Raw genomic sequence first — 58,047 nt, 5'->3', positions numbered from 1 at the left:
AAGCAGTGGTATCAACGCAGAGTACTTCTTTATTGTATTCTTTCATCCCCATTATTATATTCTTTTATTTCTTCGACTTTTATTCTTTCTATATTCTCGTCTTCCTACATAATAATACATTAATTTATTCGTCTTTATTTTATACAACATAAATGAGATATTGTGTATGTCATAAATAGAAAAAGTATTTAATTATGTGTATTTTTGTATGTACGTGTGTTATATTTAACTATAGTTAAATAGAAAAAGAAAATAACTTGTGTATCTCATTTATGATGTATCAAATAAACATAAATAAATAAATTTATTTATTTTCATGTAGGGAGACGAGAATAGAAAGAATAAAAATTGAGCAAATAAAAGAATATAATAAAGGGAATAAAAGAATACAATATACAATAATGAACGAGCAGAAAGAAAGAGGGAGAGAGAGAAAGAGAGAGAGAGAGAGAGAGAGAGAGAGAGAGAGAGAGAGAGAGAGAGAGAGAGAGAGAGAGAAGCGCGAGTGAACGCGTAAATGAATATGCGAGGAGCATGAAGCTAAGCGATACGTAGTACATAGCGAGCGAGCGATTAGAAAGAGACAGAGCGTATGATCGAGAGAAAAAAGATACTGCCCCAGTCAGCCAGGTCTGTTCTAATAGATATTGCCAAGTGCTTGCTACAAATTATTGTCAGCAAAAAGGCTACAAATTTGGTACAAGAATTGTTACTACCGATTAAGCTGGCAGATTGCCGGCAAAAATCAAGCAAAGCTTGCTAACATAACTACACAGCAAATTGGCAGCAGAAACCGAGCAAAGCTTGCTGACATGACTGACATCAGATTGTCGGCAAAAACTGAGCAGGATCTAGAGTGTGCAATTTGATGGCAAATTGGCAGCAAAAACCGAACAAAATATGCAGCTTATTACAAAGTATTATAAAATAGTTCAATCGCTTATCGCTATGCGGCGCGTTATTCATTATCTATACCCGTATTCAAATTCTTGTCATGAGTGTATATAAAGCCTACAAAATGCTAATAATATTATAATATATATATTTCTATCAGTTCAATTTTTGACATAATTCTTATACAGGAAATTCAGATATTGAATTGATTTTTGCAAATCGGACAGATAATTGTTCGATTTTCACTTATTCAAAACAATTTCTGTCCAAAAAGATCTTTAATTTTATAAATTAAGTTATTTGAATTTACTTATATGTTTTAACATATTAATATATGATTTTATATAATGTCTAATTATCTAATGGTCATTTTATGACCAAAACTTATCATCATTTTGTTACTTAGGGTTAAGGCTTTAAATCTATTTAAATATATACTTTTATATGAATGGCCAAAAGCTGCAGAATTTGTTCGGTTTTTGCTGACAATCTGCTATCAGATTGTCTTGCGCAGATCTTGGTCGATTTTTGCCATCAATTTGGCGTCAAATCATGTCAAGCTTTGCTCGGTTTTTGCCGTCAATTTGCTGTCAAGTTATGTCAACAAGCTTTGTCACCAAAACACAAGCTTAATGCGGACACAGATGGCACTGGATTTGTTACCAAGTTTTGAGCGAATTTGATGCCAATTTGGCGACAATTTGTTAACAAATTGCTATCTGGGGCAATAATGTTAGTGCGTACATGTATATTACTCATACGCAAGAGACAAAGGTAGTACGATTATGTCTGTCTTTGTCATGTAAGATTGCAGCTCCGTCTATCGCGACATTACGCAACTAATCTACTGCTCTGTTTTATTCTTGAGCCTCCATCTCGTACACACACATATGCACGAAAATTTTATTTTGCAAAATCTTTTTTATAAAGCTTCTAAATTCACTTCTCTAAGTTCACTTATACTCTTTGATGAAATGCCGAGTGCGGAGTTTACTGATTAGGCACGTGTAGATTACAAATTTGTTATATTAAGTAAATGTTGACGCAGAAGCCGATAACAAAACTGTAATTTTCATTTTAACTGTCATTTTTTTTAACTTTTCATATGAAATGTTAAACTCCGTACTCCGTTATTATGTGTACCTTAATTGTGGAAAAGGATTTGTTGATATCTATAATCAACAAAAAGATTTTGCAAAATAAAGAATATTCGCGTTCTGTCGGTAATCCGGCATTCTCTTAACAGATAATGAATTAAAATACGATACTTACGAAAAAGAAGCACTGGCTATTGTATATTGCGTTAAACATTTTCCACTATATTTATACGGAAGAAAATTCACTTTAGTTATCGATCATAAACCTTTGATGTGGTTTGAAAACGCACAAGACGCAAATATGCGAATACTCCGTTGAAGATTAAAATTAGCAGAATACGATTATGAGGTTGTATACAAAGCAGGAAAAACAAACGTAAACGCAGATGCATTATCTAGAAATCCTGTAAACTTCAAAGAAATAGATTGTAAAATTATAAAAAACAAGAAACTTTTAAACCCAGACAATCCTAAAGATGCACAATTAATTGCCGAACTATTAGAAAAATCCGATAGCGAAGAAGAAGAAGAAGACTACGATTTCCATTTATATCTTTCCGATATCGAAGATATTAAATAACAATAATGATACTCTTCCATTTACACTAACAGAATTAAATGAACCAGATCTTTTATCAATTACCAAAAAAGCTTTAATACATGATCCTCCTAAACAAAATAAAATTCAAACAAGAAGTTAAACTGCAAAACAAAATATTGAACAAAATAAAATAACCGACGAATTGCATAGCGACGAAGAAGAGATCGAAGAGACTGAAAAAAGAAACGACCCGCCAGATAAAGATTCTAACAGTGAAAAAGAATATGAAGAAAAAAAAATGAGGAAGATATTATCAACCAAAATTTAAAGTCGAGAAAAAGAAAACCCGCATTTATTAAAAATAGAATAATTCATGATAACGTTATAGACTCTCGAGAATTATTATTTTTACGAAAAGATAACATGGTATACTTTGTCGACACTCAGGGAACACCTTTAGATTCAGGCTCACAAAAACTTTTCAAACGAAAAGAGCTTCCGAACCTAGGATTTCTTGTCTTAGGAAAAGCTAAGGCCATAAAACATAAAAATCATTATCATCTGGCTTTACCCATCAGCGAGGGACAGCGAGAAGGCCCTACGACTACCCTTAACCAAATTATTAAAATCTTAACAGACTTACGAAATATAACCGAAGATTTAAAGTTAGAAACATTTAGTATCGCACAAACCGAGTTTATTAATAATGTCCCATGGAATGACGTTAAATCATATATACAATCAATATTCACCGACGCTCCTACTAAAGTTATTATTTGCCACGGACTAATTAAATATCCACCGAAAGACTTACGTTTCGTTATAATCAGTGAAATGCATTGCTTACCAACGGGAGGACACCGGGGAGTCACAAAAACTTATAACCGAATAAAACATATTACTGGAAAACTTAAAAGCAGATGTTCAACGGTATATACAACAATGTTTATAATGTCAATTGAAAAAACTTGTCCGAGTAAAAACAAAACGACCTATGATAATTATAGATACACCAGGATCTTCCTTTGATAAAGTAGCTATGGATATCGTAGGCCCTTTACCTAAAACCGAAAGAGGAAACGAATATATTCTAATATTACAAGATCAATTAACTAAATTTTGCATGAGAATATCATTACCGAATCAAACTTCTGAAACCATCGCAGAAGCTTTCGTAGACCGATTTATTTGCTTACTTGAAGCACCAAAAGCAATATTAACGGATCAAGGTAAAAGTTTCCTTAGCGACCTAATAAAGAAAGTTGCAAAATTATTTAAAATTCATAAATTTTGCACAACAGCTTTCCATCCTCAATCGAACGGATCATTAGAAAGATCACATCACGCATTAGGCGAATATTTAAAACAATATGCAAATGAACAAAAAAAATGGGATAGATGGATTAGCCTTGCTATGTTTAATTATAATACGAGCGTACATGAAGCAACAAAGCACACTCCATATGAGCTGGTTTTTAGAAAGATAGCACGTATTCCATCGAACAAACTTCTACCTTCTGGGGATAAATTCGCAAATTACGACGAATATTTAATAAATCTTGTCACTCAACTTCATGCAATTCAAGGAAACGCACGCGATAATGTAATTCAAGCCAAAGTTAGATCAAAAAATTATTACGATAGAAAAATCAACCCGCAAACTTTTAAACCGGGAGATCAAGTATTTTTATTAAAGGGTCCAAAACCAGGTAAATTCGGAGACCAATATACTGGGCCTTACGAAGTTCTAGAAATCCTGAATAAAAATAACGTAAAAATTACAATAGAATAAAAAAGAATAGTCGAATTGTACATCCCAATCGCTTACGAATTTCATATATCAAAACTAATAAATAATTACGAGAATTTTCAGATGGACCTCAGAATTGGAAGACGAATCACGATAATAATTTTAACAAAAAAAAAAATAATAATTGAAATTTTATCAAACAGAGTAATAGGAACAAATTCAACTTATCAGTTACAGTAAATATATTTCCCATCGTGTAAAATAAGAGAAAACATAAGCGAATGCGCCATACTGTATTATTTAATTGTTAGATTAATCAATATATTAAAAACATATATATATATATATATATATATATATATATATATATATATATATTGTATATATATTATACATATATATACACATACATGTATTTTTAGTATTAGACATATATAAATATTATAAATGTTATTGCGTTTAACATTAATTTACAAATTAGCATAATATTTAGATCAATCATTATATAATAGGCATATATAACAAAGGCCCCGGCCTCCGGGTCCGGCAGCGGTCGGCACCGGAGGGTGCGGGGCTGTCCGTGGACGCGGCGATGGTCAGGGCCCGGGAGCGTATAGACCTCCTGGGTCTGGGCATCGCCGACTCGTGTGTTCGGGGGGCCATAAACGGGGGGATCCTGATTGAGATCCCTAGGCCATTCAGGACCCGCGAGGAGGACCCGGAGCCTCCCACATCCGCCGAACTGGCGGACAGGCTAGCGGAAAGCCTTAAGGGGGTCCTTGAGGGGACTGGGGTCCGGGTTGCCCGGCCCACTAAGTTCGCGGAGATGCGACTTAGAGGGCTGGATAGCTCGATGACCCTCGGGGAGGCGCGAGAGGCCCTCATGGCCCTCGGGGGGTTGAGGGGGCGGGGATCTCCGAGTCGGGGAGATTCGGAGGTCCTCGTTCGGCCCGGGGACCATGTGGGTGCGGGCTCCCGCGGTCTTCGTCAGGAGGATGGCGGTGGCCGGGAGGGTGCGCGTGGGATGGACGTGGGCACAGGTGGAGGTGCTCCGCGCCCGCCACCTGCAGTGCTTCCGCTGCCTGGCGATCGGCCACGTCAGGCAGCGGTGCACGGGAGGGAAGGATCGGTCCGGGCTATGCTACCGGTGTGGCAAGCCCGGCCACCTCGCAGCTCGGTGCGAGGGGATCCCGAGTTGCCCGATCTGTTCGGGACTCGGGCTCCCCGCCGAGTATCGCTTGGGGGGTAGGGAGTGTAACCCCTCCCTTCGGGCGGGAAAGGGAAAGGGGGGGAGGCCACCCGAGGTACCTCGGGAAGCCTTGGGCCGGGCGCAGGAGCCCGATCCCTTCGGGGCGTGTTCCGTCCCGGAGCCTTCGACTGCCCAAGGGGCAGGTGGGAAAGGGAGTGATCAGAGGATGGAGGTGGAATAGCCCCTACACCCTCTGATCACCCGTTGGAGGAAAGCGCCAGAGGGCGCGCCTTGAGGTAGGGTTACGGAGGAGGGGCGCTGGGAAGCGCATGTGTGGCCCGGCGGTGGTTATAGAGCGTAAGCACATCCCGCCGTCGGGCTGGGAAGCGCCAGGTAGGAGCCTGGCGCCACGGGGGGGGGGGGTTAGTGGGTATTCCCCGGGCCGTTTGTTTAGGCCCGGGGGGAGTCCCACATACCCCTGCCCACTGAAATGTGGGCAGGAAATGCGTAAAGGCATTTCCCCTCCCTGCTAAGGCTAAAAAAAAAGACATATATAACAAAACATAACTATCTTTTCTGGAACAAAAAAATAGATATATATAGAAATATTATCTGATCATCTGTGAAAAAAGGGGGGGGACAATGAGCTAGAACAATTATATCATCGACTCCAGCAACCAATAAGCATTCACTATGCTACATTTAATGATAAACTATTTAGCTTCGAGCAAATGAAGCTTATTATTCTGCAGACAAACACGGTATTTCAACCAACAGCTAATAAAAAAAAAAGGAAAACAATCCCAGCATTTGTCAATTGACAAGTCATCTTGGCGCTCTACATCCATCAGCAAATCCAGCTCTAACTATTCAGCATCCGGGCAAATAAAGCCTGGACATTTTATTATGGGATTCAACATGATATCCCAATCAATGGCTAATTACTCACAGTAAATGAGATTTCAAGCTAAGCATCGAGAGCCTTCCTGACAAGCTGCACCTGCGTTGTCCGGAGGACACTAATAACCAGGAAAAATGGGACGAAGAAAGAAAAATATCCTATCTCTCTCAGAGCAATAAAATCTCCAACTGAAGATTTGAGACTACTTATGTTGGTCAGGTAAACATTATGACATATACAGTTTTTTTTCTTTTACGCCATAAATGGGCACATATAAGAAAAGATAGTTTTGTATTAAGATTCTTTAATCAACAATAAATGATTTATAACAAAAAAAATTTTGTTAATACAAGAAGAATTATTGTTATTATGAGGAAAGTTCTTGTTATTACGAGAAAATTTAAAAGAATAAGCAAGAAAAATTTTATAAGTACATATTTTGTAAAAGGAGGACGAGAGAAAAAGAAGGCTTTTCTTTCCTCTTTCTTAAACAAATCAGCATGCACGAAACCACATGCAATTCACGATACTTTAATTAACCGCGAAAGGAAAGAATTCATTTCCCTTTTTCTGCAAAATGTTGGGTTTTTTTCCCAACATTTGTCTAAGGCCGGGGGTGTTACGTCCTGGCGACTCCACGATTCCTTCCTTCCGCAACGATAATCGATCGGTGATAAAACTGAGTCTTTCGGTAAATAGAGCATCTTGCGCCACGCATTTCTTTAAACATTTAGTCACTTGTCAATATCTATATCTATGAGCAACCGTGAGAAAGACGCGAGAGACCGGTGACGAAACCGCGCCGGTCACCTAAAAGTAAATAAAAAATCAGTAGATATCCTCGAAATAGAATTTTCCAGCAAAAGAATAAATTGATATCGAAAAGATAATAAAATTTCTTCTAAGAAAATATCTGACAAACATAACTAAATCAATAATGACGAAACTTCTGTGACGAAATATTCAGTAAACACAGCTGCGTTAATATTGATAAAAATAATCATAAGGAAATAAGACTTTTTCTAATCAGATCACGTGCGCAAGGGAAATCTAATGCTCAAGAGACTTGAACTGATATCGAGATCACCAATCGATGATCACCACGGGTATAAATTCGAAAAGTAGGAGAAACACCCCGCCTAATAGGGACACTAGCACAATTTTTAATTCGTTAAGACGAAGAATCCCCACTTCTACGCAATTCCAGTTCGTTGAAGTCTTGGAAGATTGAGAATTATAAAAAGGGGATTCGAAGAGACATTGACACACACTATTTCTCCGGTCTTCAACTTCACACAGTCTTACTTTGTGCTTTTGTGCTTTTTCATAATTCGCGAGTTAGGCACTTGTGCCACTAGTGTCCTCACTTGGCAGCATCTCCAGATCAACCACGAATCGAACATCGGGCTGTCGACATGAAACGCAAAGCGAAACACCGTACAAACTTGCCATCCTTCCACCTCTGAATTACTATTTAAAAAACTAAGTTTAATTGAATAATATTTCTTTTCCTCCTTTTTGTCTTGTTTCTTAAATCAAAACTTTCCGAAGAATGTCTTATTCTTTTAAATCATCAATCCGTTCCGGCGATAAATCTTAGAAAATTTTAACTCCTGATCTTAATCTAACACGTATGCTAGCGACCAATTTTATACTTCCGACCGTTATTAAAATATACATTTATTTACTTATACATATTGATTTTGATCTTATTTTTTTTACGCTTAAATCAAATATATTTTTATATTGTATTAACCAGTCAGAACCTAAATGTTAACGATAGAATCTTTTCCTCGTCATTCTGACTGATGCCCTCCGTATTAATGTAACACCCGCGAATTAAACACACATACACATGTACACACTCACATACTAAGAACACAACCAGTATTATATTTTTATTTTTTTTATTATAATCATGTACACCTATCATTAATTTTAAAATGAATAAATTTAAACTTTGTTAATTAAAATCAAAGTAACCCTTTATTAATTCCCCACTCGTTCCTACATAAAGATCGCACTTGGTCCCATCCCGCGTAAAAGAGATTAAATTCTCTTACCAAAAAAGGACCGCCGAGCGAACTTCCGAAAACAGTGTAATAGCGACTCAGTCGTTTATCTGCTTTGCGGACCTGTCAGTTCGTTCAACCCAATTCCAAACGCTACGAGACGTTTAAACTTCGGGATAATAAAAGATAGTTGTTACGCCCTTCCGTCGACTCATCCTTCGCCGAGTCTGGATGTAACATTTTTATAAATATTATATTTTAAGGATAGATATTAAACTTTTTTGCATACAAGTTGGGATTTTTTTATATACTTGGCGTATTTTTTCTTACCTTTGTAAAGTTTTTTTAAATAATCTCATTGCTATTTGTAAATTAACATATACCAAAAAAATTTGTTTTTTTATAAAATAATATCATATAGTTATACGTATGCAAAGAAAATCAAAGTATATATATTATGTATGTATACTAACAAAGCGAATAACATTTTGTTGCAGTAAGATCCATTATAAGAATAATAAGTAAATACTATGTATGAATACTTTGGTTTTCTATAATATTAGTTATACATATGCAACGAAAACAAAAGTATTCATACATAGTATTTACTTATTAATTAATTTACTGTTGTGTTTAACTTACTGTCTGTTACTACCAAATCTCTATAACCCAATATGTTACGCTGTTTAGCAAAGTTCTTCAGCTGAGATTGCATGCGGCCTTTACCTTTATGCAATCCCAGTTGAAGAAATCCCAACTAAAAGTATATCGGTTTTCTTGAAAGGATTGATTGATTTCGTTTTATCCTGCAAATAAATGCTATAATTTAGATATTTAGACAATATTCAGATATAATCAAAAAATAATATACTTATAAAACAATAAATAAACGTGTATAAGCAGATATACAGGGTGTCCTAGACCACACGTACACCCCTTTCTTTCAAAAACTAAGCATTTTAGAGAAAAACGTTTTGAACAAAAATTGTATGGTTTTGAAGGGAACATAAAATGGTGTCATCGGTTTGACTTTGGATGGCTTCGTTAAGGTCAAGTCAAGGACACCTCTAATTTCTTAAATAGAACCCTCTATTTTTTATTAATTCTTATAGCTTATGTCGAGAGCTTTCCAAAACACTATAATAAAGTATTTTTTCAAGTACTTTTCGAGTTATAAGGCATGAAAGTTACAGTATTGTGACATAATATTTTGTCAAGTATTTATTTTTCAAATTCCTTACTTTTTATTTTTGCAAACAATACGAATCAATTAATGTAAACAAAACACATAATTTTCTTAAAGAAACACTTGTTGTGTTACTGTTTATTGCATATTCATTATTTGCTTAGCTTCTCACGATTCGGGGTGCTTGATTAACGTGAGTTCCCTTGCCTCTCACGATTCGGAGAGAAATGGATCATCAAAAATTGTACTCAATTTGAACACATCGCTTGAGCAAACACAAACACATAACATGTACATACTGCATTCATCCCCGAATCGTGAGAGGCAAGGGGACTCACGTTAGTCGTACAAAGCGATTTTGTCCCTCAAGGCACGTTTGCAGCGCTCATGTACGATTATTCGCTTGAATGTGCAAATACGCCTTGAGAGACAATGTGTATGTGCGTGCATACGTATATGATACGTATCACGTATCACGTATCAAGCGACGCGGTAGTCACGGTACACAGTAGCATCGCGAAAGATATAATAGGGTTGAGGTTATAAGGTTATATTCGAATCTGTTGCAATATATTTGATCCTATCGAGTAAGTAGATTGAAAATTTCGTATATATATCTGCTTATATATGTTTATTTATTGTTTTATAAGTATATATTATTTCTTGATTATAACTGAATATTGTCTAAATTATAGCACTTATTTACAAGATCAATTTTTTCGAGAAGACTGGTATATTTTTAGCTGGGATTTCTTCGTATAAAACCGTATGCAATCCCAGCTGAAGAACTTTGCTAAACAGTGTAACATATTGGGTTATATAGATTTGGCAGTAACAGACAGTAAGTACAATTAAGTAGCATATATAAATCATAGAGTAGCACATATAAAACCAGATATGTAAACTAAATTAAATATTACAATTCTGTTCTTTTCTTCGCACACAGATAGAGGGAAGAAAAATAACATTAATGCATAGAAGATCATCACTTTCAACCTAAAAACTTCTGGAACGGTTGCTGGTGTTCGATATGGACCGTAAATTTTACTCCAAACTCAAGAAACGCTGAATTGAGAGGTAGCCTCAAAGTATAAATACATTACTATGAAGATGGAAATGTACAATTGGTCAGCGAGAAGCAAACAGCGAAAGATTTGATACATACTGATTGTAAAATATAGGATATAAGTCTACATCTAATATAATCATGTAAGTCTATCTACATCTAGTATGTATACCTATATAACAATGTAAGTCTACGTCTAGTATGTATAACAATTTAAGTCTATCTACATCTAGTATGTATACCAATATAACAATATAAGTCTATCTATGTCTAGTATGTATATCTATATATATGTGTCTATCTACGTTTAAATCTTTAGTTTTTTTAAAATAAAATAATTTTGAAAAGAATATCAGTAAAATGACTTATTTATATATGAAGCAGAAAATTTACAAACAGTAAAATTAAATATCATTATTAATATTAGGTGATTATATCATTATGTCATTATGTTATTATATCATTATGATATATTATAATATTAGATTATTATTAATATTAACGTAAAATAACACAACATTATTATTATTAACATTAATATTATTATTAATTCTATGCAGTATTTGGTTAGGTTTTTTATGTTCAATATTATATATATGCTTTATGTTTATTGTTAATATTAGATTCCCAGATAGCCAAGTCTGTTGGAACAGATTTTGCCAAACGTCTGCTACAAATTTTTGTCAGCAGAAAGATTCCAGATTGTATACAAAGTCTGTTATATCAGATAATGATAGCAGAATGTCAGCAGAAATGTTACAAAACCTGCTGACATAATTTGACAGCAGATCAGTAGCAGAAACCGAGCAGGATTTGCATAGAATTATTATAGCAGATAGCCAGCAGAAACTGAGCAGAATCTACGCGCGCGCAATCTGACGGCAGATTGGTAGCAGAAATCCAGCAGGATCTGCTAACATAACTTGACATCAGGTTGTCGGCAGAAATCGAGCAAGATTTGCGCGCGCGCAATCTGATGGCAAATCGGCAGTAGAAATCAAATAGAATCTGCAGATTTTAGCATTCATATAATTTATTGAAATAGTATAGTTTATTCGCTTACAGCTATGCGGCGCACTATTCATTTTCTATATCCGTATTCAAGTTCTTGTTACGAGCGTATATATAATGCCTGCAAAATGCGGCTAATAACATCGTAATTATTTCTATCAATTTAATTTCTGGTACGACTCCCGTACCGGGAATTCAGATATTGAACTGATTTTTAGAAAATCAGACAGATAAATATCCGATTTTCACTTATTTGGAAAGAAATTATCCAAATAAGTGAAAATCGTTCGTTATTATATCTATTTAAGATATAAAATAGAAATTAACTTCCATATAAATAAAATATTTTAATTTTGATTTAATTTCATAAATTAATTATTCAAATTTTCATATATGTATTACATTAATACATATTATTAATATTATAAATTTATGTTATTAAGACAAACGTCAGAAAATGACATCCCGTGAATGTGACATATCAACTATTGACGTCATTTTTGAATCTTATGAGACCTAACTTTAGGATTAACTCTAATTGGTTATTTTGTGACCAAAATTTACTGTCATTTTGCTACTTGGACTCGAGACCCTTTAAATGTTTCAATCCATTTAAATGTACCATTTTATATAAATGTCTAGAAATTGCTCGATTTCTGCTGTCAATCTGCCGTCAGATTGCGCGCAGGCTCTGCGTGGTTTCTGCTGCCAATCTGCTCACATTGCCTGTCAGCAGGCTCTGCCGACAAAACCTGAGCTTAATGTGATCACAGATGGCTATGGTTGTGGCATGGAATTCTGATTAAATTTGCTGCCAATCTGCGCGCATGCTGCTAGCATTTTGCTAAAAAACCTAACCAAATACTGCATAGAATTTTACTTAAATACAAAATTAAAAACAATATTTAACATATTAACGTATTCAGATTTCTCTCTCTTGTATCCTATCTCTTATGGAGAAATAATTAATAGCAATAAGGGGTTGTGCACAATAAGAGAAATAAGGAACAGGAAATAGAGAACAAAGAGCAACCGTAGTGGAGCACTCTGCACATTGCATGTACACACGTTCTCTGTTCTCTACTCCCTGTTCCTTATTCCTTTTATTGTGTGTAGCCTCTAAAGCTAGCGTCAGACTATGCGCATATTCGCGATTCGTTTATAATTCGTGAATAGTGTGGATGGAAGATTCGTCAAATTCAACCAATCAGATTTCTTTATACCGTTCACGAATCGCAAATTACGAATCACGAATTGCAAATACGCGCATAATCTGGCGCTAGCTGAGATTTTTTTAGTGCCATCCTCTTCCTCTTTCTCTTCCTCGTCCTCTTCTCCTGCCCCAATGATATTTATGTGACGCAGAACATAACTTTATTAAGAAATGCATGAAGCCTTCTTCCTGCTATCGAGCCCCTGCAGCTCTGCCTCTTGCTCTTCGAACTGTAAAATACAAATAAAATTTATTAAAAACAAATTATATAATTATATATTATTTTATAAAGTAGTACAAAGAAAAATATACGCTACGTAAGTAGCAAAGTATCAAGCAATATGGTATAATTAAAATTCTGTAATTAAAATATTACCTTGTCCAATATCGCTCATGAGATCGGCCGCAACAGGGCCAGCGATAGGACCGGTGGCGATACGGCTGACGACGGGGCCAGTGGCGATACGGCCTGCGACGGGGTCGGTGGTTATGTGACTACGACGGGGCCGATGGTTGTGACCGGCGGCGGAAATGTCGGCGACGATGGTAACGACGGGAGCGGCGGCAACGCTATCGGTGATGATGGGACTAGCGACGGGAGCGGCGGCGGCGACGGGATCATCGAAAGAAAATCATAAAATCATCGTTTCATAAAATCGGCATCATCATCTATCAACATCTACAAAATTTTTTAATTTAAATATATATCAAAAAATGGATATATCAAAGATAGTATTTATTTCTTCCTCTCATTTTCGATCTGTCTATTTTTTTTAATTGGGAGAAACGGCAGATGGACGCTGATCTTGTTGCTATTTACAACAAATATTTTTGCCTTTTTTTATGGTTCTGCTACAATTATCGATTAAATAATTATCGTTTCTCATTGGCTGTATTATTTTAAAGATGGCGGATTTTGCTATAATTATCGATTGAATCATTTTAAAGATGGCGTCCCATTAATTTTTCGTTATTTTTCATTATGTTGCGTTACTATAGCAAAATTTATTCTTTGATTACGATTACGTGCTTTACGTAGGTAAGACAACTTGCAATCGTAACCTGTTACATGCATCACGATTACTAATCGAAGACAATTCTAAGCAATAGGTAAAAAATAGTATTTATCATACGTCGCAATATTATTTCATTATAGCCACTATTGTTGCAGTTGCCATATAAAAGGACAGACTGCCATTGGCTTTGGACAGTGGCAGATATTCAAATAATTTCAATTACATAAGAAGATATTATTTAAAATATATTTACATGTGATATTATCATGGACTGCAATTGTTAATAATAAATAAAAATTTTTATTTACAAGTTAAACGTGATTAACAATTTTGTCAATTGTTGTATCGGCTGCTCTCTGGCGCTGGGTTTTGGTTGCCATAAGCGCTGTATTAAAAAATCGGCTGCCATAAGCGCTGTACTAAAAAAATCAACTGCCATAAACGGAGTATTAAAAAATCGGCTGCTATAAGCGATGTATTAAAAAATCGGCTGCTATAAGCGCTGTATTAAAAAATCAGTTGCTATAGCACTGCTATAAGCACTGAATAAAAAAATTAGCTGCATTAAGGCTAAATCTTGCCTTGTCTTAGCAGCTTAATATTATTGAAAATATTTGTTTATATAATTAAGAATTATTTGTTGTAAGAGCGTTAAATTTGGATGCTCAATTGTTTTAAATTATTAAATATTTATATATGTAAAAGTGTTAAATAATAATAAATTTTAAATAAATAATATTTTAATTTTTATTGTGTTCAATTTGTTATATCTGCTAATAAAATAATGGATAATACTCAATCGCCAAATACCTAATGCGATCCAAATAATATTTGAAGATAAATAGTTAGAAGACATTCATATTGATCACTTTGGATTATTATTAAAATCTTGTTCGGAATATCAACCACGTGAAACATGGAGAATACAATATCCCGATACAATCGAATCTGTTTGTAAGAAACAGAAATATATTCAAATATTACATAGTTGTTACGATATGTGTGCGCGATTGAATCCGGGAGCGCGAGGATCGCGTGAAGTGGACACGATAGTGTTTTGTAAAAAAGGCAGCCAATTTATTAAGCACAATAAATAATTAACAAGTTCTTTGTCGATTAGATTTATGCCAAATTTAACCGAAAGATTACTCCTGCGAGCAACCGGGAGCGTTACGATAGGCTCCGCGAGCGACGGATATATCGCGAATACCGCAAGCGGCGGTATTAACGGCACGTTTCCGCGAGCGACGGAATAAACGGCGCGGTTTTGACAAAGAGAGATTAATCGCGAGCGACGAGAAATCTCTTTGATGATGATCGTGAACTTCGCGTTTCGTAATCGAGCGTACGAATTAGAAAAGCGAGCGACTTTTCTATTACGAGCGTTTAAACGATATTATCACACACTGTCACGGATGAATCTCGATCGAGTGCGCCCGGCGGTTCCCCGAGAGAGCTTTTATACAAACGTTCCTTTTAGTGTTCTCGAAGTTTCTACGTATTTGTCTAATAGGATCGCGCCGGTTGTTGTTTTCGATGATTAGTAAAAATTTGAACGTTGTTATTACAATTTGTTTGTAGTTTAGGCTCTCCCGGGTGACCGCTGCGTGGCCCGCATTGATAGGCACGAGCGATGCCGCGGGCCTGGCGCGATTCGCGTAGCGCCGCTTTTGGAGCGCGCTCCTATTTGTCGCTCACCGTGCGACGCGCGAGATGGCAGCTTGGCGCCAGATTTCGAGCGCGATCAATTCGCTATTTATTGTAGCGATCGTTACCGTTCCTAATTGCTATTAGGCAATTCGTATTAGTTCGGTTTCGAACAATATGATTACTAATAAAAATGGGTATTGCGTTTGTAGATATTATGATACAAAAGCTATTTATATTTACGATTCATTGAATTTAAAACGCTTGCATGCTCATCATAAGATATATCTTGACAAGTTATATCCATTTTATCCTTTGGATAAAAAACCGGTACGATTTCTATTAGTTCAGAATCAATCTAATTCTTTTGATTGCGGTGTTTTTGCAATTGCATTTGCAGTATCACTTTTATTTGGCCTTCGACCAGATACAGGTACGTATGACCATACTTTAATGCGTCAACATTTGGCACACATGTTTCAATTAGAAAAAATAGAACATTTTCCTCGAATTATAAGACTTAATGATCCAAAAAAATTATTTAGTTTAGATGAAATACAAAAAAGGGAAGCCTTAGTTAAAAAAAAACGAGAATGTCGACAAAAGAAAACTGAACAAGAAAAGTCTGCAGATTTAATAAAATTTAAAAATAATATAACTAAAATGACAATGGAGCAAATAGTAAAAAAATATGATAAAGATCCGTTTGATCGTTATAATATAATAAATAAAAATAATAATATTGTAAATGAATGTAATGATGTTAAATGTAATGATGAGCATTCTACTCATGACACTTCTAAGAATTCTTTTTCATCGTTGGATATTTTTGCAGACAAAACGCAAAATAGTAAAAAAAATTATACATATATTCAGGAAAATACGTTGTTAACAGATGTCAGTTCTTGCATAACAAAAATAAACGCACACAAATGTATAAATCTTGTTGCAAATATTTTACCTCTAAATATGCAGAATATACAGATTATTCTTAGAGGTGAATGGTTAGATGATATTTATATTGAGTATTTCGGTTTATTATTGAAAAGTTGCTCAAAATATCAACCACGTGAATCATGGAAAATTCAATGTCTTGATAGAATTGAACCTGTTTCTAAAAATCAGAAACATTCAAATATTGCATAGCTGTAACGATATAGCAACTAATTTAGATGGTCATTGGGTTTGCAGTTATTACGATATCAAAATGATTTATATTTATGACTCACTGAATATGAAACGATTGCATGCACACCATAAAATCTATCTTGAAAAATTATATCCATTCTGTTCCTTTGATAAGCAACCAATACAGTTTTCAACAGTCCAATTGCAACCTAATGGTAATAATTGCGGGGTTTTTGCAATAACCTTTGCAATATCTCTTTTATTTGATCTTCAACCGGATATAATTATATATGACTATAATTTAATGCGTCAGCATTTAGCGGAAATGTTTCAATCAAACAGAATAGAACATTTTCCTCAAATTGGAGGATTAATTGAATCAAAACAAATTAATCATAAATATGGATTTAATGAAAATAATATAAAAGATAGTGTCGATATTAATAATGCTACTAAAGATTTAACCAGAGATCAACATGGTATAAAAAGAAAAGTAAATTGTAATTATGAAGATAGTAAAAAGCGAAGTAAGAACTGTAAAATTTATTCAGAACATGTTTTATCGTGTAAGGCAGATGTTATTAGTAAAAATAAAAAAGCGTTCTTAATAAAAAATACTATGAATCACATATAAATGATTTATTAACAAAAAAGAAAAATTATAATAAAAAACACAGAAATGATTTTTAAAAATCGAATAAGGAATATTACGAAAAACACAAAAGTGATTTAAAAAAATTGAATAAGGAATATTACGAAAAATACAAAAATGATTTTAAAAAATCGAATAAGGAATATTATGAAAAACACAAAAATGATTTTAAAAAATTAAATAAAAAATATTGTGGAAAACACAAAAACACACCAATTAAACATATTATCCAAGCAGACCTAAAGAATTAGAATCTACTAATTTGTATGATTATGCAAAATGGTGTGATATTACGAAAATTAAACCAATTTCTAAGACAATAAAGTATTATGTGCTTGGTGAATCTTTATATTTAAAGAAACGTAAACGTGGATATCTTATTAATCATTACAAATATAATGTCCATACTCAACCAGAGCGTTACTATTTTTCATTATTGTTATTATTTCAATCTTGGAGAGATATTAGTGAATTAAAGAATTAATGTGATAGTTATGCAGAAGCATTTTCTTTAATACAATATAAATTGAAAGATGCTCTTCAGTATCATGAAAAAATAACCGACATTCAGCAAGGTATAAATAATACTAAAGAATTAATTGAAAAAAAATATCAGAAATTATAAAAAATGAAGAGGAAAATGACTGTCTTGAAAATGGTGCATTAGAATGTGTTCCTGTCGAGTTGAAGGAGCTATGAAGGACTTTAAAGATGTTAGCAATAAATTTGAAGTCAATATCGATGAAATGGTAACGCAATTAAATATTGATCAAAAACGAATCTTTGATAGAATTACTGCTGGTATATCTGATGATAATAGTAAAGTTCTTAGACTTTATATAAGCGGTGAAGGTGGTACTGGAAAGAGTTTTTTGATCAAAACTTAATCAAAATTTAATTTTTTATACTGATATTGTCGGTTCCCGATATTCTTGACAACAATTGTAAACTATATTTAAGATTCTTAGTTATTGATATTTTTTGTGATGGTTTTTGTTTTTTGTTTATATTCACACTTAATTTTACATTATTTTATTTATTTTATGATGTCACCATACATATATTATTTTTGCGACCGTACCTATCAACCGTTATAAAGAACGTTACGTCATTTGTTTTTAACCGTTTGACATACTTTGGTTCCTCGACACCTGTTGTTGTCTTGTAACTGCTGTGGGCTGGCTGTGTCAAGTTTTAACTATCTCCGCTAATCAATCGGTGCAATGAAGTCCGGTGGTTCTCTTACGTGTAAGTCGGTGGTGAAATTTGTGTGCGTGCGCGTTCTCTCACATGAGATCGTTTTAAAGAAAACGATCGAAACCGATTATTTACAGGCTTTATCGGAAATGTATCGCTCCGGCATGCTCGTACGCTGACTGGATTCAACTTATGACCTACTAATCGAGTAGCTGACCATCCCAGCGACACCAGTAATGCGATCGAACTCATGAAGATGTGAGAGATCCCCGTTATGCGTTTTCAACAATTTGCTGATAAATGTTTGTGAATTTGCGATTTGGTCTATCTTCCGGTTAATTTTAATTTAATGTGCTGCGCTGAAGATGGCTAAAAGATTAGCCGAAACGTCCGCTTTGCGTTTATTTATGTAACGTTGAGTTTCTACAACATACTTTTTTGCGCCTTTATAACTGCGCCTGTCTCTTACTGCCAATATATCCCTTTAATAGATTTCTAATTTGAGAGCCTTATTTGCATTTTATTATATTAATATGGTTAAATAGAGTAGTTATTATCATGAAATTTTTGTATAAAACATTTTTTAATATCTTGAATAATTTTCGAAATATATCAAGAAAAGCGAAAAGCCGTTAGACACATAAGGAGTGATTTCACTCTTCAGAATCGCTTTTGAGCGGCAACTGAAAATTTCTCAATTTATATATTTACCCCCTTTACATGTGTATAAAGTTTCATCAAAATTAAAATTTTCGGGTTCGCAAGGTTCAGTTTAATAGTAAATTTTTCTCTTGTAATTTACAGCTTGATAATAAAGACATAAGATAATAAAGACATACATAGATGAAAAATGACAGCGTCCGATAAAATTTATTTATTTACTCCCCTACTTATACGTAAAATTTCATCATAAGAATATTTCTATTATATATCTATTTTATATAAAATATAAAATATTTATTTTGTTTTATCATTTATTTGGTTATGTTCTTACATATTCGTAATAGAAATCTTGATTGTTTTTCTCGATTGAACATGTTTTTCCATTCCTTAACTTATGAAAGATTATATCATCGAATTTTTTGAATATAGAGAATTATTTCGAAATATTTCTACATTGCAGAACATGAAAAACCACCATGAAATGTAACGATATAAATCGTGTTTTATATCTCATATTTATATCGCATACATATCATTCATTTACGCATAACTCTAATGCAAAGTAGTCACGTTGCACCGCAACGTGAGAATATTTTAAAGTAATTTTCCTTATTTACAAAATGTTATATAAGGAATATGTAAATAAGATTATAAGAATATATAAATCGGAAATATTGCGCGCAGTTTTAGTATAAAGTGTAAGACAATAAGTTTAACGATTCATTCAAGTGTAAAATTGTCAGAATTTTAATTTTCGGAAAAAGTATCTGTATCTTTAATTTAAGCAAAATGTTACATGTGAATTCTGCGAATGTTCTTAATATGTTAATTGTTTCATTCCAAATTACAAATATTCCACAAACATACGTAAATAATAAAGAAATTGAATTACATGATTACTATAAAGGATATTATACTTTAATGGATATTATAATTCAATGGATGACATATCATTTGCAATATACAATAGATCGATACTGCGTTAGAGTTTGAGGATTATTGGGACTCACGTTTATTCGAAGCACAATTTGTTGCAGCTGATGAAATAGAAGAACTTGAAGAAAATGATGAAGATGAGGGAGAAGATAATTGTATATTGAAAGAAGGCGAAATTATAAATAATGACTATAAAAAAGAATGTTGAATTCTGGAAAAATGAAAAAAAGGGTCGTTACGCTTTATTAACAGTACATCGCTTTAGAAAGATAAAGTCTGCTGCAGTTGTATCGATGGAAATTCTCCCTACAAATAGGTGATACTCATAGAGAAAAACTATTACAAATTTCTGAACACGTCTCGAAAAAATTTGAAGTCTAACGACCAAACTAGAATTATTCGTGATTTAGATTTGCGACGATGGGCGCTAGAAGCAAAAGAAGAAATTGATTTTCCTCATTTCAAAGCAGGAGCAATGTAGATATTAAATTTTAAAAGAAAGCACGGCATAGTGTCCAGAAAAATAACAAAATTTATAAATCCATCCAAGACAAATCAAGAACAATTACAAATTGCATGCCAAGAATTTATAAATATTATAATATCATTTATAGATCTTTTTGAAATACAAAATATAGGTCTGTTCGGAAAGTATCCGACCTTGTACTCTAACCTTGTACCTGGATGTGCTATTGTTAAAAATAGGTATTCATCATTTAAGGAGGACCTTTATGAGTGCTCCTGCCAGGCAGCACGGTTCTTCGAGTCTTCAGTCGACAACGGTATGCTGTTGAGTAAATGTTGAATTTCGTGCGCGTCGCATTTCACGATGACTGAACGCATCGAACAAAGAGTGTGCATTTTGCCAAAAACTCGACCATTCGTGCTCGGAAATCATCCATATGATTCGTAAAGTATATGGCGATGAATCATGTGGATACACGAATGGCCGAGTTATTGGCAAAATTTAATACGTACAAGATGTACGAATTTTAACAATACCAAAAAACTACAGGAATGATTCAACTTTTAAATGTTTATGGATTCAGAATATGGAAAAATTTTATGAGGACATTTAGTGATCGCGTTATGTTGTTAAATTATAATATCAATTTACATTTGAGAAATAATATCATCAAATTACAATTCTTAACACATATACAATTATCTTCTCCACGATTCCATAATCTTTTCCATAATATGTCTGATATAAAAGTGGTTAGCTCAAAGAACGGCCATCACATTTTGGAAATCCGGTGGATTTTTGTTTCTCCGGAAAAGATATAGAAGAAGTTCTACGCTGTTCCATATGTAGTGCACCTGCTATAATACGTTATTTTTAGTGCAAGAAATATTTTTGTATGCATCATTTCTTTGAGGAATATCATAATTGTAAATACTATGTAATATAATAATTGTTTGTAAGTAAAAGATTTTTATCTAAAAAATTATAATATTTATTATTAATGTTTGTGATAAATATTCTTATATTTGCATCATAGAAAATCAGGTCAAAACATGATGTGGTAACTCTTATGAAGATTATCAATCCAGCAAAATAATCAAGATTTCTATTACAAATATAAGAACATAATCAAATAAATGATAAAACAAAATAAATATTTTATACATATTTTACATCAAGCAACGCGGCAGCGTCGCAACGCCAAGTACATAAAAGAAAACTGACTGGCTGTCAACAGTTTATCTATGTCACCTATGTACAGGCGCCACGGCGCTACCAAGTAGCTTATCCGGAGTTTTACATCTAATAAACTTTCGATTAAAATATTTCAGGAACTAAAGCCATAATCAAAAATCTAACGGCACTTTTATTATATAATGTGGATACAAATTTTCGATTGCGACCAGTTCGAATAAGATTGATGCAGTCAATCCTGAGAACTGATGATCATATCGAGCGAAATACCAGAATTGTGACATTTATTTTTTCCCACTTTCCAACTTTCAGACTCATGTACATATGCTCGCACGCACACACGCAAAGCGCTTTTGTCCCTCAAGGGGCATTCACATCGATCATGTACGATTAGTCTTTCGTATATACACTTTTATAAAATTATAATTTTAAAAATTTATAATAAATAAGAGAGAGAGATAGAGGGAGGGAGAGAAAAAGAGCGGGAGAGAGAGAGAGAGAGGGGGAGAGAAAGAGAGAGAGGTAGGGAGAGCGGTAGAAAGAGAGGGTGAGGCAGGGAGGGACGAAAGAGGGGAGGGGCGATGAGAGGGAAAGGGTGGAATGAAGAAAAGAAAAAGGGAGAGGGGGAGAGAGAGAACAAATATATGTACAATATATGTATTGTACATCCCATTACACCGCCAAAATGATTATACCGCCAAATAAGTAAACAAAGACGCGTGTCGGTATGCGGCATATACATGGCTTACCAAAAGTTTCGGGCCATCTAAATAATTTTTGAAAAGTTTGAAATATAGTATTGAAATTTATAGGGATACAATGGGATCACAAAGTCTATTATTTAACCACACAAACACCCACACTACACCCGCGGGGAATTGGGAGACGGGGGAGCCAAAAAATCTTAAATAGCATGTGGAGTTGAGTGAGGGCTCGTTCGAAAAGGGTTTCCGAAACGAAAACAACGCGAAGTCTCCAAGATCTCTACGATCTTTTTTCGCAGAATTATGATCATTTGAATATTTCTATTGAGATTTTGCGATAGCAAGGACCCACGGCGACAAGAAAGATAAAGATGAGGCTTCACGCGGGCACCCGCGTATGTGTGTGTGTGTGCGTGCATGTGCGTGCGCGTGTGCGTGCGTGCACGTGTGCGTGTGTCACACAGAGATAAGAACCCCGCGGTTTGTCACTTCCGCCGTATTTAATGACTCCAAGTCCTCTCTGTTATGTGTGCGTGCGTGCGTGCGTGCGTGCGTGCGTGCGTGCGGGCGGGCGGGCGTGCGTGTGTGTGTGTGTGATTTCACATTTCTATTGTCAGAAAATGCATTTAACTGATATGGAAAGGATCACTGTATTGATGATGAGAGGGTATGGCGACAGAATAAGGTCTTATCGAGAAGTAGCGGATTTATTCAATGCTACATATCCTGACCATGAACCAATTTCAAGATCAACTGTTAAAGGAATTGTTGGTTGTTTCCAAAGAACCGATGTAATTATGATGCGCCTAGATCTGGAAGATCCAAAAATGCTAGTAATGACAAAAAAGCTTTAGATGTTCTGCTAACTGTATACGATAATCCCCATACATGGGTCTCAAGAGCAGCTCAAGAAAATAATATTAGCACAACATCAGTCCATCGAATTTTGAAGAAGCATCAATATAATCCTTACAAAATACATCTAGTCTAGGAGCTATCCAAAGATGATTATGACAGAAGAGTGGAATTTTGCGACACAATGATGACACTTCTTCTTCTGCTTCAGCCTGTAAGCATCCACTCCTGGACATAGGCCTCTTCCATTTGTTTCCACGTCGTTCTCTCTTGTGCAGTCAGTATCCAGTTTTTCCCCGCGTGGCGTTGAATGTCCTCTCGCCATCTTGTCTGTGGTCGACCTCTGCTCCTCTTTGACTCCCATGGTCTCCATTGCATCAAGGTCTTGATCCATTTAAGATTATCTCTCGCCACGTGACCTGCCCACTGCCATTTCAGTCTTGCCACTCGTTCCACCACATCCATGACTCTCGTCCACCTTCTGATTTCCTCATTCCGGATTCGGTCCCTCAAACTGATTCCCAACATTGCTCGCTCTATCGCTCGCTGGCAGACACGAAGTCGGTTTGCGCTGCTCTTCGTAAGAGTCGCAGTTTCGAGGCCGTATGTTGCAACGGGCAAGACACACGTGTTATATACTTTTCTTTTGAGGTTTATAGGAATCTTTGGTTCTCGGAGGATGTAACTGAGTCTGCCCAAGGCTGCCCAAGTTAAGCCGATACGTCTCGTGATCTCTGCTGATTGGTTGTCCTTCCCTATTTTGATATTATGCCCTAGGTACATGTATTCATCCACTCTTTCGAGGGTGTGGTTGTCGATAACAACCTGTATGTCATTCGGGCTCATAATTTTTGTTTTTTATAGGTTCATTTTCAGACCTACTGCTTGGGAGGCTTCTTTTAGTTCATGTAGCATTACTTTGAGTTCACCCGCGTCGCCGCTGATGAGAACAATATCATCCGCAAAGCGGAGGTGGCTGAGGTGATTCCCGTTGACATTGATATCTTTTCGCTTCCAGGACATGCCTTTGAATACGTCCTCCAGTGCCAAGGTAAAGAGTTTGGGCGAGATAGTGTTGCCCTGTCGGACACCTCTCTTGATTTTGACTTTTCCTGTTATCCAGTCTTCCCCTATCTTGACTCGTAACGTAGCATGTTCGTAGATGTATCTGATCAGCTTTGAATACCTGGAGTCGATGCGAGCCTTATTCATTGCTTCAAGCACCGCCCAAGTTTCAATCGAGTCAAAGGCTTTTTGATAGTCCACAAATGCCAGGTGTAGAGGGATGTTGTACTCATTGCACTTCTCGATCAAAGTGCGCAACGTTTGTATGTGATCAGTCGTGCTGAATCCTTTCCTAAATCCAGCTTATTCGATAGGCTGGTAAAAATCGAATTTCTGGGTAAGCCGGTTGGTTATAATTTTGGTCAACAGTTTGTAAAATATGGAGAGCAGGCTGATGGGTCTGTAGTTCTGTAACGGGGTCACTTTTCGCGAGTGCGTGGATGAGCTCGGTCGGGATCAGGGCTCGTGAAAAGGTGAGACACACGAAAGATTTAGTTAACAGATATCGTCTTTATTTGCCTCGTTCGGCAATGGTCGATTTACAATAGTGAGCGCGCGGCGGATGATGCAACGCGCCAGATGCAATGCGCGTTCGTTATTCGGTGCGCGATGTTCGATATATCGAACCGCTTATAATATTCGTAAAACCGTGTTTATTTTGACGGCACGCGAAACGCGCAAGAAATCGGGCGCGGTCGGTCGGCGCGTGTACGGCAAGGCCGTGTTTATTTTGACGGCGCGCGGAATATAATGAAATATTAGATGATAGGTATTTCGGCGCGGTGATTATAATTCGCAAGTATTAAAATAGCGTTGATCGTGGTCGCGGGATTTATCGCGTATTCCCAGTGGTAGGGGAGTGCGATCGGAGATCGAGTACCCTCGACCGGGCGGAGAACTCTCCGTCCCTGCTTCCGTTCGCGGAGTTGCGGATAGCGCGGCGGAGTCGAGAAAACTCGACGGGGCAGCGAACTCGCAAACCCACGGTCCGGCTGGCTGGAGTGGTCGGATGAGTGACCGTAAACTAGGAGAGCGGCGGACACTCCGCTCTCGTTGAGTTAGTCGGATTTGTGTCAGGACTTCGGAGACTGCACGGAAACCGAGAATGCTCGGCGGAGGCTGCGGACACGTCAACCTCACGTTCCGTCGTTGCTGCGAATTTCAGGATCGGTTCTGGTATCTCGGAGCGTACTGCTCGAGCGGATTCAGAAATCGTTCTGGTCCCGAGATGCCGAAACGCTGTCTTTTTATACCCGAGCGTCTATCGGTAATTGCGTCGTTCGCCCCCAGGTGGGGATAACGATGCGTTGTTTTCGGCGGGTAAATTACGGTAAACGCGTCGCTTCCCCTGGGCGAAACGACGCGGCGTTTCGGCGGGTGATGCTCGGGACCTTCCGGTAGCGTTCGGCTGTGCTCGGGCTTCGGCGTAACGGCGGCCGTATAACGGCCGTATGGTTGTTTATCACAACCGCGGTGATTGAAGTATTAAAAAGGGCGCTGGGCGCCTCTGCCACTGCCCGGCTGGTGTTTGCCGGGCGGCAGACTTCCGGCTGGCTACGTGCCGGGTAACGATGGGGGGTGCATCGTTACAGTTCTCTATGTTCGCACGGTCGCCTTTCTTGAAGAGCAGGATGACCTCGGCGTTTTGCCATGCGTCCGGGATTTCATCTTTCTCAAGACTTGTTCAAAAGTGTCAAAGTTGCATTTTCTAGTATCTCTCTACCGATTTTCAGCATCTCGCTCGTGATCCGATCCTCCCCTGGCGCTTTGCAGTTTTTCAATTGGTTCATTGCTGCTCTCAGTTCTGGTCCATCAATCGCCTTTAACTCTTCAGATCCCACATTCCCGACCATCTGTTTTCTTCTTTTCTTCTGCTGATCTGGCGGTGAAATTGACTGATTGTATAGTCTTTGGTAGAAGTTCTGGATGATCTCCATAATCTCGTTCTTCTCCACAGTAATCTCTCCTTGGTCATTTTTCATCTTATGAATTATCATCTTCCCTTTTGATAAACCGGAGCGTAAAACTCTCATATTGCAGTTGTTTTCTATGGCTTCTTTGATCATTTGGGTATTACAGGATCTTTTGTCCCTTCTAATGGCTTTCTTTACTTGAGTCCTTGTACTTTATTTAGGTTCTTGTACTTCTGCGAGTCTCTGTCTGTTTTCCTTCTCTCTTTGATCAAGTTCTCGGTGTCTGGACCGATTTTTCCCCGGTTTCTTGATTTCTGCATCGAGCATACTTTTTTCACGGCGGTCTGGATGCTGTTCGTAATTTTTGTCGCTACCTCATTTAGCTCTAGATCCCATAGCTCCTCAGTTGGTCGTAGCTTTTTATCCATCTGGGTGTTGAATTCGTCTTTTTTTTCTTTCATCTCATACAATGTGGGTCGGATCTTTTTAGCTATCAGACGCCTCCTCTCCATCCGAGTGTCTATTTGTAGCTTCGCTCTCACCAGCCTGTGGTCACTGCCAGTGTCAAATCGATTCAGAACCGAAACGTCCATACATATGCGTTTTTCTATGACCAAAACGTAATCTATTTCGTTCTTCACTGTATTATCTGGACTCCTCCAGGTCCATTTTCTCTCGTGTTGTTTTTCGAAGAAGGTGTTTAGGCAGTATATCCCCTCTTTATTGAGAAAGTCGACCATCGCTTGTCCTCTCCGGTTTCGCTTACCCAGGCCGAAGGCGCCAACACACGACAGATCCGTTGCAGCTTTTGCTCCAACCTTGGCATTGAAGTCACCGATTATGATGGTGAATTTGGCCTTCTCTGTATTCTTGGCGGCCGTTAGGCCTTCATAAAATGCCTCATTTTCCTCGTTTGTCGAGGCAGAAGTGGGTGCATATGCTTGTATTATCTGCATGTTGTACTTGCTGTTGATCTTGAATATTATATAAATGACTCTGTCCGAGATCATTTTTGTCTTAGTAACAAGGTGTTTCATCCTCTTGTGAATCATTAACGTCACACCACCGATATGTGCATTTTCGTTGGAATTCCTCTGGAACAGCAGATGTCCTAATTTTAGGATAGTGACTGCTTCACCGCTGAGCCTGGTCTCGCTGATCCCCAATATGTCCCATTTGATATTCTGCAGTTCTTTCTCAAGGTTTGTCAGGTGTTCTTCGGATCTCATTGTGCGGATATTATATGATGCTATGTAGACCATTTTCTTATTTCTTCCGCTGTGTTTTGTTTTGGACAATTTTTGTCTTTTAGTCGAGCTTTTGCCTCCCCCAGAATCCGTGAGGCTGACTGATGTATCAGTGCGTGATTCCGAGTGAATAGCTCTACTCGCCTGGGGTATTATTGTTTTTAAGTTCAACATTTCATTTGGAAGGTTTTTGGCAATTAAAACGCCACGCTTGCCAAACGTGTTGGCGAGTACCTGTTGGTCCACGGGAGCTATTTTATTTCGCTCCTACCCTTCAGGCAGACTTGATGAGCATTTTCCTATCCGCCACTCGGGGGATAGGGGGTTACAGGCTCCCCCCAGGGCAACAATGATGACATAAAAAAAATATAAAAAAATTTTAATTAAAAAAACTTGGCGCTGCTAAACTAAACAATATGCTAAAATTAGTTTATTCTTTAATATAATACATTCACATTGCAGTTATTGTGATATAACTAAATTAAATATAATTCTAAATTAAATTTACATCTAAATTTTTATTGTTTGTTGGTTTTAATATATACTTTAAAAAAGTTAGCGTCGCTAAGTTTTTTAATTTAAATTTTTTTATATTTTTCTATTTCTATTGAACTTATTTTGAAAATCAGCTTTCTGTTAATAAAAATAAAATACGTTTTAATTTTATGAAGAGAATTTATGTATAACATTTCCGTAAATACAAGTTTGATTTTATGACAAATACTATTTTAAATTACAAATTCTCACTAGCTGAATTGCTTCTAAGTACGTGGCTAGTTAACTATTGATTTCATATTTAGTTTTTATTTCTTATTTTTTAGGAAAAAATTTTTTATAAATTGTTTTTTAGGTATGTACTTGGCGTATTTTTTTTATCTTTGTGAGGTTTTTTTAGTGAGATAAAATAGATAATAGAAATATTCTTATGATGAAATTTTACGTATAAGTAGGGGAGTAAATAAATAAATTCTTCTCGCAATAATTTTATCGGACGCTGTCATTTTTCATATATGCATGTCTTTATTATCTTATGTCTTTATTATCAAGCTGTAAATTACAAGAGAAAAATTTACTATTAAACTGAACCTCGCGAACTCGAAAATTTTAATGAAAAACTTTAATGAAAAAAAATTTTAATGAAACTTTACATACACGTAGAGGGACCAAATATATAAATTGAGAAATTTTCAGTTGCCACCCAAAAGCGATTTTGAAGAGTGAAATCACCTCTTATGTGTCTAACGATTTTTCACTTTTCTCAATATATTTCAAAAACTATTCAAGATATTAAAAAATATTTTATACAAAAGTTTCATGGTAATAATAACTTTATTTAACCACATTATTAAAAATTTAAAAAAAAATTTTTTTCATAAATCTTTTTTAAAAATCTTTTTTTTTTTTTTATTAATGTGATTAAATAGAGCTGTTTCTACCATAAAACTTTTGGATAAAACATTTTTTCATATCTCAAATAGATTTTGAGATATATCGAGAAAAGCAAAAAGCCGTTTTATATATGAGGGATGCTTTTACCTCTTAGGATCATTTTCGGGCAGCAAATGAAAATTTTTAAATTCTTCTATTGATCCCCCCCTACATATCTGTAAAGTTTCATCAAAATCAGAATTGTCGGGTTTGCGAGCTTTTCTTGTAAGTAGCTTATCCGGAGTTTTTCGTTTAATAAACTTTTAAAATACCTCAGGAATTAAAGCCGTAATCGAAAATCTAATGGCACTCTTATGATATAATGTGAATACAAGCTTTCAATTGCGATTAGTTCGAATAAGATTGGTACAGTCAATCCTGAAAAATGATGATCGTATATCAGAATCGTGACATTTTCATTTTCCTCCAGAATAAATTTCAGACTCATGTATGCTCACACGTACACATGCAAAGCGATTTTGTCCCTCATTCACATTGCTCATGTACGATTATTCTTTTGTATATATTCTTTTATAGAATTATAATTTCAAAAATTTATAATAAATGAGAGAAAGTGAGAGGGAGGGAGAGAGGAAAAGGGTGAGAGGGAGAGGGAGAAAAAGAGGGGGGAAAGGAGAGAGGGAGAGGGAAAGAAGGAGAGGATGAAGAGAAAGAGATGGAGAGGGAGAAAGAAGGAGAATGGGAGAGAGAGGAAGAGAGGGGAGAGAGGGAGAGAGAAGGTAAGAGGGAGGTAGAGAAAAGGAAGAGAGAGGGAGAGAGAGAAAGAGATAACGAATATATGTATACATTTACCCATTACGCCGCATTGACATACCGCTAAATATATAAACAAAGACGCGCGTTGGTATGCGGCGTATATAACGCTACTGTATCTTATATGGAATGTCTCCTTTTGTTATCATTCATCTAGCAAGTAAGCAACAGCTCCATGTGTCATTATGGTATGTATCTCGTTATACACAATCGCGAAAATTATTAAAAGATATCTGACAAATAATTATTTAAAAAAATACATTGTAAATAATTTTCTTAAAAACAATTATTTTTTTATACTAATTGATTTGTCTCGTTATTCTGTACATAAAAGTATTACGGTAAGATTATCGAAAACTGAATATTTTACGAAATATTTTATTTTTTATATCAAAATATGTCAGATTAAAATATAAAATAACTCAAAAAGTATTTAATGAAAACATACTTTATTATAGTGTTTTAGAAAGCTCTCGACATAAGCTATAAAAATATGTAATAAAAAATAGGGAGTTCTTTTTAAGAAATTAAAGGTGTCCTTGACTTGACCTTAACGATGCCATCCAAGGTCAAACCAATGACACCATCTTATGTTCCCCTCAAAACCATACAATTTTTCTTCAAAATGTTTTTCTCTAAACTGCTTAGTTTTTGAAAGAAAAAAGGTGTACTGGTGGTCTAGGACACCCTGTATATAATGTTTTGGTTTGAATGCCGTGCAAAGCCTGGAAGGAAGTGCGCCGCACCATCATCATTAGTCGTTTGTAAAGGAGGTGTTGTAAACAATCTGTTTATGGACAGTGAGCTTCCTCCGTTGCAGCATTCAGACGTGTATTCAAATTTACTGTCATTGTACCCCGTACGAGTAAAGACTCGGCTTGATCTATCAAATAAAAATAATCTTCAACTTATTTGCGATATCCCACTGTTTCTTGCTCGTCACTAGTCAACATGTCAATATCAGTTTGTGATCGTACTTATCGTATGTTTCTTATATGCGAATAATATGTCCGCGAATCTCTAGTCTTTTCGTTTTGTCTAGCTAGATGTTCGGATCAGGATATGTTGCAAGTATTTTCACAATATAAGCTTAAAACTGTAACGGTTCACCTTTCCCGACGCCGCGGATCAGGCTAACTCTTCCACGGTATGATCGAATAATAGTTTATTAAGCTGTGATTAATGACTTAACACTGAAAACTATACATAAAAAATGAAAAGCGAAAGCGTACAAAGGTTCGCGGGAGCGATGTTACACGTTAGCTGGCGCATGCAAGACTCGGGAAGCGAGCGCGGCTTATGCGGACGATGCTGAGATGTTCTGCGTTCGCGGCGTTTTACATGCAAGCAATTATTATTATAATAAGGTAGATTAGCAGCTATTACAAAAAGATAAGTAGATCTTAAATATTATGGGATGTCGCGTGATCATTAACGTGGTTCCAACTGACTGATCACCTTATTCTTAGAAGGATGGGGCCGTCAGTGCTTCCTGCGGCTTATCCTTAGAAAGACTAACATGCTCTGGTGGTATGATGGCCGTATGTAAAGGCGGAGCCGACGCGACACTGATGGGAATCCCTATTCGGCTATTTAATTCTATAATTACAAGGCCCGATCTGGTGGTCGGTCTAGACGCGTCATATGCAATACGGTTTTACGATTTAGCGGCTCGCGGTATAAATACAAAACGGTCTTACGGTCTATTTGGACACAAAGGACATAACGGTCTTACGGTATAATAAGTCGCGATATAGAGAAACGGTCTTACGGTTGAACGGGTTGCGGAGAACGCGGTACGGTCTTATAGGCTAGTCTAGACGCAATATTTACAAAGCGGTCTCACGGTCTAGTCTGGACGCGATATACGCGGAACGGTCTTACGGTCTGGTCTAGACGCGATATACGCGGAGCGATCTTACAATCTAGCAGGATGCGCCGTCCCAGCAACCGGATAGCCCGGCGTAACTACGAGTAAACCGTAGCCTGGTTTAACGCGAGAGGTAGTTTCGGATCTGGAGTTAGTGAGAGAACTCGGTATCGGAAACTGGTAACGCAACGCTCGCCGGACCGCCTGATATACTGGCAGCCGGCTTCCTACTCACGCGATTCGGCGCGTGGTAGGGTGGCCCTACAGTAGGGTCGAGATATGGGTGTGGGAGCTTAGGGACGCCATAGGCACCGAGCTTCACAAAGCGCGCGGTGGATCGGCCCGCGAGGCCGTTAGTAACGGTATCGTTACAAAACGATGTGATATTATACTTCACGACATCGCGAACTCTAATAAGACCCTTCATTGCTGTATGTTAAATCTTAAATAGAAATGTAATATAGTTAAATATTTAGGAATGAATGGGACATGAATGCTCACTTTCTTACTTGGTTATGTTACTATGAGCTCTGTTACACGGCATCCCTAATTGGGTTTAATAACGTCCGTAATTGTAAAACTGGCCAATCACAGCTATTCCTCTGAAGAATGGAATGACTGTGCCAGCCTTAGAACTACGGATGTTATTAAACCCGATTAGGGGCGACATGTAAACGTAGTCTATAATCGACTGTGAATGCTGATATTGTATAATCGATCTGTTTGAATGCTGATTGGCTGTCGATTGGTCCCGTTCGACGCTTCGAATCTTTCACTGGATTGGCCCTAAGTATACACGTAACTTCTCGCTGGACCCCGAATTGAAATTTTAATTATACTTATGGTAGTATAATTAAGAAATATCCGTACTCTGTGTACATTACCAGTTTTATAGAAAATGTATTTTTCTATGAAACTGACGCACTACCATCCATATCCGGCTCTTATTCGCCCGCGAATTTTTAAGTTGTGATATCACTTGAGAGCCTTATTAATTTCTTAACTTATTAAAAATGAATATTTAATATTTTTCTGACCTTCAAGAAATGAAAAAATTTCAGCAAAATTGAAACATCTAATTTTAAAATGACTACCTTTTTATTTTTCAATTTTCTCTAGTGAAATTAGATTCAGTCTTCCAAAAATATTCTATGGAATAAAATTAGACCTAGTTTTTATCATTTCAGACAATTACACAAGAATTAGCATGTGACACTGTCGAATCATACATTTTTGAACATACTCATGTTGAATAAAAAAAGCTAAATATGCAAGACTTAAAATTACTGACATACTATTTAAACATTAATAAAAACTTACATAAAATAGAAAAATCAATTTTTAATATTTTTCAAAAAAATTTTTGATTATTATCTTAAACTAATGAAAGCTCTTATGAATATATCATACGAAGGAAACAATATTCGTTTTTTCAACACATTAATTATTATTTTGGACAAGATGCTATTAGATATTAGACTATTTAAATTATGAATTAAATATCAAAAGATAATTATTAGAGATAAATTAAAAACAGAATTTTTGCGCAAATGCATGGTCATAACATAACACTACCACATTTGAATAAATTTTTGATGAACTCTGAAATAAGTCTTAAACATCAAAGATCTATCAATTGTTTTAAACAATTCAAGACTTTTTTCAAGAAATTATTACAAATCGGATTCAATCAAAAATCTTGATTGACTTTTGTCTTCTAAATTATCAGTTTTTTATATTGTTAGAGTAAACTGGACCATTAATCTCGAAGTAAGAAAGTAAGGATTATAACAATTTATGTATAACAAGATAAAAAAAATAAATTTCTGTAAAGTATTATAAAATTAGAAGAGTAGAAAGAAATTTGACTACATATACAGGATGTAACAAAAGATGCACAAAAAGAACAGACTTTGTGTGCTTGTAAGGGGGATTGAACCTAACCTGAAGTCTCGTTTCCATGCTACACGGCTGTGAAGTTGCCTAAATTTCCTGTGTAGATAGACTTTGATGTTTTTGCTTTCTTGCATTAAGTCAGGTATGTCATGAATCACGAATATTAAGTAGGCTGATTGATTCAAAATTTGATATACAGCCCTGATTTTTTATTCCGAACAGCTTTCTCAAATAAAATTTTTCGCTATCTTTTACTAAAAAGGCACAGGAAGCTTAGACAACTTCACAGTTCACAGCCGTGTAGCATGGAAACGAGGCTCCAGCGGACCTGCTTCCTATACTCAAATTACTTATATCAATCCCCCTTCCAAGCACACAAAGTCTGTCCCCATTTTTTATTATTCTGTATATACAGGGTGGGGCATTTATATTGAGGCATCTAAATATTTAAAAAATAAAGCAAAATAGAAAGAAATGTTTCAGACAAAAGTTGTTCGGCTCTAAAGAGGTCATAAGATAGTACCATTAGTTTGACTTTGAGTAGAGGCGCTTCAAAGATTTCAATGTCAATCTTGTTTTTTTAAACAAGAGTTAGAAACACCCCAATTTTTTTATATAAATCGATTCCTTGCAATATTCTGCATAAAAAGTTATAGAGGTATGATGGCCAAAAGTTTAATAGTTTACGAGATATTTTATACTTTATTTTATTACTTTACTTCGACATAATTTTACGTAAACTATGAAATATCTCATTAAATTATTTATTTTGCAATAATGTTACCTTAATATTTTAAACTAAAAAGATGAGAGACATCAATTGGTGTAAAGCAAATAATACAATTAATTTAAAAAAATAAATTTTATTTTATTAAATGCTCAAAATGATGACTATTAACGTCAATACACTTTTGAATACGTTTAATGAGAGATTGATAAACATTTAACAAAGTTGTTCGGGAGTCGACCTCGACGAGATCGCCCGAAACTTGAGAGAGACGCTCAGAGATGAGCGAGAAGCGGTTTGTAACGCGAATCCGTAGATCCGCTGGAGGACAAGGAGAGTTCAGAAAAGACTCGAGTGCAGATTGTTTTAACTATTCGTTTTATTTACAATAATAGAAGCGAGCGACGGCACGTATTCCGCGATTCCGACGGAAATCTTCAAATTGTCCTGTTAATCACTGCCCTTTTTTCGCGGTTCGGTAATCTTGATTAAGAGCTTCTTGCTAGAAACTCTCGCGAGAACGGAAATCTTGCACGCGGACGCTGGATGGAATTTAGCGTGAGGCAGAGAACTTTCGCGATGCGGGGAACGAGCGTCGACTCTCGGACTCCAAACAATTAACAGTCACAAACTCAATAATTATAGAGCAGGTAGTAATACAAGCAATGAGGCGTCTTTCGCACTGAGTTCGATGCTCGATCGTATGCTAAAAGGTCGGTTGAGAATTTACAACGAGAATGACGAAAGCGCATACGACACGAGCGAATTAAACGATAAGAAATGCGCGAACGAACGACACAAGTATAAATTACACGAGCGAAAGTCACAACAGCAGCGCGAATGGTCTATGACCGCGACACGACACGAGCGAGAATACGACACGAGATAGTATGACACGAGAAATTATGATCGATTGCTATCGACCAGCTCGAATCGTCATCGGCGACAGACTAATTTGTGAGATGTTCCCGAGTTGACCGCCATGCGAATATGTGCGCGATCGGACGCGAGACAATTCGGAACGATTCTGAGACGAGTAAGCCACTCCGATACGAGCGCGAATAGAGAAAGAAAGTTGATCGAGCTCGATGAACGTCGACCGGCTCGAAACGTCGTTACAGGCAAACTAAATCGACAGACCGCGGAAACTCGCGCTCTGCCGATGGGAATAACAGGGTTTTTTCGACGTCGAACCTTCGAGATCCAGCTGTTTATCACAGTTTTTCAATTCGAATATCACGCGATCACGCGCTGATCGGTTGATCGACGATGTTTACCCTCGCTCGTGTTTTGATTGCGGCTCTTACCGTTCAGATTTGTCGGTTGAATTTGCGGTTTAAATTTATCGATTAAATTCAACATTTCAATCTTGAACAAAAGTCATCCTATCAATATCGCGACAAGCATTTTTAATACGTTCTTTCATATTTTCTGACGTAGTTGGTATTTTGATATACAATTCATTTAAGAAACTCTCACAAAAAAATCTAAAGATGTTAAATCTGGTGAACGGGCAGGCCAATGAACCGTTCCTCTTCGTCCTATCCACTTATTATTATAATCTCTGTCTAATATTTCTCGAGCTTGACGTGAAAAGTACGCTGAACAACTATCTTCCTGAAACCACATACGCATTCTTAGTTCGTAAGGTAATTCATCAAGTAGTAATGGTAGTTCTTGATCTAAAAAATCTCTGTATTTTTGTCCATTCAATGTCCCATCAAAGAAGAAAGATCCAATTAATGTATCACCAATAATTCCGTACTATACGTTGATGTTAATACTCCATACCCGCTGATGTTCAACTTCTCGTAACCATCTTGGATTTTCCACAGTCCAGTAATGCATGTTATGTTGATTCACTTCTCCACAAGTTATGCAAGTTGATTCATCAGAAAATAAGACAGAAAAGAAAAAAATTGTTATTTCTTTTTATTTTTTGTTGAGCTCAACGACAAAACGTCACTCGATTTTGAAAATCAGTATTACTTAGCTGTTGATGTAATGAGATATAATACGAGTGGAATTTATTACGTTTAAGTATTCGCAAAACATTTCTTCGAGATATTCCAGTATTGAGAGAAATACTATGAGAAGATATTCGTACATATATATCTTCGTCCCTTTCACGTAACCTTAACGAAATTTGTGATAATAGTCTTTGCTGTTAATCGAAGTTCCGCTCTAGTGTCTCGTTCCCGGAAGTTGCCCTGGATGACAATGGCATGCATAAGGTGCGATTTTGTCGTCGTTATCCATCGGACTTTGTCGATGATGACCCTTTCCTCTTAGAACATGACGCAAAGGCTGGATTAAGGCAAGGCGTTATCCAGTGCGGCATGAATATCAAACTTTAGCTGGGAGTACTCCATCGCTCCGCTCCGTTCCCTTTACATAACTTTAGTCGAAAACACGCCGAGATACCGACGATGTCACCTTCGATCTCAGAGTCTTTGGTTGAAATCCGATACTATCTTTACAGTCACTTTTCTCGCTTATTTAATGAATCGTGCGTGGTCATTTTTTTTTTTTATGTTGAGCATATAGTGTTCAAATGAAATTTAATAATTAAATATCGCCTATGGCAATATAAGCTTCAGGAAACAAAATAGATAAAAAATACATTCTTAAACTAATGTTTTTTTCTTATTCTTTAGATCTATATTGGTTTCTTAGCTTTACATGTCAACCCTTATAAAAGAATATACTTTATATTATTATGCTCAGTCATTACTATCTTTAATGCGTTATTCTTTGTCTCAGAGAAGGTTTGTCTTGTAGAAATTCCCACCTGCTCATTTACTCGTATGAAGTATCGGTAAAATTAGGTTAATGCGAAAATGGACGCGAGGCGAGAGACGTAAGAGTTCGGTAACTCATTTTCCCATCTGGACGAAGAGGAATGTTTCTTCCCCTTCCCCTTCTTTGTCACCTCCTTCCCTCCCGGATGCGTGTGATGCGGTATGAATACTGTATGAAGGCTCCATTAAAGTTGGCGCCGAGGTGTTATAACACGTTATAATACGGGCCCACATGCACATAGAAACGTACTTGTCCATCCTAAACACGGGGAAATGCAATGGCGTCGTTTGAACATTCGCGCTGCATACTATTTACATAATAAATGTCCATCTGCCTGGAAACGTTCGTTTAAAAGGGATGATTCAGATGAAAATTAAACGCTCCTGTGTTCTCGTCCAACATTCGAGAGTTCTCGAGCGATCTGTTCCGTTTGCGCATACCTGATCTTGCGCGATATTGTTTAACAAATCTAACGTATCCTGGACCCTCAAACGTATCAAACCACGGTCTTTTTTTATTTTTAATCTAAATGAGTCATTCTATACTATAATTTTGAAAAGTGTTATTGTTTAATCTCATAAATTACTATTAAATTATTATTTAATATTCAATAAAATTATTATTTAATCGAATATTAAAATAATAATTTTAATTAAATAGCTATTTCAATTAAATAGTAATTTAATATTAAATAGTAATTTCAAATAAATAGTAATCGAAGATTAAAATAGCAATTTCAATTAGATAGTAATATAATATAAAACAGTAATTTTAATTATTAGTAATTAAATATTAAAATAGTAATTTTAATTAAATAGTAATTTAATATTCAATTAAATTACTATTGAATTGAATATTGTTGAAATTTTGTACAAAGCGTCAAAAATAAGAAAATTTGAAATTATTTACATATGTTTTCATGATTTAATACATTACATTATGCGCACGCATATGATACATTTTACACTTTTTCTATTATTTCAGAATTAATCAATGACCATATCGATTAAGACATTTGAACGATCGACAAGCAAATAAATCTGAGTCACGACGAGGGCATTATCTTCGTTTACACTGCTTTCCAAATCTGTCAAGCTGCAATTTTCCATCGAAGTTCCTATATCCTGTTTACATCCGCGATATAACTTCATTTCCACCTAAAAGGACCATCCCGCACATGATATGAATACGCATAAGGCAATATTAAACTTTGTACAGAACTATCCACCGCGGATACATATCCCTTTTATCTCGACGAAACATACGAATGGTTATGGGATATATGTATATTCTATACAGGCACAGGGCTAATCCCGCAGATTCGTTTCCTCTTGTTATATTTATGATTCTTTAGTGTTTTATTTTTAATTTTTAGATTAGAAACGTTCAGCAAGTCTTTTGACACTCTTCTAAATGATACTTTTAGAAACTAAAAGAGAGAGAAAAAGAGTAGAAAATAAAATATATATTTATTTTAGAGACTTAAACAATTTTTAAAGAATAAAAATTTTGGACTTTTCTTTTTTGAATTTTTTCTACAGTTTTTCTCTAGTTTTCTTAATGTTTTTAAAATAAAAATCTTTTTTTTTTAATTTTTAATGAACGAATATGTTTGTCAGAAATGAATGAAAAAACATCTGCTAATTAATGAATGTCTTATATGCGCAACTTATCGCATTATCACGTTCCACGGAGGGATCTCGTTTCTAATATCTATTGTTATTAATTAGAACTTTAAGATACCTCTTATCATTGTTCTCCGGCTCTGCATTTACGATATGAGAAATTGATGTGAGGTTCGAGGCAGTATATGTATTTGTGTATATATATGGGGTCATATCCCTTTTATTATTTTTTCAATCAATTTTCAATCAATTATTATTTTACAATAAATTATTGACTGCAATTTCCATAATTTTTCAACATTGTATGTATTCTTATACTCTCTAAATCCTAAATTAAAATACTGTTAAAATTTATTTAAGATTAACCCAAGAATATTACATTAATATCTAATTTTCCCACTTAAAGTTTAGTTTATCTGTTTATCTTTTTCTTTAATTTTCAATTAAAATATAATTTCAAAAAACAATTACAGATACTTTGATATTTTTATTCATAGAAAAAATTGTTTCTAAACTGACGAAAAAGTCCTAACCATCGGAAAATAACGCGAATTAATAGCAAAACACGTGTATGTGTTACTGCAACATGCACATGTACCATTGCACAAATACTTAAGCGTACACCCACACGAAAATGATGGGTCCATGCATATAATGCTGTCGCGTATATTTGGCCGGTGAGCAGCCAGGGATTTTAACATGCGGACCAGGTCGACCTTTAATGCTGAAATATCGTTGAAACGTCGCAGTTTCATCGTCGTTTTGCCGCACGAAAATTTCGAGGCCCTTTTGCCGAAAGCGCAAAACCCTATTTAACCGTACATTCAAATCTGCCCTCATCTCGGTTGCTTTATTATAATATCATAGTTGTTAAATAGCTAGTGCAAGAAAATGATTTTAGGAATTAAAACGTTCAACGCAATTATATTATTTCATGCAGAATTATTATTAAGTGATTTTTTTATAATATATAAAAGATTGCATATTTTTGTACTTAAACAAGATATAATCTTTGAAATTTTAATTTTAATGATTTAAAAAGATTTGTTAAAAAAGATAGACTAAAGCTTCAGACAAAATGTCTGCAGCTTTTTTACAGACGCACTGTTTAAATTTCCAAACTGAATGCTGTTTGAATTTTCAGACACACATTTCAATTTTTACTCTTCTGAACTTTCAGAAAAACGATTCTAATGGTTAAGACAGATTGTCTGAAATTTCTTTCAGACACTCAGATCTAAAAATTCAGACAAAAATACGTCAGAATTTTTAGAACATTTTTTACAGTGTAAAAAAAATTAATTTAGAAAAAAAAGTTGTACAATTCCATTATTTAAAAAAAAACAAATATATACACGCGCGTGCGCACACGCACACGCACACGCACACGCACACGCACACGCACACGCACATGTACGTACGTATATATGTATATATGTATATATCAAGCTTAATAAGACTCGAAAACATAATATAAAATTCGCTGTGTCAAAAGACGACAAATTTTCTACACCAATCTAATATATCTTATAATTTAATTTATATTACGCAAGAATCGGAAGAAAAGAGTAAGACGTTCGGCTAAAATCGAAGGAAGTTGTAAAACGCTAGCAAATAAGAATTCATCCTGCTGCGGAATCAAATCCGCGCGATAACTTTGGACGGAAAAATTTCTGCTGATCGCAGAGATAAAATCTCAAAGTGGTCAGATAAATAGTGACGAGTCCCCGAAGTTCGGTCGATTTTTTACGGTTTAGAAAGCGACTCGGTATTTTACTCTCTTTCCGCCGCGACTCCATTAACGGCACGTTGAGCTACTCTGCAATTTTTCGACTAGACAATAAACATCGCAGCGAAAAAAAGAAAGACAAATGAGAATGAGAAGCATCTGCTTCTTCTCTCACTCTCTCACCTCCGCCTTTCATAAAATTTAAGAACTACCACGACTCATTCGTATTAATTTTTTTAACGTAGTGAGAAGTCGACAGGATTTCTTAGTACAAGCTCCGTAGTTAATGCATAGTAAAAACATATACGCGACATAGCTATGAATATAGATAGAATATATTAATTTTTTTAATACAAAAAGGAAAGTAAGCAATGGAATAAAAAAAACAAGGAATTTTAAAAATTTGAGATTATTTAATTCTTAGGTAATTATTATATACGTTACACAGATCAATATATTTATTTAATATATATATATATACATATATATATATAATACTAATTAAAATTAACTATATATATAAACTAATTAATTAATTTTAATTAGTTTCAATTGTCGCATATGTGCTTGTTAATTTAATTTAAATTTACAAATGGAGTTTTATATGTAGGAACATATATGATGCAAAGTGAAAGATAAAAAGAAAGAATATTTATTTTCTATTTTTTTTAGATAACTATGATATTCTTAATAAATTATTGTGTGTAAACTTTTTGCTTTTGACATCAATAATTTTTTACTTTATATCAAATTTAATTATTCCATCCGTATATTTATCAATGATGAGACCTCTTGTGTATGGTACAGTAACTCAGTATTAACAGCTTTCATACTGCCGATAACATACCCTAGCAAAAATTTGTAAAGATTGTAGGGAGCAATACTAAATGCATTTTTATAAAACTCTTACCGTCAAAAATGTAAAATGAACTCTCTCTCTCTCTCTCTCTCTCTCTGTATAATATGTTAAAACTATTATACACACTATTTCTTACATTATTTTCTTTTAACATGCACTATTTTTTTAATTCAACAATTATATATCAATTATGCTATGGGCAATAATGAAAATGATTATTATCATTGTAATCAAATCTCTCAACACTTTGCTGTTATTCTTTTAAACAAAATTATAAATAAATTTTTTAAACTAAAACTGTCTTATAGCGCTTGGGACATGGTTCCACATCATTCACGATATGCCGGTAATTTTCCCAGACTTTCCGATGATTTAAACAGACAGTTCCACCGCCTCGTAGATACTGAGTGTCCTAAACCATAAAATACGAAATTTAATAAAACATATATTTTTCTAGCAAATTAAATTAATCCTGAAGAGATATATGTAAAAAATAAATATATTTTGAAAATTGTAGATTAACTTATAGAAATCTTTGGTACTTGAGAAAAGAATAAGTGACCAATTTAATTAATCAATTTTAATAACACAGAATATATTTTAATAAATTTTTTTTTCTTATTTAAATTAATTTTACTAATCTTTGTTTTATTTATTTTATATATATACACTGTTTGATGACGTAATTAGTGCAAGATTTCCTTGTAAATATAAAACTTTTTTTATGTATAAAAGATGTGTACTCACCGCTCGGTTGATATCACCGATGCAGATCCAAGTTTGATTAGCTTTACCTTCAATTGCCACCGCCCACTTTGAATGATCGCGGCTGCTCTTAAAATCGATATCAAACGCTTGCAAAGATATAGACACGACATTGTATACTCTACAAAAGAGTCAACAATTTAATTAAATTAGATTGTAATTCAAAAATTTTTTAAACAATGGAAAAAAAACAAGAACATTACTTTGTGTGCTCGCAATCCGATGGTAATCTACCCCGTCCATTCAACCACGTTTCCGCGAATAAATCAGACCATAAAGTTGGTGCGACAAATTCGTCGTACAAATCTATAAATTAGCACGTTGATAAAAACATGTTAATCATTATGATCTATAGGATTATAACAAAGTATATTAATTTTATATATGTATAAGAATATCTTAGTTCCATCTGCCAATCGTAGCTAATCAAACTGAACAGCCAGAAAGGTAGAAAGGTTTTTTAATATTACAGATATATATATCTAAATACTTTTCACTTCAAAGAAACATTGTTCGAAGTAAATTAGTACATAAAAAAAAAAGAAAAACGAATTCCACAGATGCGTATACCTTTCTGCCACTTGTCGCTCTTGGCGAATGATAAAAATTTGATGTCACCAGATGATCTTAATATCGCTTTGCTGGTGAAGGGTGCATGTCTGACGCGCTTTTGATTGGCCGCATCCGTGAGTACCGGAAATGATGCGGCGAACGTGACAGGGATGTTTCTCCTATATATTATTATCTGATTGAACATCAACTGTTGACCGATCAAGTCAAATTGATCGCCGTCTATGGAGATACACAGAAAGCTCTGTCCGTAATTCTCCCCGGATGATGGGTAACCATACTCAGATCGATTTCCCGAAATCGGATTCTCTTGCATGTCTCGTCCCTAAGGGATTTCATTTAAAAAATATTTCTCTCATTTAAAGATATCTTAGGATTTCGTCTCTACGGTATCACTCATACGGTATTGAATAGAATTAAGTGAGAAAAATCGAATCGTTCGAGTAACTAAGACGTTCCTAATGATTAAATTAATAGTAATTGCAGAAGCATTAGACAAAAAAATGATAATATTAATAGACTTTAGAAAATTTCTTAAACGTGATCATACAAATTAATGCTGAGAAAATAACATTAATTTGGAAAGATTAACAATTGTTATCTGGTCCACTTATAACCGCTCTTCCTTATTAATAAATAGTATAAATAAATTACACAATTCAACAAAAAAAAATACCGGAACGGATCTAGCCATTTCTTATAGGATTTTGGACGCTGAACATGAATCCGATTCCGAAATTGCTCCATCACATCAAAATTTTGAGAAATTTGCAGTTGAAGTTGCAAAAAGGGGCTATTTTCACGAACTATATCATATTATAGCTACAATATGTGACGTACTGGAGAAGTTTTATTACAAAATAAAGTATGTTGTTAGGACTTTCAACCCTCAAAAGGAATTTTTGGTATCAGTTACGGTTAATAAGATATCCATGATTAAATATGGGGTGTATTGCAGAAGTTAGCTGTGACTTAAGTCATTGACGATTTACCAAAAGCTTTCAATTATTATTTAAACTTAAGAGTTTTTTAGGTCGCTAAATACGAAATAGTTCTTTTTACAACTTTAATTGCAAAATTCTGAAAATTCTGACATGATGGAGCAATTTCGGAACCGGATTCGTGTTCAGCATCCAAAAACCTATAAGAAACGACTAGTCTCGTTCCTGTATTTAGAAAAAAGTCATTTTTTATTGAACGATGTTATTAATAATTGTAATATAAGTATTAAAAATTACTATATTGTTACTGTATTGTAAGAAATATTAAATATCGAAAATACTCTGATAGATTTAAAATCATTATCTGCATATACACACCCGTCTTGTGTCATTGCCGCTGTTGGGTAAAGGTGGATAATTCGGGACACTGTGTATTAACCAGAAACCTTGTTGCATATTTGCCATCATAGCGCCCTTCGCATGGCCATATTTTCCATTGATGGATCTATTAGGCGGATCATCGTTATACAAGATCCAGAAAGCCTTTGATGCCTCTGACTAAAAGTTCGTAATAATAAAATAATATAAACGAATATTACATATCTATTATGAAAAATAATATAAATTTAAAAATCTGTCTTTTCTTTCAAAATTAAAAAAAACTGCAATATTATGACTTTCGAAAAGAAAAATTCTTTAAAATATATAAAAATTGATAAATATATTTAAAATTTATTAAATTAAAATTACAGTTAATTTACATACTTGTAATTAAAATTTAAAAAAATTATAATATTTTTTATGCAGAACAGACAGCAAATATTGAAAAAAAAATTGCACTTTAGTACAAATAATTTATTTAATAAATAAATCTGAGAATAAAGAATGTGTCAAATATAATATATGTACGTATATGATATGAAGTATAATAAATGTACATATATGATATGATTTATTTTCTCTCACATCATTATATAAAGGTGCTAACGTATTTCCTGGTATGGAATTCTTGTCACTGATTTTTTTCGCAGATAATTGCCAACCCTTGTCAATAGTTGTATTGGTCATATATAGATACGCTAATCCGTTTCTAATCACAGGATTGCTGCTTTGTGACACCTTTGGTAACTTGTAAAGTACATACCTAAAATTGCAATAATTATTCATTAGATTGTTATCAATTATTAGTAACAAATACAATAATTATGAAAGTTGTAAAATAGATGGGAGACCATAAAATTGTCCATTAATAAGATTAATATGCAAGCATTAAAAATATATATAATTACTTCTTATATTCAAAGTTTTATGAGTTTTATTGTGAATTCATTAAAAAATAAGACGTATTTACGTTATTACGGAAAAATATTTTATTGTGTATATATATTGTGTTTCGATCTTTAAATAAATTCAAATTTGTGAAAAGAGAGATAAATGTAAGAAAAAATTTAGAATGGAGTTCCGAAAATTGGTCTAGCTCCAATTTCGATGAAACTTTGTGAAAAGCTTTATTTCAGGTTAAAACAGAAGCCTCTAAAAAGAATTTTGGCGATTCCTATAAGAAAGTCATTTTTTAAGAGAAGATAGTACCAAATTGATAATTATTTACATTAGCGGACACTTCGCCGATGACCTTGACTTTTACCTATGTTTTACATATGTTATAAGGATGAGGTTGCTAATTAATATTTATTTTGTTTTATTTGGCGGTCTCGTATAGTTTTTGAGATATTTAACGAAAAATATTTACCGAGTTATACGATTTTACATGGGTTTGCAACTTTTTGCGCGAAGCGGGGTCCATCTCATATCACCCTGAATGTTTCGAATGTAAAAGATATACAATTATATGGTTGTGGATTTGAAAGTTTTCGCATAAGGATAATTTTAAATGTAGTAATTTTAGTAATAGTAAATATTAGTAATAGTATAGTGATCTTTTATTAAAATTATAAAAATACAAAGTTATGACTTTACGTATGGGCGGGGAAGAAACTTCGCCCCTTGCATTTTATTTAAATAAATTAATCTGCCAAAATCATGCTCTATTAAATATATATGATGTCGGAAAATTACGTTTTATTTAGTAAACTTTTTCGTTAAATATCTCAAAAACTATATGAAACCATTAAATAAAACAAAGTAAATATTAATTAATAATCTCATTCTTATAACATATGTGAAGATCAAGGTCATCGGTAAGATGTCCACTAATGTAAATAATTACCACAATTATTATACTTTTTACCATCTTCTTTTAAAAAATGACTTTTTTATAGCAGTCGCCAAAATTCCTTTTAAAGGTTTCCATATTAATCTAACAATAAAAGAAAGCTTTTTACAAAATTTTATTGAAATCGGAGAGAGGCCCTTTTTAGAACTTTATCCAAAATTTATTTGACCCAATTATTAAACCATGTCATATATGTGCATGAAATTCTTGATATAAATTATTATAAAATATACTTATTTGCAATTCTCTAAAATCTCTTTTGGAATTTTTAGAAAATTTTTATAACTCGCGCCAACTGATCTTATCTTTTAAAAATTCCTAAAATCTATGTAAGACTTATAAGATATCAAAAGACACGGTAGCGTCTCGCGCTAAGTTCACGCGAAGCAGCGAAGGAAGCATTCCGGATAAATGTTACATAGGTATCTCGAACGCACTTACCAATCGACGACTTGATTGTTTTCGTCCCTGCATAAAGGAGTTGTCATATTTGTGGCGTTGCACATAAAAAACAAAATGTTTATGCACAGTAATAAAAACATTTTGAACGAAGCGTTAACAAAGCTCATAATCGGCAAAAATTTGTAGCGTAAAAACAGCAATTGAATCTACTGGTTTAATCGACAGATGTTTATGATGAATGGCGTTAATTAAAAAAAGCGACAATAAGTGCAGACTTCTACTTATACCACTATACTTGAGCCTTTTATTACGTCATAGAGTAAAGTTATTGGAATTGCGCTGACAAACGGTTTGACATCTGCATTACTTTCAGTTCATTGAAGCGCACGTCGCATATTCCTGTCTAAACGCTTTCTGAAACACGAGCAAATTTATATGTAAATTTGCGATAACGTTGATGTTTGTCGCAAGAATAATATATCTTTTGTAATCATTATTGATAATATAATTTGAATTTTTGATAAAAAAAAACGGTAACATTTATTTTTTGTGAAATATTTATTATACCTATAATAATATTGTGTGTATGCATGTGTATATATGTGGAAATTTTTTTTTTATGTATCTCAATTTGCTCATTAGCGTTTCGTTTATTACTACCATGTAAATTTTTCATGTGAATAAAATGCGATGTAGATATTCTCTTGTAGAATGATCCCAGATGACACATATTGCATAAACGTTTCCTAAACGTATCTATTGTAATACCAGATTTTTAAAACATAAAACATTATATTTCGAAATTGTTATTACAATATTTTGCAAAAAATAAACGTTATTATTTCTTATCGAAAATTCAAATAATTTAACGTCTTTAACGAAAATATCGAAATAAATAACAAATTTGCATAATAGTAATAAATTCTGTATAATAAATTTGCTTTTAATTAAATATTGATAAAGAAAATTTTTTAAAAGAGAGAAAGAGACTAATTTTCACATAAAATATTATATTTTTAAATTATTATTATGTAATAGATATTTTGCCAAAAATAAAGGCTACTATTTCTTATCAAAAACAAGTTGAAAATTGTGCAAATTTGCACATTGCTTCCCCATCATTTTATTTCGCTCACAAAGTTTAAGATTTTTAAAGCAAGCGGCTTTTTTTCAATTTTTGCTTCCTCATAGAGAAAGCTTTGTGAGTGAAATAAAAATTTAACTCGATATCTTGAAATGCGCGAAAGTTAGAATGTATACAGACATTTTTCAAAACATTCAAAATTTTATAAAAAATGAATTCTTTCCCTAATCCTTACTAAATTCAATACCAACCATTCTTTAATAATACTCTATTCATATAAAAAAATTTAACCCGATATCTCAAAATTTGCGAAAGTTAAAGCGTGTACAGACATTTCTCAAAAAATTCAAAATTTTATAAAAAATACAATCTTTGTTTGATCTTCACGAATTTCAACCATCCTTTAATGATACTTTATTTATATAAAAAAATTTAATTGGATATCTCAAAAATTGCGGAAGTTAGAGGATGCACAAACATTGCGTACATACATACATACATATATTTTTTAGGAAAATAATTTTTCGACATTTTGGAACATTCTGACTACATTGGCCTAAAAAACTCGAAAAAAAATTTTCCGGAAACAAAGCTTTCTCTATGAGAAAGCAATTCAAATAATTTAACGTTTTTAACGAAAATTTTGAAATAATTAAAATAAGCTGAAAATTGTGCAAATTAGAAACTTGCACATTGCTTCCTCATCATTTTGCTCCGCTCACAAAGCTTAAGCTCGCTAAAGTAAGCGAGTTTTTCAATTTTGGCTTCTTTATAGATGAAGCTTTGTGAGCGAAATAGAAAAATAAAGAAGCAATGTGCTATTTTCTAATTTGCAACCATCTTTTAATGATACTCTAATCATGTAAAAGTATTTAGTCCGATATCTCAAAATTTGCGGAAGTTAAAGCAACCACACCCTTTTTTGGAAAAGTTCAAAATTTTATAAAAAATAAATCCCTTCACCGATCCTAGCCAAATTCAATACCAACCATCCTTTAATGATACTCTACTCATGTAAAAAGATTTAGCTCGATATCTCAAAATTTGCGAAGCTTAGAGCAATCACGTTCTTTTGGTGCACATACACACATACATATACACATATAGACATTTAAAAAAAAACATGATTTTTCGACATTTTAGAACATTTTAAACACATTGGTATCAAAATCTCAAAAAAAAATTTTTTTCACGGAAACAAACTTTCCTCTATGATCAAAATTTACCTAATAGTAATAAATTCTGCGTAATAAATACGTGTTTAATTAAATATGAACAAAAAGAAATTTTTTAAGAGAGAGATTAGTTTTTACTTAAAATATTATATTTCTAACCTATTATTACATGTAACAAATATTTCGCAAAAAATAAATGCTATTATACTTTATCGAAAATTCGAGTAATTTCAAAATTTATAGCGTTTAATTAAAAATTTCTAAAAAGAGAAAGAGAAAGAGAGAGAAATAATTGTAAAAAAATTGTATTGATTATTAAATATATCTATTATATGTAGAAAACTTTATATATCGAAATATAGTACAACTATTTTATATATATTATCTAAGCTTCCTATTTCAAATCTCTAATTTATAGAAAACAATTCCAATTTCCGCATAAAGCATTATATTTCCAAAAATTATTATTATAGATATTTCATACAAATAATTTTCGCTATAATGAACATTTATTTTTCGTAGTTTTTTTTATCGATTTCTATGTTTTAGTTCTTCATATTAAGAAAATTCCAGTGATTAAATTTTAATTTTTATTAATATAATACAATAACAAGTATACTTAGAATTAATAATAAAACTAAATATATATATATAACATATATATATAAAACGCGTAAAATATTTATAACGAGAAGGAAGTGATAACGCGTGCAGATAACGCCAGAGCGATGAAGATGGTCGTCCCCGCACGCCTTTGTACATTTACTATACTATGTACATTTACTATAGTCTTGTCTTCGCGAGTACAGCAGCGTTATAAATGGGAATTTTATTTTAATACCGAAATATAGGATGCACGTGTTCGGAAAAGATACGACAGTTTTTATTGCTTGCCTTTCCTCTGCGATCTACCTCTTCGACTGATGATATCAACATTTTGTTGCAACTCACATACATTTGCCGATGATATGAACTACATCGAATCCGGGTCACAGCTCGCCAAGTTTCCGAGACAAAGACACAAGGAGAGATCGGAAAGACTGCGCTGATCATAGAAATCGCTCATGACGTCACATGGATTTTTATATGCATATGATGCATTCTTTGTCATACATTGCCATATAAGAAATAAGATCTTACCCCAAAAATATATTATATACGGATGTTTTCCATCTTAACATTTATATGTTTTCTAAACTGGCTTATATCTGTAGTTATAAATCTTACTGTATATATATATACATATTTCTTTTATGTAAAATGAAATATTTTACAAAATATTCAGCTTTCGATAATCTTATCGCAATACTTTTATGTAAAATAATGAGACATGAGGTACATAATAATAATAATAAATGTAATAACTCTGTAAACAGTAAACAGCGCACGGAACAATACATGCTAAAGCCCCATATGATTTACAGCTAATACCGTCCCTGAGTTCGAGCGTTTTACGTCTCCGCGAGCAGCCGAGATACTATTAAACAAAAGGAGTGGGGATGGCTCCAGCCAAGATCGGCCGAAAAGTGCAAACCGGCCGCAGGCCTGAGTAAACCAGAGAAAAACCTGAGAGAGGCAATGCCGGCGATTTTCGTGGGACGCTTTTTCTAGGCCGTAGACCAACGCCGTGCATCCACTTTTAGGAATTGGAAACACTTACCCACATCTACTTTTCGGTACTGTCGGTCAAATCTCCATATGGTTCATGTCCATGCTACATCCACTTTTCGATATTGTCGGTCATTTGGTTCATATCTTGACAAAGAAAGATGTTGGCGCCGTCTTTGTCTCTCTTTCATCGCGAATGTGTGTAGTATCCGGGAAGGCACAAACACCGATACGTTGCGCACACGGATGCAATCGTTGAGAGATAAATCTAGATAAGGAGCGACAGAATCGCGTGCTGTTTTTGTTCTTCTAACGTCTAACGTCTAACGTATCGCTTTACGGTCGAGATACAACCTGAAAATGCTTTCTGGCCTCTCGTGGCAGAAAGCAGTAATGCAACAAGACTAACAGGCGTCTATTTTTTGAGAATCCTCTACTTGTATATAAACATATGTGCATATACATATATGTTTAAATTATAGTTAAAATTATACGTGCAATTAAATATTGTATGTTGATTAATAATAATAGTAGAATAATAGGTAACAGAGTGAACAAATACACGAGATGTAAGACAAGGGTGCCTGTTAGACTGGGTAATTTGTTGCTTCGTTACCATAATATCGATGATACTTCGTGTATCATATCAACGGGATAGAGAAACAGCATGATTGTCAATCCTTGTTTGACATTATTTTGTTAATTTACAAAAAAAAACAAATACAAAAGTTATTTATTAATTATTTATAATATAATAGTGAATAATAAATAGCATTAGAAATATCCCAGCAAACAAAATGATGCAAACTTTGCGCAAAGTTTGCATCAAACTCGAGCATGGCTTTATAGCAAACTTGTGACAAGGTGTGTCCGCAAAAAGCTTAACTTTTACTGACAAGGCTAAGGCTTGTCGCAATAGTATGATGCACATTTTACGCAAATAATAGAATAAACCTTGCTGTGGCATGATGACCTTGCTACGGCATGACAGCAAATTTGTGGCAAGAATAGGGCAAACCTTGCCGTGCACGGCATGACAGCAAATTTGTAGCAAGAATAGAGCAAACCTTGCCGTGCACGGAATGACAGCAAATTTGTGGCAAGAATAAGGCAAACCTTGCCGTGTATGGCATGATAGCAAATTTGTGGCAAGAATAGGGCAAACCTTGCCGTGTACGGCATGATAGCAAATTTGTGATAATTTCCTGTATAGGGTGATTCAGAAACTCTGCGACAAACTCAGAGGAACGATAAATCTCGCAGAGAGGAATATTTTTTGTGAAGCAATCCGTCATGTTTTCTGACGCGTTGTTTAAGAATATGCGACCGCGAAGACAAGAGTCTTAGGTAACATTTATTATAATTATGAGATGATGATAATACATGAATAATTGAAAATGAATTCATAATATGATGAATATATGAATTTTATATATATATATTTACATTTTGAGTAAATAATAAACGGATAATTTAAACTTTTTCAGACATTTATCTGCCCGATCTAAGAGAAACAATCAGTCCAATATCTGAATTCCCTATATTTGGGATTGTATCAGTAATTGAACTGATAGAAATAATTATATTTTTAATCTTCTGTCAGTTGCTTTTTGCAAGCTTTATATACTTCTCATGATTAAAAATAAAATACGAGATGGATGCATATAGCGCGTCGCATAGCGATGAACAAACGAAATATAGGCTGAGTACTATATTTTTGTAAAGTTTGTAATAAAGTAAAGTTGTAAATTTGCTGTCATGCCGTGCATGGCAAGGTTTGCTCTATTATTTGCATGAATTTTGCATCTCGTTGTACCAGAGTATACTTTGGTCTGTTCTTTTCGTAAATATGTTATTATATTGTGTACAATAAGGTTTGCTCTGTTCTTGTCGTAAATTTGCTATTATAGCGTGTATAACAAGATTTGCTACTAATTGACGTAAAGTTTACACCGTGAATAGCATCATACGTGTTCTATGCGTAAAACCAAAACAAGACAAATGTTTGCTACACAATTGTTGTCAAAATTAAAGCAGCCTTATCGCAAAGCTATGGCAAAAAGTGATCTTTACATTCTTGGCTATCTGGGATATTGATATTAATATGTATTTTTATACAATAATACAAAACCATATATAACAAAATAAATTATTTTATAGAAATATAAAACATGATTAGTAATAGAAAAAGTAAACAATAACTTAATTTAATATAAACAATAACTTACTCTGAAATAAAATTGTATATAAGATTTTAATATAAACTGTAATATAGGTTTATAATTAAATTCTTTACATAAATATATAAAATGTAATATATATTACATATTATATTTTTATATATTTTTATATATTATATTTTTATTTTTAATTTATATACATATATGTAGATTTCGAAAAAAATAATACTAATATCCGGTTTTGCTAATAAAACACCAACAATTTTTTTTATAATATAGATATAAAAATAAAAGCGAAATATGAAATATATATATATATAAAATAAACTTTTTTATTCCCAAAATCAAATATCAGTGTCACTAAAAGAATATTTTAAAATGTTTATTTTTAAGAAACGTTTTTTCTCTTTACTATAAACCAAGTTTACAAAAGATTTTATTTAAGAACTTTTTTATTTAACTTATACTTTTTTTAATTTTTTTATGTTATCTATCGATCTTTTTTAAGGATCTTTTTTATGTCTTCGTAATGAAAATATGACTTCCTTAAAATAAATAAGGTGGAATATCGTTACGAAGACATGTCCTTAAAATAAAGAGTGGATGATATATAAAAGATTGAGAAAGTTTAAAAAACCAACATTATATTCCAGCCTTATTCATTTTAAGGAAGTCATATTTTCATTACAAAGACATAAAAAAGATTCTTAAAAAAGATCGATGGATAACATGAAAAAATTAAAAAAAGTATAAGTTAAGTAAAAAAATTCTTAAATAAAATCTTTTGTCAACTTGATTTATAGCAAAGAGAGAAAACGTTTTTTAAAAATAAACATTTTTAAATATTCTTTTAATGAAACTGATATTTGATTTTGGGAATAAAAAAGATTGCGATTTATATGTAAAAAATCTTAAATACCGGTCACTATCTGCCAATCGTGCAACACGTTTTATAAGTAATAAAAGTTTATATATATGTTTATTTGTATATTTTTGTTGGCATTAATATGGATAACACAAAGATCGCAATCACAGTTGAAACAATTGCGTAAATCTGAAAGTAGCAGATCTTAACACGAAGAAATGTATAAAGGTGTCCCAAAGCACCCTTGACAACGCTCGTGAGCAAGTAAAGCACAGTAAACTGAACAGAAAGCATTGTAACATTTTTTTCTATAACGTTTAATAAAGGAGTTATTATTGAGTAAAGTTTGGCCAATCAGCGTCGATCTTTAGCCGCGCGCCTGGTAGTGTGCGTGAGCACTTCGTCGCTACGGTGACGCACACTAACAGACGGGCGGCTCGCTGACGTGCGTCCGGCTAAAAGTCAGCGCTGATTGACCAGACTTTCCTCAATAATAACTCCTTTATTAAGTATTATAGAAAAAAATGGTACAGGACTTTTCTGTTCAGTTTATTGTGCTCTACCTGCTCACGAGCGTTGTCAAGGTGCTTTGGGACACCCTGTATAATATAGAAATCTGCTATATGTATATGTATTAATTTTTTACTTTAAAAATTTTTTCTGGAGGTGCACGATTGGCAGATAATGACCGATATTTAGGATTTTTCACAATTGGGTCGAGACATGTTCAAACGATACTCAATCATTATTTCTTTATTTATTGCAGGATAATATATGTATTTAACAGTTTAATCTAAAATGAATCTAAATATCAATCTTTATTTTAAGGAAATCATGTTTTCGTTACGAAGAGATACCCTTAAAATAAAGAGATGATATACAAAGATTAAGAAAGATTAAAAATTAACATTATATTCCAGCCTGTATTTTGAAGAAGTCATGTTTTTGTTACGAAGACATCCTTAAAATAAAGAGTGGATGATATAAAAAGATTGAGAAAGTTTAAAAAACCAACATATTATATTCTAGCCTTTATTCTAAGGAAATCATGTTTTCATTACCAAGACATGTCCTTAAAAAAGATCGATGGATATTAACATGAAAAAAATTAAAAAAAGTATAATTTAAATAAAAAAGTTCTTAAATAAAATTTTTTGTAAACTTGATTTATAGCAAAGAGAGAAAACGTTTTTTAAAAATAAACATTTTTAAATATTCTTTTAGGAAAACTGATATCTAATTTTGGGAATAAAAAAGTTTATTTTATATATATATATTTCATATTTTGCTTTTATTTTTATATCTATAGTATAAAAAAAATTGTTGGTGTTTTATGAGCAAAACCGAATATTAGAATTATTTTTTTCGAAATCTACATATACGTATATAATTTAAAAATAAAAATATACAAAAATATAATATATGATATACATTACATTTAATATATTCATGTAAAGAATTTAATTATAAACCTATATTACAGTTTATATTAAAATCTTATATACAATTTTATTTCAGAGTAAGTTATTGTTTATGTTAAGTTATTGTTTACTTTTTCTACTACTAATCATGTTTTATATTTCTATAAAATAATTTATTTTGTTATATGTGGTTTTATATTATTGTATAAATATATATATATATTAATATCAATATATTTTTAATGCTGTTTATTATTTACTATTATATTATAAGTAATTAATAAATAACGTTTGTATTTGTTTTTTTTTTTTGTAAATTGCATTAACAAAATAATATTAAACAAGGATTGACAATCGTGCTGTTTCTCTATCCCGTTGATATGATACACGAAGTATCATCGATATTATGGTAACGAAGCAACAAATTATCCAGTCTAACAGGCACCCTTGTCTTACATCTCGTGTATTTGTTCACTCTCCCAGATAGCCAAGAATGTTAAAATCACGTTTTGCCAAAGCTTTGCGACAAGGTTTGCTTTAATTTTGACAACAATTGTCTAGCAAACGTTTGTCTTGTTTTGGTTTGTCAAAAAGTTTGAAGCAAATTGACGGCAACATTTTTTGTCTCACGATACTGTAAATAATAGAAAAAGGTTTGCTCGTAAATTTTACGCAAAGAAGAACATATATGATGCTATTCACGGTGTAACACAAACTTTACATCAATTAGTAGCAAATTTTATTATACACGCTATAATAGCACGACAAGAACAGAACAAACCTTATTGTACACAATATGATAACATATTTACGAAAAGAACAGAACAAAGTATACTCTGGCACAACGAGATGCAAAATTCACGCAAATAACAGAGCAAGCCTTGCCATGCATGGCATGACAGCAAATTTACAACTTTATTTTGTTACAAACTTTACAAAAATATAGTATTCAGCCGATAGTTCGTTTGTTCATTGTTATGCGACGCGCTATATGCATCCATTTCGTATTTGATTTTTAGTCATGAGAAGTATATAAAGCTTGCAAAAAGCAACTGACAGAAGATTAAAAATATAATTATTTCTATCAGTTCAATTACTGATACAATCCCAAACATAGGGAATTAAGATATTGGACTGATGGTCTCTCTTAGATCGGGCAGATAAATGTCTAAAAAAGTTTAAATCATCCGTTTAATTTATTTACTTAAAATGTAAATATATATATATATATATATATATATATATATATACCCAGTCAGCCAGGTCTGTTCTAACAGATATTGCCAAGTGCTTGCTACAAATTATTGTCAGCAAAAAGGCTACAAATTTGGTACAAGAGTTGTTATTACCGATTAAGCTGGCAGATTGCCGGCAAGAATCAAGCAAAGCTTGCTAACATAACTACACAGCAAATTGGCGGCAGAAACCGAGCAAAGCTTGCTGACATGACTGACATCAGATTGTCGGCAAAAACTGAGCAGGATCTAGAGTGCGCAATTTGATGGCAAATTGGCAGCAAAAACTGAACAAAATCTGCAGCTTATTACAAAGTATTATAAAATAGTTCAGTCGCTTATCGCTATGCGGCTCGTTATTCATTATCTATACCCGTATTCAAATTCTTGTCATGAGTGTATATAAAGCCTACAAAATACTAATAATATTATAATATGTATATTTCTATCAGTTCAATTTTTGACACAATTCTTATACAGGAAATCCAGATATTGAATTGATTTTTTGCAAATCGGACAGATAATTGTTCGATTTTCACTTATTCAAACAATTTCTGTCCAAAAAGATCTTTAATTTTATAAATTAAGTTATTTGAATTTACCTATGTTTTAACATATTAATATATGGTTTTATATAATGTCTAATTATCTAATGGTCATTTTATGACCATAACTTATCATCATTTTGTTACTTAGGGTTAAGGCTTTAAATCTATTTAAATATATACTTTTATATGAATGGCCAAAAGCTGCAGAATTTGTTCGGTTTTTGCTGACAATCTGCTATCAGATTGTCTTGCGCAGATCTTGCTCGATTTTTGCTATCAATTTGACATCAAATCATGTCAAGCTTTGCTCGGTTTTTGCCGTCAATTTGCTGTCAGGTTATGTCAACAAGCTTTGTCACCAAAACACAAGCTTAATGCGGACACAGATGGCACTGGATTTGTTACCAAGTTTTGAGCGAATTTGATGCCAATTTGGCAACAATTTGTTATCAAATTGCTTACTGGGTATATATATATATATATATATATATATATATATATATATATATAAATTCATATATTCATTATATTATGAATTCATTTTCAATTATTTATATATTATCATCATCTCATAATTATAATAAATGCCACCTAAGACTCTTGTCTGCTCGGTCGCATATTCTTAAACGATGCGTCAGAAAACATGATGGATTGCTTCATAAAAAATATTCTTCTCTGCGAGATTTATCGTTCCTCAGAGTTTGTCGCAGAGTTTCTGAATCACCCTATACAGGAAATTATCACAAATTTGCTATCATGCCGTACACGGCAAGATTTGCCCTATTCTTGTCACAAATTTGCTGTTATCGCGTGCACGGCAAGGTTTGCTCTATTCTTGCCACAAATTTGCTATCATCCCGTGCACAGCAAGGTTTGTCCTGTTCTTGCCACAAATTTGCTGTCATGCCGTGCACGGCAAGGTTTGCTCTATTATTTGCGTAAAATGTGCATCACACTATTGCAACAAGCCTTGCCAGCAAAAGCTAAGCTTTATCCGGACACACCTTGTTACAATTTTGCTGTAAAGACATGCTCGGGTTTGCTGCAAACTTTGTGCAAAGTTTGCATTATTTTGCTTGCTGGGCTGTTACCTATTATTCTACTATTATTATTAATCAACATACAATATTTAATTGCACGTATAATTTTAACTATAATTTAAACATATATATGCACATATGTTTATATACAAGTAGAGGATTCTCAAAAAATAGACGCTCGTTAGTCTTGTTGCATTACTGCTTTCTGCCACGAGAGGCCAGAAAGCATTTTCAGGTTGTATCTCGACCGTAAAGCGATACGTTAGAAGAACAAAAACAGCACGCGATTGTCGCTTTTTATCTAGATTTATCTCTCAACGATTGCATCCGTGTGCGCAACGTATCGGTGTTTGTGCCTTCGCGGATACTACACACATACGCGATGAAAGAGAAACAACATCTCTCTTTGTCAAGCGATCAGTGTACTACGTGGTACTACCCATAGACATAGAATATCTAGACCGAATGTTGATGAGAGGGAGCCGAGGTGCACGTAGAAAAGGACATATTTGCGTTCTCTCTCGTTCGCACGTAGCATGACGAAAGAGAACGCTATGCTCTGTGCGAGAGAGAGAGAGAACGCAAGGGGTACGAAACAGAGTATGTCCTTTTCTACGTGCATCTTTACCCCCACTTCTTAAATAAAGGCAAACGCTTGATTTAGATATATTATGGCTATGGTACTATCACTATCAAAAAGATCGAAAAGTGGATGTAGCACGGATAT

The 58,047-nt window shown here is 33.9% G+C and overlaps 2 protein-coding genes and 1 long non-coding RNA gene across 10 annotated transcripts; 1 reads left to right on the top strand and 2 right to left on the bottom strand.

The window, feature by feature from the left end:
• The first annotated feature begins 9,899 nt into the window (after window positions 1-9,899).
• LOC138933509 (uncharacterized) lies at window positions 9,900-10,930 on the top strand. Its single transcript, XR_011446974.1, has 3 exons — window positions 9,900-10,157; window positions 10,266-10,411; window positions 10,517-10,930. It is a non-coding gene; the product is annotated as an uncharacterized lncRNA (long non-coding RNA).
• Window positions 10,931-26,490: 15,560 nt separating this feature from the next.
• On the bottom strand, window positions 26,491-27,717 carry LOC138933588 (craniofacial development protein 2-like). The gene has a single exon (XM_070296409.1). The coding sequence runs from the start codon at window positions 27,715-27,717 to the stop codon at window positions 26,491-26,493; it is 1,227 nt and encodes a 408-aa protein (XP_070152510.1).
• A 13,239-nt stretch (window positions 27,718-40,956) lies between these two features.
• Window positions 40,957-50,284, bottom strand: Dnaseii (deoxyribonuclease II). 8 transcript variants are annotated; one of them, XM_070296024.1, is made up of 9 exons: window positions 49,318-49,463; window positions 46,476-46,578; window positions 46,204-46,230; window positions 44,496-44,673; window positions 43,908-44,087; window positions 42,589-42,913; window positions 42,222-42,324; window positions 42,001-42,139; window positions 40,957-41,665 (listed from the first exon to the last, which is right to left on the bottom strand). In XM_070296024.1, exons 2-9 carry the CDS (start codon window positions 46,478-46,480, stop codon window positions 41,540-41,542), a joined length of 1,083 nt encoding a protein of 360 aa, XP_070152125.1. In that variant the 5' UTR covers window positions 46,481-46,578; window positions 49,318-49,463; the 3' UTR covers window positions 40,957-41,539. The 8 variants fall into 8 exon arrangements, with proteins under 8 accessions (XP_070152125.1, XP_070152128.1, XP_070152122.1 ...); XM_070296027.1 differs by having other exon boundaries at window positions 46,460-46,578; window positions 49,318-49,462; XM_070296021.1 differs by lacking the exon at window positions 49,318-49,463 and adding an exon at window positions 50,084-50,284 and having other exon boundaries at window positions 46,204-46,578.
• Window positions 50,285-58,047: the final 7,763 nt, after the last annotated feature.

The sequence above is a fragment of the Polyergus mexicanus genome, unplaced genomic scaffold (assembly GCF_030449975.1).
Source record: "Polyergus mexicanus isolate NDT 795.1 unplaced genomic scaffold, iyPolMexi1.0 SCAF_5, whole genome shotgun sequence".
Taxonomy (NCBI): Eukaryota; Metazoa; Arthropoda; class Insecta; order Hymenoptera; family Formicidae; genus Polyergus; species Polyergus mexicanus.
This window is presented reverse-complemented; position numbering and strand designations above follow the sequence as displayed.

Bases quoted from the DNA above. Each gene is read 5' to 3' on its own strand.
- LOC138933588 (XM_070296409.1), bottom strand. From the start codon at position 27,717: ATGTTGAACTTAAAAACAATAATACCCCAGGCGAGTAGAGCTATTCAC.
- Dnaseii (XM_070296021.1), bottom strand. From the start codon at position 46,331: ATGAGCTTTGTTAACGCTTCGTTCAAAATGTTTTTATTACTGTGCATA. The intron at 42,914-43,907 runs GTGTGTATATGC...GAAATCCCTTAG, and splicing joins GCGGCAATGACACAAGACGG to GGACGAGACATGCAAGAGAA. The intron at 42,140-42,221 runs GTAATGTTCTTG...ACTCTTTTGTAG, and splicing joins TCGGATTGCGAGCACACAAA to AGTATACAATGTCGTGTCTA.